Source organism: Pistacia vera, unplaced genomic scaffold (genome assembly GCF_008641045.1).
Source record: "Pistacia vera cultivar Batoury unplaced genomic scaffold, PisVer_v2 Contig656, whole genome shotgun sequence".
In the NCBI taxonomy this organism is placed as follows: domain Eukaryota; kingdom Viridiplantae; phylum Streptophyta; class Magnoliopsida; order Sapindales; family Anacardiaceae; genus Pistacia; species Pistacia vera.
The window spans coordinates 1-65,000 of record NW_022196508.1 but is presented as its reverse complement, the minus strand read 5'-3'; the positions used below and the strand labels follow the sequence as shown (position 1 = coordinate 65,000).

The 65,000-nt window shown below is 33.4% G+C and overlaps 4 protein-coding genes across 10 annotated transcripts; 2 read left to right on the top strand and 2 right to left on the bottom strand.

Moving 5' to 3' along the window:
- Nucleotides 1-11,304: 11,304 nt before the first annotated feature.
- LOC116112036 (SNF1-related protein kinase catalytic subunit alpha KIN10) lies at nt 11,305-45,678 on the bottom strand. Of its 5 annotated transcripts, none has more exons than XM_031398202.1 (12): nt 40,517-40,595; nt 39,352-39,542; nt 38,824-39,008; nt 38,550-38,732; nt 38,290-38,421; nt 37,973-38,158; nt 37,627-37,719; nt 37,474-37,557; nt 36,870-37,010; nt 36,534-36,773; nt 36,164-36,286; nt 11,305-12,212 (listed from the first exon to the last, which is right to left on the bottom strand). In XM_031398202.1, exons 2-11 carry the CDS (start codon nt 39,536-39,538, stop codon nt 36,173-36,175), a joined length of 1,545 nt encoding a protein of 514 aa, XP_031254062.1. In that variant the 5' UTR covers nt 39,539-39,542; nt 40,517-40,595; the 3' UTR covers nt 11,305-12,212; nt 36,164-36,172. The 5 variants fall into 5 exon arrangements, with proteins under 5 accessions (XP_031254062.1, XP_031254064.1, XP_031254063.1 ...); XM_031398204.1 differs by having other exon boundaries at nt 11,311-12,212; nt 36,873-37,010; XM_031398203.1 differs by having other exon boundaries at nt 11,313-12,212; nt 37,627-37,716.
- LOC116112092 (disease resistance protein RPS5-like) lies at nt 21,251-26,071 on the top strand. Its single transcript, XM_031398289.1, has 6 exons — nt 21,251-22,022; nt 22,129-22,571; nt 22,979-23,153; nt 23,253-24,694; nt 25,392-25,485; nt 25,576-26,071. Exons 1-5 carry the CDS (start codon nt 21,251-21,253, stop codon nt 25,401-25,403), a joined length of 2,844 nt encoding a protein of 947 aa, XP_031254149.1. The 3' UTR covers nt 25,404-25,485; nt 25,576-26,071.
- Nucleotides 42,549-45,712, bottom strand: LOC116112037 (transmembrane protein 230). Its single transcript, XM_031398208.1, has 3 exons — nt 45,634-45,712; nt 44,216-44,556; nt 42,549-42,641 (listed from the first exon to the last, which is right to left on the bottom strand). The coding sequence occupies exons 2-3, from the start codon at nt 44,493-44,495 to the stop codon at nt 42,562-42,564; spliced, it is 360 nt and encodes a 119-aa protein (XP_031254068.1). The 5' UTR covers nt 44,496-44,556; nt 45,634-45,712; the 3' UTR covers nt 42,549-42,561.
- A 14,357-nt stretch (nt 45,713-60,069) lies between these two features.
- LOC116112088 lies at nt 60,070-64,699 on the top strand. 3 transcript variants are annotated; one of them, XM_031398284.1, is made up of 10 exons: nt 60,070-60,337; nt 61,108-61,395; nt 61,595-61,678; nt 61,854-62,300; nt 62,489-62,624; nt 62,746-62,908; nt 63,059-63,187; nt 63,795-63,989; nt 64,107-64,229; nt 64,358-64,699. In XM_031398284.1, the coding sequence occupies exons 2-10, from the start codon at nt 61,131-61,133 to the stop codon at nt 64,475-64,477; spliced, it is 1,662 nt and encodes a 553-aa protein (XP_031254144.1). In that variant the 5' UTR covers nt 60,070-60,337; nt 61,108-61,130; the 3' UTR covers nt 64,478-64,699. The 3 variants fall into 3 exon arrangements, with proteins under 3 accessions (XP_031254144.1, XP_031254143.1, XP_031254145.1); XM_031398283.1 differs by lacking the exon at nt 60,070-60,337 and adding an exon at nt 60,607-60,815; XM_031398285.1 differs by lacking the exon at nt 60,070-60,337 and adding an exon at nt 60,875-60,925.
- Nucleotides 64,700-65,000: the final 301 nt, after the last annotated feature.

Genomic DNA, 65,000 nt, shown 5'->3' with positions numbered 1-65,000 from the left:
TATTGGCATTATTTAATATTTTCATTATTTCAATAGAAAAGTAAAGATAATTAATCGAATAATTCAGGATGGAATTTGATAAAGATATGAGGGACTATTGCATTATTTGCTTTCTATTGAAGATTTGATTAAGTATGTTTTTTCGCTTTTCTACTAACATAAATCAATGACTGATTTATAAACCTTTTGCTTAAGAATTTTCTTTTTCTTCTAACAAAAGGATCTTTGCTCGGCTTTTGTATCTCAAATATTGGGATCTTTTGCTTTGCTTTGCTTTCTAATCTAAATGTTCTGTACGGGCGTAGAGGTAAAATCTACATATTCTTGTACGGGACCTTTTCACTATCAAACAACTTCCATATTCACCATTGATGAAAATGTTAGACACGATTTGGTGCAAAAAAAGCCTATGTGACCGCCTGTAACTTAATTTTTGTTACATCAATTCGCCGATACTTGGTCATCTTCTTTCATAATTAAAATTATCGTACTTTAAAATTAGTCAATATATGAGGTCCGTTTTAGCCTATTTGAAAATGGATCATTAAAACTATTATTGATTCTAACTAACAGTAACCATTTTAGCCTTTCTTAATCACCTTGATTCAACTCAAATAGTCAATTGTTATAAAAGTTTTGTAACGTTTGCTGCATTTAATTTGTGAATTGTTTTTCACTTTTTAAGAAGATCTATAATACATATAAAAGATCAAAATAGGTTTTTTTTGGAAACTAGGTTTTTTTATTTATTTGAATGTATTAAATAATATAGAGTTTAATAAGAAATTTTAAATTTAGAATAAAAAAATATGAACCTGATTGAGAGAATTACCAGCCAATTGTTCTGGGGATGCATCTGGTGACATCACCTACAACACAAGTCTCGAAAACACCATGTATAGATCGTCACCCAACAATCTCATTGTGCAACAGTGTCGTCGAAGTGTCATCGGGAACTCTACCAGCTAGTTTTTCATTTTTATATTTTAAAATTTTATTAACAATATTAATTTAAGTAAAAATTTTTTCTATAAAAAGCAATTTTAAATTCGAAAAGTTATATACTACTTGAAAGACTTAATATAATAAATTGTCCAATAGTCTAATTGACCATATAATTAGTTTTGAAATATGTTTACCGAAGTGTTTGGGTTAAGCTTAGAAAGAAGCGATAGGAACTCCATCTAAGCCTAACTAATTGGGATTGTTTTGGTTCTCATTTAATCACTTTGATTCAAATTTTAAATAATCTACATGGTGTTTGTTTATTAATTTTAATTTACTTTGGATTTTAGGAGAATAAAGAGAACTGAAATGAGTGCTATTTACTTATTGGTACACTGTTTCAAATGGGAAGGTTGTTCTTCATTATCCGATGGCCAATGTACTTTTATTTAGCTTTTTTCAGGAATTTTAGCACAGTTATTTACCACAATCAGTTTTTTTTTTTTTTTTTTTTTTTTTTTTTTTAATTTATTACCACTGGAGCATTTGGTGCAGAACCGTGTTCCCTTCCGTTTGGGAAACTAATGTACCACCCCAAGTAACATTCATGTTAGTTAAATGTATTAATCAAGGGTAGAAATATATTTTGAATAAATCTGTGGCATTTGTTGCTGATTGATTATAAGTTTTAGGAAGAGTACGGGGACCGTTTTGGTATTGTTATTACTTTGGAATGTAAATTTGGTTCATCGTTTGACTAAAACTATAAAATGGTTATCTCTACTCCTTGTACTATCGTATCTGGGGTTTGAAATTAATGTCCTAAAGTTAGAGAGAGAAAAAACAAACCTTTCTCATTATTAGACTAAAAGTTCATTTTCAAATTTTTTTATTGTTAAATTGCAATTAAGAATTGAGACGTTCTATGTGACTTAATACTTCATCAATAACCTCTTTTAAAGCTTTTTTAAATTTAGAAATTGTTATAATTTAGTAGTGTAATTACAATAAAATAAACTAAGAGGGATTAAAAAAATCATAAGGGAATGGCAAGGTTGTTAATTATTGAATATCATGTGAAAAAAAAAAAAAAAAAAAAAAGAAGAACGACAGTTAAGACAATTGTCTGACTCAGGACAATAAAAGCAAAAGGTAGCATAAGGGGAGGCCAGGCCATAGCGAGTGCGCAGGCGATGTTGCTTAAGCTTGCACTCCCATTCAGATTAAGCACAACAGTCAATCTCATAACTTAATTGACGACTCAATTGATTGAGAATTCTTTTCCCACTACCTGCAAATTTTATGGTCTTCTTTCTGCTGTTATCCAAATCCAATTGTGAAAAGTCCGGGGATGGTTCTATGCAGCTTCCCATTCCAATTCAAGAATGCCATACTTTTTTATCCTTTCCATTTCCAATTTCAAAGATGCCGTACTTTTTATCCTTTCATTCTGATATACTACTTATACCACCATTTTTATCTCCATCTTCAACCAAATCAACAATACTCAGAAGTAGTATTATTATTCATAGAAACTAGCATAATTATACAAATTAATGTATATAAATATTGGAAAAAAACAAGAGGCTAGGGCTTGTTTGTTTGCATTTGGGGATACTACTTGTGTATTCCCAAAAAAGTTAACAGTAAAATACCAAAAAACTCTGGTTTTTGGGAATACTACTTTCAATATATTCAACTTTTTTTAAACCTTCTAAATTGTAATTTAATTAAATACCCTAAATATTTTTTAATTGCACAAAAACATCCCAGCAATCCAATTTACCAGATTCCGACCACCACCGCCAGAATTTGGTAGATGGCGCACTACTGACTGAATCTGGTTGGTAGTGCACCGACTAGCCTTTGGTGGATCTGGCCGGAAAAGACCAAATCTAAGGCAAAGATCTGGCCATTGACGACCAGATCTTTGGGTAACCAGTCGGTAACGACGGCTAACAAACGGTGTCGTTGCTATCAACGACAACCGTCACGTGACTGTTTGGTGGCCGTCGTTGACGAGCAAACATATCCCTTCAATTCAATTGAAGGGATTGTTTAGTTAAATTAACATTTGGAGTTTTAAATAGTAATAATATAATAGTATTTTTAGGGAGGAAATAAACTGATATTTAAAAAAAGTATTAATAAGATAGGGATAATATAAACCAAACATATCCCTTCAATTCAATTTACGATATTATTTCAAAAATATTACTTAAAATAACTAAATAATTAATCACAAATATTTCAAAAATACTACTTTTGCCACTGTTGCGGTTTTTTCCCTTGGAAATAAACTTTATTGTCATTAACGTGTATGAGTAAAATTCGTACCGTGTGAAATGAAATGGGGTTATATAAACCCATTCAGTCTTCTAATGTCAGTTAGGCGGCCCTACGACAGAATGAAATGGGTTTAGATATCCTTTTTGTTCTTTACTCTCTAATATTATAATAAAACATCTTAATCAATGGAATTTTTTTCTAACAAGAAGCGGGCCTTGAACCTTTTGCCTTTTAATCTCACTATTAATATATTTTATTATTATTATTATTATTTCACGAATCCATCCATCCAAATGGTAGATGTACAATCCTCTGCACGGGTTATATATCCACGTAATTTCATGGTAAGAGGTAATGTCGAACATTATAGAATCAATATTTGTTGCGCTTGGATGTCACTTCGGGCCTTCCTGTCGTTCCAATACTAGATCTCTGAAGCATGATAATGTCGACACCATGTCAACATTTGACAATATTTATACACCACGTAATTTTCCTAATCCCGTGTGGTCCCCTCTCCGTTTATCATCCAATGGGGGGATATATAACCCAATATTCCAGTACAGACACTTTTCACTGTTAATAACTCCCATATTCTACCTTGGATGAAAATGTTAAATGTTAGACATGATTTGGTGACGAGAAAAAAACCTACGTGACCTGCCGTTACATAATTCGTCGATCTTGGTCATCTTTTCTTTTCAAATAATTTATAATACATTAAAATTAGTCCTATTGAGGTACGTTTTAGCCTATTTGAAATGTTAAATGAACCAATTAAAATCGTTATTATTCTAACTAACAGTAACCATATAACCTATATGAAAGAAATAATATGAACTTAGATGAATACTAACGAATATACACTATATAGTAAAGAGATATGGTTTTAGTTTGGAATTATTGTAACATTTTTTTTAATCACCTTTGACTCAACTTTAATAGTCAATTTTTTATATTAAAGTTTTGTAACGTTTCCTCGTTTATTTGTGAATTGTTTTTCACCTTTTTTAGAAGATATATAATACATATAAATGAAAAAAAATAAGTAATTTTGGAAACTAGGTTTTTTTTATATTTATTTGGATGTATTAATATATAGAGTTTTTTAAATAAAAAATTTTGAATGAAAAAAAATGATACTTGTTAGTGAAGTTATCAGCCAATTGCGTTACGGTGCATCTGGCGGACATCACCAACACACAAGTTGAAAAAACACGGTGATAGATCGTCAACCGCAATCTCTATGGTGCCAACAGTGTCATCGAACATGTCATCGATAACTTACCAACTAATTTTTTCATATATATATTGATTTTTTTTTAAAATTTTAAAATTCTTTATTACATTATGAATTTAGTGAAAGATTTCTAAAAATAGCAAATTTTAAATTGTAAAAATGTTACAAACCTACTTTGGAAACCTTAATATAATAAATTGTCCAATAATATATTTGACACATAATTAGTTTTGAAATAAGTTTACCGAATGCTACATGAAGCCTTTTTAAAGTGACATGCTAGGTGGCATAACATGAAGAGTCGAAAATTACAATGAACATGAATAGTGGATTTTTGAAATACTACCAACAAATACAATTTAAGCATTCAAGAAGTATTGTCCAGATAGATACATTCCTTTCTACGTAATTTAATTACAAATTAACCATACCATAATTATAAAGCTGGCTACGTTACCTCCGACACTAACTTACTCCATCTCCACCATTGTTGATTGTCGTTGCCTGCTAAGAGAGAGATTGAAAATGAGAAGGATTAATTAATTCTGAAGCTGTGTTTATATACATAAATGTATTATAGCTAGAGTTAAAAACTCTAGGAATTGCATGCATTGTTGTGGAGAATCTATAGAATCAATTTGGTGATAGTGGCTGGGTGGCGGCAATGACTAGGTGGTGGTGGCAGTGGCAGTGGCAGTGGCAGGTGACAGTGACAGTGGTGGGTGATTGGAGACGAGATGATGCGAAGGTTGAAGATTAAGTGTTATTAAAATAAATTTGAAATAAGATGGTATTTTCTATTCTACTTATTTGGGGGTTAAAAGTCTAATGGAGTTTACTTCTTGTTTATGCAGGATCCTACTGGAGCTTCAGTCCTGAGAGAGAAAGAAGCAACAGCTGTCAAGAAACTTGTATTATGTAATCAAGTCATTCCCCTCCAACCCCATGCATGCCACTGTCTCTCCAAAAATAAACTGCTTCTCAACCCAAATCAAGGTGATTGTCTACCCCAAGGTAACTCCACATCTTGATTGTACAGCCCTTATACATCTGAGAGATATAAGGTCGTGTGAAGGAAGTGGATGGAATTTTCAGTAATACAAATGTATACTCTGTGCTTAAATGCTTTTTTTGTTCATGCGGGAGCAAGGTGCAAGTGTGATTGACGCTGTACATGCAGTACGTAGATGATAATGTTTCTTTGATGGTTATACAATTCCTTGAAGCAACTCATTTTATTTTAAACTTAAGTTTCAGCTGCTTAGCTATTTACATTGATGGCCATTTTCCGGTTGTGAAAGGAAACCCTGTAGTAACCTTGGTAAGGGAAAGACACCTTCAGTACGTACACCTTTAATCTACGTTCTGTATTATGTAAACAAGCTACGAGACCCAAATCTGAACGCAAAACAACTAGAATAAAAAGTGAGAAAAGAGAACTAATACTCCGAGTTTGGAATTTTTGATGCTCGTTTTCGGCACCAACAATTGTCACGCGGGTATTATTATTGATGAATTAACATAAGTGATAATGGAAATTGGAGTGGAAATAAATGCAAAGAAGACTTTAAGTGGTTCGGATGCTAAGGTAGCAAATCCTACGTCTACTGATTGTATTGATATTAGTGTGGGTCAGGTCGCGAAGCGGACTGACGTACTAAGAGTTATGAAAAGTAAGTGCTTTTACAAGAGAGAGAGAGAGTGATTCTATGTAAAAAAATGGCCGAATCCCCTTAATGGAGGGGTCTTCTTCATTTTATATCAAATTGAAGCGTGTAATCATCATTAAATCCATGGGTTGGTGTGATTGTCAGGATATAATCCGGCTTTACGTCCCATTTTCCTTTTTCCAAGCTGACTTCACACGACTTGCTGTAGAGGAATGGATGCGTGTGAGCTCCATATTATTTTGCAGGTCTGACGTGTGCGTGTTGCCCTGACGGGAGCAGGTCACCCTTAACGTGACTTTCTCACGTCAGCCCTTTATTTTCCCGGGCATAACAGGAATCAAGGCCAAATGAAACCAGTCAGAGCAGCAAGATCGACGACTAATATAAAACCAGGAAGAGTAAACGGGTATCACCACCAGAGAGAGACAGAGAGAGCGCAAGCTGAAACGGATTGTGGGTATTTGTTGTATTACTTGCTTAGGGGTTTGGGAAACAGAGTGCGACCTTTCCTCTTTCTCATTATATTATTAAAAATTTAAAATAGTGCATTTTCAACTTTTTTTTTTTTTCACTGCTCATGTTCCAATTTTTTATTTTCTAGATTTTCTTTTTAATTTGGATAGGTGTAATCCAAGGGTGAATATATATTTTTTTCTTTTTTATCAAGATAAAATTTATAAAAATCCTAAAAGCAAAGATTAGCTCCTGTTAAGCAAAAACTTGATCGAAGCTAGTTGGATGATAAACTGGAAAGTTAACAACAATTCTTTTATAGGATACAATAATAAAGTAAAAGAAACTAAAAATATCACACAACAAACTCAAATTAACTGACACTAACTTGCTTCATAACCATATCATCTCCTGCTAAGTTTCCTCCTACACTAACTTGCTCTATCTCCATATCATCTTTTGCAAAGTTACCTCATACTTCAAGCCCTTCAATCTCTTCAACCGTAGCAATAGCTAGTTCTGAGTTGTCTTGGTTTTGGTTAACCCAATTGATAAAGATGGTAGGAAGTGATGATAGAGTGTGAAGAAGATAGTTGAAGAAGCGTTCAGTTAGACTCCATAGCAGTGCATCCCATGGAGATATAATAATGAGAAACAAATAGGCTACTAAGAAATGTAAGAGTGGTAAAACAAATGACGTTAGGATTGACAGAGCTAGGAGAAGAGAAAACTTTCCAGGACGCAAAAGGATGGGACGACCGATACTAAGACGGAGTGTGATAGGTGTGAAGAGGAAAACTAATAGTAAAAGAAGAGCAAGAATCGATAACAGGATACATAGAAATGGATATCGAAGAATGTTTTGGGCTTGGAAATCCATTAATCCAAAGAAGAAAAAGTTTAGCAAGGGTAGGAAAATAAACCTCAAATCAATGGAGAAATGCATGCTTTCAGGAGTTCTATAACAGCCAAGACAAAAATATGAGCTCTCACTCACAGACTAGAGCTATTTATAATTGAAGATCTAAAGATCTAAAAAGTAAAAACCCAACAACTACTTTATGTGAACACGTGGCATTAACTGAAGCAAGTTTGATGATCGTACGGCCACGGAGCATAGAAAAAGATAGCATGAGTGAGAAGAAGAGCCAGGATGCAATAGTAACTCGTGTGAGTGTGATGGGTTTGGAATGAATATATGCTGTTGAGGTGGTTTTTTAATTTTCCAGAAGGCTCTGAGATTGAACTTTGAATGCTTAAATACTTGACTTGAAATGCACCTAATTAATCAAGTTTTCATTTTGCTATAGTTTTGAATGGATATGTTTTGTCATGATGGTTGGATCTTAATTTTCAAAATGCTTAAGATTGATCAAAATTTGTTAATACCAAAGGTCAATTCATAGATGATATTCTTTCCATCCTAAAAAAATTTTATCTTCTCTTTTCCAAGATATATTTTTACTAGAATTAAGAATTTTTTTGTTTCTACAACATTACGCCCATTAGAACTCTCATCTCCGACTATAATATGTAAAAATTTTGGTAATTTTTTTTTTTTTTTTAAATGTCAATCCTTAATACAAAATACTTGGTCCAAGCACTGGAATAAATTCAGTTCAGAAGCTTGTAAATTATTATAAAAGATCCTTTGGTACAATAAAAGAAATTGAAAGAAGAAAAAGAAGCTTTCTGAGTAACCGCTTTGGCGGTTTTGCTTTGGAAATAATACTTTGTTATGCATTCCTACGTGTATGAGTAAAACTCGTACACGTGTATCAAATCAAAAGCCATTTCATTTTTCTTAATAATCAGTTAGGCGGGTCCTACGAGCTACGAGACAAATGAAATGGGGTTTAAGATTAAGACATCCTTTGTTTCTAATAGATCCTTTAGATCCTGTGTCTCTTATATCATAATATAAATATCTTAATCAATGGAATTTTTTCTCTAACTAGAGGCGGGCCCGGCGCTTCAACTTGAACTTAAAGCTTTTTTGCTTTTAATCTCTAATATTAATATATTATTATAATTATAATATTTTAATGAATCCATCCATCCAACCCTCCTGCACGGGTTGTATATTATATCCTCGAAATTTCTTGGTAACAAGCAAATGCCTCTCAAAAATTTGGATAAAAATGTTACTTTTTAGACTCAGAGGACTGAATTATGTTCACCAAATTTTAAGGACTAAAATAAATTTAAGCTTAAATTTTTTTAGTCCCTAAAATTTGGTGGAAATAATTCAATCCTCCAAGTCTAAATAGTAATATTTTGATCCAAATTTTTTAGATAGTCTGATAGTGATTCTAGAAAGTGAGCTTAAATTTATTTTAGTCCTTAAAATTTGGTGAAAATAATTCAATCATCCGAGTATAAAAAGTAACATTTTAATGAATTTAACCGAACCCATTTGGGCAAAATGGACCCCAACAAATGTGAAGATCCTGATTCGATTTGGGACTTTGCTCCTGTTAATGCAACAACAATTCTTTGTGGCATTACCGAAATGACTATTTTGCCATTCAGTCATTCCCTTGGAAACAAACAGGCCACTAACAAACGTAAAGGTAGGTGGCAAAATAGTCATTTTGGTAGGATAGAGTCAGTCAATATTTGGTCGCCTGGAAGTCACTTGCGCCCTTCCAAGCGTGATAATGTTGATTCCATGTCAACATTTGATAATGGAGTTCATGTCAACGTTAAATGAATTTTTTTCTAACATTAGGTGGCTTAAACCTTTTTGCTTTAAACCCTTTTGCTTTTAACCTCTAATATTAACATTTTTACGAATCTAATCAGCTTGTCCCGCGTTTTATATCCACCTAATTCCCTAATCCTGTCCCGGTTCATCCATCCAACAGGGGGATATATAACTCATATTCCAGTGCGAGACCTTTTCACTGTTAAACAACTCCCATTTTCTACCGTTTGATGAAAATGTTAGACATGATTTGGTGATGAGAAAAAGCTTACATGACCTGCGCGTTACAACAATTCGTCGATCTTGGTCATCTCTTTCTTTTTAAATTAAAATTATCATAAATTAGAATTAGTCAATATATGAGGTCTATTTTAGCCTATTTGAAATGCTGAAATGAACCAATTAAAACATGTTATTTATTCCAACTAACAATAACCATTTTAGCCTATATGAGGAAAATAATATTGAAACTTATATGAATATTAAAGAAATTACACCATATAGTAAAGAGATATGGATTTAATTTGGAATTATTGTAACATTTCTTTTAATCACCTTTGACTCAACTTTAAATAGTCAATTTTTATATAAAAGTTTTGGAATGTTTGCTCCGTTTAATTTGTGAATTGATTTTCACCCTTTTAAGAATATATATAATACATATAAAATGATCAAATATAAGTATTTTTTGGAAACTAGGTTTTCTTTTTAATTATTTGAATGTATTAAATATATAGAGTTTTTTAAATAAGAAATTTTGAATGAAAAAATATAAACATTGGTTAGTGGAGTTGTCTAGGGGTGTCCAAAAGCGGTTAACCGGTTTCGATTAACCGCTTTGTTGAACCAAATTGGTTTTTAAGTTCAAGAAAATTCCTGAATCGAAACCGAATCGGTTTGAGGGGAAAACCGAAAAACTGGTTAACCGTTTTGAAAAAACCGGTTAATCGGTTTTTAAACCAGTTTTTCCCTTTTTATTGTATAAACCTTTTTTTTTTTTTTTCCTAAATTAAATTGTAAACATCAACAATACATATCCAATAATTAAACATTTGTACATATCCATTGACTACAACTAACAATACATTAAAAATTTATATAAATAAAAGTCCGAAATTAAACAAAAATAAAAGTCTGTAATGAAATGTCTATATTAAAAAAACAAAATAACTATATAAGTCCCAATGGAAAACAACAAAAGAAATTGTGCAAATTTAGGGATTAAGATTATTATTATTATTTTTAATATTATGTTTATATACATATTAGTAAACCGATTTAAAAATCCGGTTTCGGTTAACCTGTTTTCATTTTTACTCGAATCGAAAACCGAATCTAAAATCCGATTTTTTGAATTCTTTGAACTGTAAACGAAACGTTTTTTCGATTAACCCGTTTCTGATTCTGTTACCAATGCGGTTCGATTTTTACATCTTTTTGAACACCCCTAGAGTTGTTAGCCAACTGTGTCTAGCGGTGCATCTGGCGACATCACCAGCAACACAAGTAAAAAAAACACCATTGTATAGATCGTCAACTAGCAATTTCAATGGTGCCAACAGTGTCATCGATAACTTACCAACTAGTTTTTCATATATATTTTTTAAAAATTTTATTACATTATTTGAGTAAAACTTATTTCTAAAAAAAAAAAAGAAATTTAATTCTGAAAAGTTGTACAAACCACTTTGGAAAACATTTAATATAATAAATTGTCCAATAATCTATTTGACAAATAATTAGTTTTGAAATATATTTACCGAACGCTTTTGGGTTACTAGCTTAAGAAATATGCGATAAGAACTCCATTTTCTTGTGCTCTCATTTTGGCTTAAACTTAAAATTTATTAGAAAAATAAGCCATTTGTTTAGAATTAAAATGAGAGAATTTGCATGAGAAAACACAATACAAATAATCCATCCTCCCAATGTTCATTCTATATATAACCTTACATATGCTTCGTACTTCCCTAAAACAAAAATAGAACATCAACCAGAGAATAATATGCGAGACGATTGATGATGAAATAAACATAATTCTTTCATCGAATTCACTTAAGTTACCCGTTAGGGTTCATAACATAAGACCGAGATTCGACTGCATTAATACCTGCTAATGACTAGCAATACTAGCGAGTCAGTGACTAAGCCAAAGCAGAGCCCAATTTCACTGTTAATGGCTAGCTTCAAACAACAATCACCTGTAAAAAACTGCGGGGGAAGGTTAACAAAGATCCCAACCGAAAACTAGTTATGTACATCTTATGTTTCTTATTCACATGCATCAATAGATTCACGGATAATTCCTTCGTCAATACCCTAACCGTCTGGATTTAAAGGACCCGAACTTGTGCAAGAAAGGCCGCGCAAAGATCCAGGAAGAGCAACTGCGGACGTTGAATCCTCTGAAGATCAAGCAGGTATTTCTCCTCGCGAGTTTTGTAAAGTTGTCGAGCCCATTGGTAGGAAAGGCATTATTTGCAGAAAACATTTAGAGACATTTTTACATATCAGATTTATTTGTCTTCAGATAGCAAAATGGTTGACACTTAAACTAGGTTTTTCACTTGCTTGGGAGAGTGATCGATGTTGACATTCCTATCTCAGTATAAAAAAACTTGTACATCACCATTATATTGAATAATAAAATTGAGCATATTTGAGTTACCTGCACTTCGAACTTGATTACATTTGGTGACTTGATAACATCGTTCTCAATAATGGTGGATTCCTCCCCGAAGTAGTGATTATTGTGTACATGATTATTAATCATGCCTTCATGATGACCAGAGACGCCAGGAATTCACCTGCACTTCATGTTGTAGTGCCCGATCTTCTTCCAGCATACATTCAGTTCTTGCAAAGCTTTGAGAACTTCCGTCATTATTTCACGTGGATGGGCACGAGACTGTCAAAATAAAGGCAACAAAATAAACATTTAAAGTCAGTAACATGTCAATCACTAAAGGTCTACTCAGCCTTTTAAATAGTTCACAAACACAACAACCTGCAGTCCAAGAGACCATTTCCTTTCATTTTGGGATTCAACTATAAATAGTCAATTTTATATAAAAGTTTTGTAATGTTTGCTCCGTTTTGGGATTGTTGTAGTTTCTCATTTAATCACTTTTCATTCAAACTTAATAAATAATCTACATAGTGTTTGCTTTATTAAATTTTAAATTTACTTTCGATTTCAAGAGAATAAAAAGGATTGAAATGAGAAGCTCTTATTAACTCTTCTCTCAATGGAGTTGGGTATAAAATAAAGGAAATGAGCTCAATTTATAACCTTTCCTCACCAATGTGGTCAACACAAAAATCGGGTCCTTGACTAGGTCATGATCTAGTCTGATTTTCAGAACATTGATCATTAGTGAAGACAGAGATCGACTTGCTATTGACTACCTTTCATAAACTGATGAATAACCTTTTGACACATTTAAGTTACCCGTTAGGGTTCATAAAATAAGTCCGAGATTCGACTGCATTAATACCTTTTAATGACTAGCAATACTAGTGAGTCAATGACTAAGCCAGAGCAAAGCCAAGTTTCACTGTTAATGGCTAGTTTCAAACAACAATCACCCATATAAAACAGCTGCGGGGGAAAGTTAACAAAGATCCCAAACGAAAACTAGTTATGTACATCTTAAGTTTATTATTCACATGCATTGATAGATTCACGGATAATTCCTTCGTCAATACCCTAACCTTCTTGATTTAAAGGACCCGAAGTTGTGCAAGAAAGGCCCCGCAAAGATCCAGGAAGAGCAGCTGCGGACCTTGAACTCTGTGAAGATCAAGCAGGTATTTCTCCTCCCGAGTTTTGTAAAGCTGTCGAGCCACATGGTAGGAAAAGCATTATCAGAAGAGAACATTTAGAGACATTTTACATATCAGATTTATTTGTGTCTGCATCTAACAAAATGATTGACACTTAAATTATCACTGCATATAGCAAAACAACCTCAACAACATATATTCATTCCACACCATGGCATAATTTAAACACCGTGCCATACAGTCACCCTGGACTGCTCAACATCAACTAGTTTAAGCATTCAAAGTAGGTGACTGTGGCGACTTATACATCAAGAACAATGCATTGATACACACATGATACTACTAGATCCAGAAGTTTTTACATGGTAGAATAAGTGACGCATAGCCTATAGCATAATATTCAACAAAAAGATACGATTGCAAGAACCTGTCTTATCAGGGTCTTCACATTTGTTGGATGAATCATTAGTCATTATAGCAGTTCCTTTATAAGCCTTCTTCAGTTCATCTTGATTTGCATTTTCAAGACACCAAGAATCCCACAATAGTAGGTGTTGTGACTCTTCCTTGGTCCGTGATAGAATAACATTGAGGCCAGCCAAATAAATTCTGCTAATCCACAAAGACCAATACAAAGTCAGGAACTGGTGAATAAACACATATGCCCAATTGGAATTGTATATTACCTGGCATATTGATCCTCGGAGAACTTCTAGAGAAATTTGACGTTGAATTTCCGGGTTTTGGTGGCACAACAAAAGCCTTTTGTTTTGTCATTTCTGATTTCGTAAAAACAAATTATAAAGTAAAATCACAGATTATTTCTGCGCAAAAGAGCATATTAAAAATGAAATAATCAAGCCCCAAAAAGAATTATTGAATAAACAAGCTTAAAAAATTAATGACTCGAATAAAGCTGGGAGATTAATCGTTTGTAAGTAGTTTGGTATAGTTTTTGCTTCTTTATCTTCCATTCCCAAAATATAAATAATGAACGAAAAATGCTAAATTAAGAGCTTCAAATCAATACAAAAACCTATATTTTAGTCTCAAAACTCGAATCAGATTAACATAATCCCTCAAATAAAAAGATGTAACTTCTATAGATAAAAAAGATACTTACAATTAGAAAACCTATAGACAGAGAAGAGAGTAACTAGAGAGGGAAGCTTAAGAGAAAAGTTTGAATCGTTAATAAAATCTCTCCCTCTTTGAGAATATTATAAAACAAACAAGCGTTGTTTTTGCCGGGCATCTTTTAATTCAACTCACAATTTCCGCAACTACGACGACCCAAATCTTGTACACAAAAACAAACTAGAAGAAAAAGGGAGAAAAGAGAACTAACACTCCCAAGTTTGGAATCACGGCCAAATGAAACCAGTCAGAGCAGCCAAATCAACGAGTAAAACATAAACAGAAATAGTAAACGGGCATCACCATGAGAGAGAGAGCAAGCTGAAACAGATCGTGAGTATTTGTTTTATTACTTGCTGACTGGTTTGGGAAACAGAGTATGGAACTGTAAGACCTTTAGACTTACTTCATGGATAAGTACATTTTATTTATTCTTCTTTTCTTATTATATTATTCATTTTTACCTTCTTTTTCTCACTGCCCATGTTCCAATTTTTAATTTGGATTTTGGATAGGTGTAATCCTTCGGTGAAAATAGAATTTTTTTTTTTTTTTCTTTTTCACTAGGATATAATATGTCAAAATCCAATGATAAGTATAGCTTCCAGAAACCATAAAAAAGCAAGAACAATTTCTTTCATTGGATACATTAATAAAGTAAAAGAAGCAAAAAATACATTACTGCAAAATCAAATTACTTGACAATTATAGCCAACTGTCAGAAGTTATTATTGAATTGCTATGACTGCAAATAACTTCGTGTACTTATTGCAAACTCATATAGCAACACGACAAAGGAGCCATCACCCTGTCTCTGCAGGGAAACTAGTTTGCTGCATCTTCAGTGTCATTACCTCGTAATTCAAGTTCTTCAATCTCTACTGTAGCAATAACTGGTTCTGGTTTTCTTAGTTTTGGTGAACCCAAGAGATAGAGATGCTAGAAAGTGATGGTAAAGTGTGAAAGAAAACGGTGAAAGAAGTGTTCAATTATGTTATGCCTCAAAAGTTAAGCCTATGTCAGCATAATTAATGTCTCTTTGTACCAGCTGTCAAGCCCATATCTCTAAAGATATTCTCATCAACTTTATCTCATTTCAAAGAGATGAATAGACGAGAGCCTTCCATGTGTCAAGGCAGCATGCAAAACACTAATTGCATTGAGTGCAAATGTGAGTAAATGGGCATTTCTCTTCCCGAAGAAGGGAGGCGAGAGGCTGGGCTGAGATTTGAACTTCAATTATTTCTCTGTGTAAAAACACTGTATTTCTTCATCTTTGTATGCCTTACGGGCAAAATCATAGAAATAGTCAGAGATCAATAAAATAACAGTGGATGTAGGAGTCGCTTGTTGCATCCGAACCACTATAAAAACACCCTCTTGCCAATCTTTTATTTATTTTTTCTGCAAAATATATAATCTCAGCTCCATATTCAAATCTCATGGATCCATCACGTGTGTCTCCTGAGTCAGCTCAGCGTTTCCCACGTGCGAGTCGTTGGCGTCCCAACTCAGGTCACAAAATTAACTCCAAAACAGTGCAACCCATAGAAATATGATAGTGAAAAACAAATAGGCTACTAAGAAATGTGGGTAATAAAACGAATGACGCTAAGATTGATAAAGTTACGGAAGAAAAAAATTTTCGGGATGCAAGAGATAGGATGACTTGTACTAAGGGGCAGTAGGTTCGGGTTAGTGGCATTACTGGGTAATGTCATCTTATATTACTTGATTACCACGTTTGGTTGTCAGTATAAGATACCAGTAATCTTCAAATACCAATAGTGGTTACTATTGGTAATATAAGAGGTAATCTGATTACCTCCATTTTCTTAGGTTTTTTAAGATTATCAGGGTTATCTTTTTTGTTACAATTTTATCCCTTATTAACAAAAATTTTGGACAATATACCCTACTTTAAACAAATTTACATTAATATCCTATTTCATTTACCCTTGTTTAATAAAAATTTGGACAATAATGCCCTTATATTTAAAATAATTTACAGCCCACCACTGTCACCAAGCCACCACCACCACAGCCACCCAGCCACCACCGCCGACAGCGGTCAACCACCACGGACCACCGCCGAAAAATTGCCGGAGTCCCCAAAAACATGGAAATTCTGTGGGAGGCTCCGGGAGGCTTCGATATGGCCGTTTTTGGCCATATTGATGGCCGAAAACGGCCATATCGGGCCAGATCTGGCCGGAAATGGCCAATCTATTCTGGCCATTTCCGGCCAGATCCCTGGCCATTAGCGGCCAGGTCTGGACCAACCTGGCCGTTAACGGCCAAATCCCTCGATCTGGCCAGAAATGGCCAGATTGATCTGGCCCATATGGCCGTTTTCCGCATCAATATGGCCAAAACGGCCATATCGAAGCCTCCCACAAAATTTCCAGTGTTTTTAGGGGCTCCGGCGATTTTCCGGCGGTTTTTCGCGGTGGCGGCAGGCGGCGGCAGGAGGTGGGGGTGATTTCGTCATGAATTAAAGTTTTTTTATAAGCGGGGGTGTTTTAGCTAAATCTGAAATATTAGGGGTTAAAAAATTATTCAAAAATTAATAATAAAAATAATATTATATTAATATTTAAAAGAGGGTCAATTTAGTAATTTAAATAACATACCCACCAATTTATTCCCATAACCAAATATATTAATATAACATACCCACCAACTAACCAAACATATTTTCTTAAAGATTCCCAGTAATCTTCCAAAGTAATCTATCTTTCCAGTAATCCAATATTCCCAGTAATCTAACATTCCTGAACCAAACGCCCCCTAAAAGTGAGTGTGATGGGTGTGAAGAGAAAAGTTAGAAGTAAAAGAAGAGCAAAAATCAACAATGGGATGAACAGAAATTGATATCTAAGAATGTCTTCAGCGTTTCATTACTAGAAATAAAATTTTTAGCAAAGGTGAGAAAAAATGCCTCAAATCAACAGAGAAATCCATGGTTGTCAATGTTTAAGCAAAGAAGCAGGCTATAGGGCTTTATAAAGGCCAGAGATACAAGCTTGTAAATTACCATGAAAGATCATTGTGTAGAATAATTGGCCCCATTGGGTGCAAAGAATTGCTCCGCAGGTTACAATTATAATCCATCGATGTGATCCGTCAAGGACTCAAGTCTCAACCCCATCTTTCTCAAGTAGAATAATTGGCCCCATTGGGTACAAAATGTATTTTTGGGATAGTCTGATAGTAACATTTTGTACCCAATGGGGCCAATTATTCTACCAAAATTTAAGGAATCCATCGATGTGTCTCAACCCCATCTTTCTCAAGTAGAATATTTGTTAAAGATCAACTTCACAATCGACATCATCACCCATTACAGAGATCAAAGAGATGAGAATTCAAGAGGCCCCACTCTTCTATTGCCACCTTTGAATGAGTTGATTGCCAGCTGTCACCTCCCTCACCATCTTTCTTTTCCCCATTTTGCCCCTACTATTTCCCACTTATTTACAACACCAACCTTGCTTCTAAAATCCAGCTGTATCAACGGTTTATTGAAGATTCATTTGGACCATTATACCCTCCCCTCCAAATAGTGATATATAGATTCAAATTCTTTAAATTAAAGATTAAATGATTATCTTAAGATACCCAAAAAAATATGCCAAACAGCTATTCAGCATTTTATTAAGCTCTTATATATTTTTCAAATATTTTACCAAACACATTTTCAGAATTTGATCCAATTTGATTTAATTCAACTCAACTTAACTTAAAACACTTTTTCAAAAGATCTACGTACAAAGTGATGTGACAAAAAATGAATGAAAGAGTGAATATAATGAGTTTGAGTTTTTGTTTCACTCTTCAATTCATTTTTTACCACCTCACTTTGTATGAAATCTTTGTAAGATTTTTTTGTAACTATAGTATTATTGAAAATAATTAGAGTAAAACTATAGTTTATGGCAACTAAAGCTTTAAATAATTTTAAAATAAATAAAGATTAAAATAAAATTATGTCAATTAAATTTATTAATTTAAAACAGTAAGAGAAAGATTTTTAAATGGATTTAAGACATTGTTTTGAAAAGAATTAAAATAAAACGAAAATCCCAAAGGTTAAAACAAAAAGTTTTCAGGAGAGAAATAATTTTATAAAATCAAATACAGATCAGAAAATTAAGAAAACTTAAACAGGAGCATCTTCTAATTTTGTAAGAGCTTAGAAAATATAAAATCAATGAAAACAAATTTTATGAAAAAGTCAACTCAAAAGACAATATCAAAATATTTGTAATAAATAAAACCTAGAAAATATGCAATTTTACACAATGCTATTTTGGGAATTTTTTCATAATTTTAGAAAATTAATTTGAAAACAATTTGGACTTAGGCTTTTAAAATAACTTTTGTTGCTGACTAAGTCCAAGATATCCAATTAGAATCCTCCCACATGGGTCTAATTTAAAGAAATGCCACAAACAACCTTAATAAGTCTTAATAAACACTTTGTCCTACTACACCATAACCCACCAAAAGTGCTCCTTAAAATGGTTTGGGTCCGTTGATCTTCAGGGATGGGTTAAGAAAACAAACCTTTATATGAAGTCCAACATACCTTGCTTTGAACCCAAAATGGTATTGGGCCTTGTTGGGTCTCTTTGACAAAAGTGGGCATCAACACGTAGTAATAATAACAAGGGTCTTTGTTATTATCTATAAATTTGTTAATTTATTTAGAAGAAAGCTAAGCCATAGACTTTTATCTAATTATTTTCACACTTCCGCTTCCATATTTTGTTTTACTTTTTACAATAGTAGAATACTATTTAATCAAATAGGATAAGATTTTGAGAATGTGTTTTAAAAAATATTTAGATATTTTTAACCTCTTATATTTGTTAATTTAACTAAAAACCCTTCACAATAAAAGTTTATAAATTAACAAAAACATTCTCATCCACCTAACTATTGTCGGCAGCCAACCACCACCACCGGACAGTGGTTGAAAGTTGCCAGAATGGTACGCAATCCATTGGATCTGGCTAGTTGTGTGCCGATCTGGCCGAAAACGATCAGATCTTTGGCCGAAAACAGACAGATTGGCACACGGTCAGCTAGATTTTATTGGTCATGCGTTGTTACGGTGACGACAGTGGTAGCGACGACAACTAATGGCAATGGCTGCTAGCAGGTGATAGTGGCTTAGGTGGGTGGGGGTGTTTTTGTTAATTTTAAAACTTTTATTAAAAAAGATAATTATTAAATGTTTTGAGTTTAGTAGAATAGGGTTGTATTTTGAATTGATTGATAGGATAGTAAGATAAGACAGTGTAAAAATAGTATTTCAAACGCCGCCTTTAATATTTTTTAAGTGCGCCCTTCTTCCCCATGATTCCTAGCTTTGCCATTTTGTATATATATATAGTAGGATATTTTAGATCTAAATAATTTATTTCACTTTCAAATATATTTTTAATAAATTAAGATAAGATTAAAATCATTTTTTTTACACTTTTCTCTATTTAATGGATTATTGAGAGGAAAGTCTATTAATGTTGGTTCATTTAATCTACTTTTAATTTACTTTAAATTTTAAGTCTCTCAACCATCTTAAAATATGTCAATTTATTTGAGTAAGTTTGTATATGAAATCCGTTCTCTGACATAGTGTAAACTACAACTTATGTTTATAATTTCTTAATTAAATTAGAGTCAAAGGAACCATACTAATTAGGCCCCGTTCGTTAATGAATTTGAATTTGTAATTTATTTAGACAAGCAGTGTTTTAAGCTTAGGATATTTCGTATAGTCTTGGGACAGGTGTTTATTTTAAATGTGAAAATTTTGAACTTATTAGCAAGAGTCACTGTTGCCGACCCCATGCGCAGCTGGAAATGGAGTCAGTCAAAGGAAATTATTAGCAAGAGTCACCGTCGCCTACCCGTGATATGGTAGAAAATTAAGGGTAAGTGATAACCATGATATAACCGACCCGTGATATGGTTGAGATTATGTTGAGAAAATGCTTTATATGATCCATGATATGGTTTTATGGATAGCTGATGACATTGAGAAGAAGAAAGAAAATTATTTATGGAACCTCTAGTTTTATTTTTCCTATTTAGTGAAAATGTTTATTATTTAATATTTTAACATGGAAATACCTATTATGACCTTTAGTTAAGTGTTTGCCAAGTTTAAAACAAGTCATTTCTGTAAAAAATATTTTAAATGGTAGATAATGTTCCAATATTATTTATCAATAATAATGCATTTATATTCAATTATTATCATTAATGCTGAAAATAAATTAATTTTATATTTAATTCTTGGATTAACATTATATAGTTCATAATTTATACCTTTTTATCTCTTTTATTGATTTATTTATAATATATTAGACATATTCATCGTACTATTTTCTTGATAAAAGCATTTAAATTTATCAAATTATTAATCTCTTTTGTTTACTATTTCCTTAAATGAATCTCGGCCCTTTATCATCCAAAATGAATTACTCTTTTATTTAATCTAATTCGCTTTACTTTAATGAGAATTTATCTCATTGAAAGTCCATTTATTTTATTAAATATTTTCCAGCGGCATATTTTAAACTTCATTAGTTTCCTAATTATCTTTCTTTAATATGATTATCTCTCATTAATATAAACATAAAATAAGATATACAAAGTGATAAAATAAAAAATTTGATGAGATAAAAACATTTTTATTGAATAAAATTTAATAAAAAAGGGGATTAATCTAAAATAAATCAATAAATGAATATAATCATAAAAGCATTTATCTTAGGTTTTAGAAAAATATTTCAAGTAAAATAATTTGAGTAAAGCTATTGTTTATGGTAAATAAAGGCTTTAAAAGGCTTTTAAGAAATTTTAAAATAAAATTAAGTCAACTGAATTTATTGATTTAAAACAGTAAGAGAAAGATTTTAAAAGGATTTAAGACGTTGTTTTGAAAAATTATTTTCATTAAACTGATCACTTCTCTATCTCTCTTCATTGAACTACATCTTCTCACAAACTATGGGTAGCGTTTTCTCAGTCTCAGTCTCATCTTCATTTGATCCTGTTCTTTCTCGTTTTTTAGATTGCACTATAAGAAGGGCAAAACACGTTCGCGACCTCAAAGATAATCTCAAAGCCTTGGAGACTGAATTGCAACAATTAATTCAAACCAGAAATGATGTTACGAGGAGGGTTCGCGTTGATGAACAAAGCCAGATGAAACGGATGGACCGTGTTCAAGGCTGGCTTCAAGAGGTGCAAGAGGCAGAAGCCCAAGTTGATAAACTACTTCAACTCAAATCTCAACAAACTGACAAATTATGTCTTGGAGGATACTGTTCCAAGAACTGCAAGTCAAGCTATGAGTATGGAAAACAAGTGGCTGAAAAGCTGAAATATGTGGCTAAGCTAAGGAGTGAGGGAGCTGCTTTCCAACAGGTAGCTGAGAGGGTACCAGATGATGTTGCAGATGAAATTCCTCTTGAATCAACAATACTTGGATTGGAATCCACATTTGATAAAGTTTGGAAATGCCTCGTTGGAGAAGAAGTAGGAATCATTGGCATATACGGCACCGGGGGAGTTGGCAAAACAACCTTACTAAAACAAATCAACAATAAGTTCTGCAATGAGCTTCAAAGTTTTGATGTTGTTATTTGGGTGGTAGTATCTAGAGTTCCAAATTTTGAAAAGATTCAAGAAGACATTGGGGAAAAGATAGGTTTAAAGGCGGAATCTTGGAAGACAAGAAGTCTTCAAAAGAAAGCTGGGGATATCTTCAAGATATTGAGTAGCAAGAAGTTTGTGGAGCTGGATTAATTTAACTGAAGTGGGTGTCCCTATTCCAAACCCAAAATCTGTATCGAAAGTAGTGTTCACAACTCGGTCTTTTGAAGTTTGCGGCTACATGAAAGCTGACAAGCATTTCAAAGTGGAGTTTTTGAGAGATGAGGAAGCTTGGAAATTGTTTGAGGAGAATCTACAAAGTGAAGTTTTGGACCATCCTGACATTCCTCAATTAGCAAAAGTTGTAGCCAAAGAGTGTGGTGGACTACCCCTTGCGCTATTAACCGTTAGTCGAGCCATGTCTTGCAAGAACACACCTCAAGAATGGAGGCATGCAGCAAAGTTGTTAAGGAACTCAGCATCTCAATTTGCAGGTATGGGGACAGAAGTGTATCCTCTTTTAAAGTTCAGTTATGATAGTTTGCCTGGTGACAAAATTAGATCTTGTCTTTTATATTGTTGTTTATATCCAGAAGATTTTCGGATTAATAAACAGCGATTGATAGACTGTTGGATAGGTGAGGGTTTTTTGGATGACTCTAATAGAAGTGAAGTATATGACGAGAGATATTATATTATTGGTATCCTTGTTCATGCATGTTTATTGGAAGAAGAAAAAGGAGATTATCTTGTAAAATTGCATGATGTGTGTTGATGCTCGTTTCTGCACCAACCAATTGTCACGTGGGTTTTGCTATTTGATGAATTAATGCACATGATTATGGATGCATGAAGTGAAATAAATGCAAAAAAGACTTTTAAAGTGGTTCGGATGCTAAGGTAGCAAGTCCTACGTCCACTGATTAGTATTGATATTTGTGTGGGTTAGGTCGCGAGGCGAACTGACATACAAGAAGTTTAAAAGTGTTTTCTTTTACAAGAGAGAGAGAGTTATTTTCTGTAAAGAATGGCCGAATCCCCTTAATGGAGGGGTCTTCTTCGTTTTATATCAAATTGAAGCGTGNAGTTTTGGACCATCCTGATATTCCTCAATTAGCAAAAGTTGTAGCCAAAGAGTGTGGTGGACTACCCCTTGCGCTATTAACTGTTAGTCGAGCCATGTCTTGCAAGAACACACCTCAAGAATGGAGGTATGCAGCAAGTTTGTTAAGGAACTCAGCATCTCAATTTGCAGGTATGGGGACAGAAGTGTATCCTCTTTTAAAGTTCAGTTATGATAGTTTGCCTAGTGACAAAATTAGATCTTGTCTTTTATATTGTTGTTTATATCCAGAAGATTTTCTGATTGGTAAACAACAATTGATAGACTGTTGGATAGGTGAGGGTTTTTTGGATGACTCTAATAGAAGTGAAGTATATGACGAGGGATATTATAATATTGGTATCCTTGTTCATGCATGTTTATTGGAAGAAGAAAAAGATAAGGAAGATGACAAAGGAGATTACTTTGTAAAATTGCATGATGTGATACGTGACATGCTTTTATGGATAGCTAATGATATTGAGAAGGAAAAAGAAAATTATTTAGTTGAAGCAGCCACTGGATTAACTCAAGCACCAGTGATTGGAAAATGGGTTGGAGTAAGAAAAATATCATTAATAGGCAATGGTACTTTGGCTTTGTCACAAACACCTACATGCCATGATCTCCAAACTTTGTTTCTCAATATAGGTACGTTAGGATCTGTCTGTGATAACTTCTTTGACTTTATGCCTTCTCTTAAAGTTTTGGATCTGTCACTTAGTTTTGGGCTTTCTAAAGTACCGGTTGGAGTATCAAAATTGGTTTCATTACAATATCTTAATCTATCACGTACTCCTATAATAGTGCTGCCGGTTGAACTAAAAGCCTTAAAAAATCTTAAATGTTTGAGCTTGGAGAGTACGAGCTGGCTACAAACAATTCCGCGTCAATTGATATCTAATCTTCAAAGTTTACGTACATTGAGAATGAACAAATGTGGTACCAGTGCTAAATTTAGAATAAAGGATAGTGTTTTATTTGATGGTGGTGGTGAAGTGTTGGTGGAGGAATGTGATTGTTTGGAATATTTAAATGTGCTGTCCATCACCTTGCGAAGTTACAATGCTCTCCAAAGACTTTTGAGCTCCGTTAAGTTACAGAGTTGTACTCAATCTCTATTCCTTAACGGTTTTTATGAGTCAACGTCGTTCAATATTGCAGCTCTTGCAACTCTCAAGCATCTTTTTCAACTAGAAATTAGTGAATGGGACGGCTCTGATATGGTGAAGGTAGGGAATGTACAAAAAATACGGGAACCATCTAGTTTCTACAATCTTCACGATATAAGACTATCAAATTGCAACTGTTTGAGGGATTTGACATGGATTGCTTTTATTCCAAACCTCAAGTTTCTTTCTATAGACAGTTGTGATGCGATGAAAGAAATCATCAATGTTGAAAAATTGGGTGAAGTTCCAGGGATGATGTCAGATCTAATCCCTTTTCAGAAACTCCAATTTCTTGTGTTAAATTGTTTGAAGAATTTGAAGAGCATCTTTGCGAAGGCCTTGCCCTTCCCACATCTCAAGGAAATTTATGTATTTTACTGCCCAATGCTTATGAAGCTTCCATTGGATGCCAATAGTGCAAAGGAACATAAAATTGTTATCAAGGGAGAGGAAAAGTGGTGGAAAAATTTGCAATGGGAGGATGAAGCCACTCTGAATGCTTTTCTTCCTTGTTTCTTTCTGGTATGCAATTTTATCTATATTTGTTTCAAAAATTGTTGATTACTGAATGTAGCTTGTAGTGTTGTCAAGATTGCTTGAAAAATTCTTTAAAATTTTATCTAATTAAAAAAATAATTATTTATATGAGCATCACAGACTCATTGAGATATCTTTAGATTATTAATTAATTACTTCCAATATTAAATCTAACCCCAACTGCTATTTAGGATTTCTTTAAAGACTTTTCAAAAATTACTTGAAGATTGGTTAGATTGAAAACCCAGAACAAATATCTCTGTTGTTTTGAAGTATTTGTTATTTCATTAAAATGTGAAGAGCATCTATTTTGAAGGCCTTGTCCTTCGCACATCTGAAATAAATTTATTTCTAGCGTCAGATTGTTGGATGTGAAATCCGCATCACTGATATCTAAGTGCTAACTAGTTTCTTGACATATAGAATGTACTTTATGTTTTTATGTTACGGAGAACAAAGAATTTGAATCTTCTTCTCACATAAAAAATATACTACATTTAAAATTTGCAGAAAGATATGTTAGATCCTTTGTTCTGGAATGGATAGATTATTGGAAGAATATTAAATAGATTTTATGTTTTTATGTCATATAGAATATACTTTATTATCTTCTTGCATATTACCATGAATCCGCGGACTTCAAACATCTGATTTGAAAACTATGTTTATTGAATTATTGCAGATAGATCAATAACAATCGTGAATTTATAAGGCACTGCAAAATGCTGTTGAATGTGGCATTAGAAGCTCTACTTTGTGGTGCAAACCTGTGGAAGGTTAATATACTTAATTGTGTTCTGCAGTTTAATTTAGAATGGTTATTGATTGATTACTTACATGTTCTGTTAATTTCCTTTGTTTAATAGTACAACTAGTAGCCTTTCTTTCAATGGACGTTCAAAACGAGGCCATTCAAAATGATCAGCTTGATAAGAGGAATGCATGTTGTATCACATTTAACCGCCGAGAGGCAAAGCTTGATACAGCTTTTGGACAGTATTTGCATTTTTATGTGAGTGCTACAGAAGACAATGCATGCAGCCTTTTGAAGGTCAAGGATTCCAACCTCCTGGATCAACTTTAGTGATACATTCTGCTTTACCATCAGTAGTCAGATTAATCTTGACAGCATGTACTCTAAAGTCTGTGTTGTAAAGATTTTGTAAGGAACTAATTCAATTCTTCCTTTCTGTGCCCAATAAACCATCAATTATTCCAGAGGAGCTATTTATACTACACCACCAAGTTTGATATTCAAAATGGGATTGTGTTCCAGAGGAGCTAGTTTTAGCTGTGGCACAACACAAGTGACCAGATTTTGCACTTTTACTTGCCTGATTGGGTTTTTTAGTTAGCTTCTTCTCAGCTGCAAGTCTTGTTTTAAAAGTAGTAGTTCAATACTTCCTTTCTCTGTCCAATAAAAAATCAATTATTTTTCCAAATTAATAAGAAATTTAAAGTTCATCATGTAAACTAAAGCTACAGAGTATTGAAGAGATGATAGAATTATAAGAAAGTTCAAACCTTTCACAAGGAAGAGAAATTTCTGTAACTCATTCAATAGCAGGTCTGCTGGTTGTTAAACTACCGAGTATGAAACAAGAGAAACAGATGATAGAATTATACAGAGTTTAAAGAATTCATTTTGCTGCACTCTGTTCTATGAACAATTAGAATTATAATGGGAATTTCATCGAAGTTCACAAGGCAAACCAAAATAGGAATTAAAACTTAAAAGTAAGAAAGAAAATGCATAGCCAAAGTTAAATATTATAAAATTCGCTTCACCATTATAAATTATACTAATCTTATCCTTTGAATGCGAAATATTTGTACAAGTAATAATCCAATTTTTCAAAATTATAAAAGATTAGATCAAACCTTGGGAAAGGAGGAGGGATGGACCTCTAATACAGTTCTGAAAAAGTAGGCCCAATGGTTGTTGCACAGCCTTTCATTTTCCTAGCTCAATTAGTGCCCTTAATAACCCTCCGAGAGATTTGAAACAAGGAAGAAAAGCATTTAGAGTGGCTTCATCCTCCCCTTGCAACTCTTTCCACCACTCTTTCTGTCCCTTGATAACAATTTTATGTTCCTTTGCACTATTTGAATCTAGTGGAAGCTTCTTAAGCTTAGGGCTGTCAAATACTTCAATTTCCTTGAGATGTTGGAAGGGCAAGGCCTTCCCGAAGATGCTCTTCAAATTCTTTAGACAATATAACGACAGAAACCGGAGTTTCTGAAAAGGGATTAGATCTGACATCATCTCTGGAATTGTGTTCTAGAGAAGCTAGTTTTAGCAGTGGCACAAGTGACCAGATTATGCACTTTTACCTTATTTTTTTTCACTGCCCATAGTTCCAATTTTTTTATTTTCTAGATTTTGTTTTAATTTGGATAGGAGTAATCCAACGGTTAACATAGGATTTTTTTTCTTTTTTACCAAGATGAAATATATCAAAATCCAACAACAAAGATAGCTTTCAGTAACCATAAACTTGATATGACACAGCGAGTTAGCATAACAACAAGGCTAGCACTAGACTATACATTTAAAACTAATAACAAGTCTCAATCACAAAAACTTAAGCCTTAAAATTTGAAATAAAATCTGAATAATTCATTGTGTAGCATCCAAAACGAAAAATAAGTTTATATAGGGTGACAACCAATCCTAATAAGACTCCTAATAACAAAAGGAAACAAAATCTAAATTAATTAAAACATGAAAACCCAAAATAAAATAGGAAAAAACGCGCAAAAAACTAAAATAACCCTAAAACACGTCAAAACGATGGATTTTGATCTCGAAAATGACCTCTAACCAACTAAACACATTGTCGGGCTCGAAAAGAGCTTTCTATTAATATCTTATAGGCCCCGAAACTCCTCCTAGATCAAAAGTTATAGCCGTTTGAACAGGACATGCTCATTTAGGACATTTGGGCTTTACGTATGGGCTTCTAATGCTTAGCCCGCTCTAGGAATTCATCAGCTAGACGTCCTATGTCATGGTCCAATCGAGTTGGATGATAAACAGGACACGCAACAACAATACCTTTATTGGATACATTAATAAAGTAAAGAAACAGAAAATACTTCACAACAAAATTAAACTAATTGACAAATAACCGTCACAACTTACTAAATTACTACAACAACGGTAAGTCCAAATAACGGCCAATTCCAACCTTTGTACCACGTGTACTAATTGCAAAGTCATGAATTACATTCTCAATATAGCAACATGGCAAATTAACCATCACCATGTCTCTACAGAGACACTAGCTGCCTATCTATGAATTCCAATTTGCTTTAGATCATGCTCAATTAGGTTACCTCTTACTTCAACTTCTTCAAAATCTTCAACTGTAGCAAGAGTTGGTTTTAGGTTTTCTTGGTTTTGGTTAACCCAAGTGATGAAGATGGTAGGAAATGATGGTAGAGTGTAAAGAAGGCAGTTGAAGAAGCGTTCAATTAGACTCCATGCAGTGCATAGAATGGAGTATGATAATGAGAAACAAATAGGCTAGTCAGAAATGTGAGGGTGGTAAAACGAATGACGCTAGGATTAACAAAGCTAGGAGAAGAGAAAATTTTTCAGGACGCAAGAAGATGGCTTGGCCAAATGAGTATATTGTTGTTTCTTGTTTTGAGATTAATTACAAACAATATGCAATAAGTGATTTTATTGCTTAAAGAATAGAAAAGTTTTCCCAAGTATAGATATTTCCCAAGTATAGATATCAAAAGAAACATCAAAGAAATAGAAGTTTGGTTTTGCATTAAATACATGACCATTTTAGAAATTGATTGGTATGAGTATAGTTTTCATGCCTTATTATATATTACAAGCTATAGAATTGTGCTAAAAAATCTTGAGAATAGGTTGTATTGGCCAAAAGTTTAGTTAAGAATGTTAGAAAGAAATTAGAATTTAGCCAAAGTATATATGTTGTGCCATATGTTAGATTGAATTCATAATGATTAATATGGCAATATAGATTAATGTATAGAATGTAGCGCAAAGAAAAGAAGAAAGAAGGGCATGTATAATAATTGAAGTTGATGGTCATGTAAGAGAATGCAAATTTATGGTATTAAGATTTGTATTTAAAAAGTTGTACAAGACGTGTTTGTTACATTAGAAAAATAGTAGAGAGTTTGACATGGTTATGTGACATATAAGTTTAAGAAAAACTAGTAGTATAATTGGGCAAGTTAGTAGACTTAATACCTAAGTTGTGGCAAATTAGATTGCCCAAAATGTAGAATTCATTCCCTAGTTGAATTGTGCCATTTTAATATCTCACTAATATAATTATAGAATAGTACAATTTGTGAGAGCTAATATACTTTTGTACGTGTACATTTTACATAGCATGATAGAATTGAAGGATTACATAATTATGTAGAAATTATAGAATTACGTACGTACACACGATGCATAGAATTGAGAAATAAAGAATAAAATAGAAGATTTTTAATTTAAGCGTGTTAGTAGAATAGAACTTTGGGCTTTCCAGAAAAGTATAGAAATAAAAGCCTTAGAATTAATAGAATACATGCTAGAGTCAGACACATATTTTGGGATCATGCATAGACAGCATATAAATGCATGACATAGCGTAGCATATATTTCAGAAATTTTATAATTATTGGAAATGTCTAGCTAGTTATTTTGCAGATTTACAGAGCATGTTTTTAGGGTTCTGTTGCGATGGGGAACCTGTGAGCATTTGCTACGTTAGCTAGTGACAACAGAGATGCAGAAGTTTCCCGCACGTACGCCGCCATCAGTGAGCGGCCTCAGAATAGAAAAACAAAATTGTACAGTTGGCTAGAAGTGCATGTGGATGAGGACTGTATCCAAAAAGAATTTTAGAATACGCTCACACGGCCAGGGTTCCAAATCCATGCCTCAGCCTAGTCTGATCGGCAAACCAGAACAGAAAACAAAAATAATTTCAAAAAGAAAGAAAAATAGAATAAGAAACAGAAAACCGAAAGAATTTCAAAAAGAAAGAAAAATAGAATAAGAAACAGAAAACCGAAAGAATTTCAGAAAGAAGGAAAAATAGAATAAGAATTAGAAAACAGAAAGAATTAGAAAAGAACTTTCAAAATGGATACAAACATGATCATTTGCATATGCATTAGACATTTCATGTGCATTGCATCTTATGCATGTCTGACTAGCTAAAAAAAGAAAATAAAAACCCATGAGAATAGAGAAAAAAGAAAATAGAAGCCCATAAGAATAGAGAAGAAAATAAAATAGAAGCCTACGAGAATAGAATAGAAATTAGAGAGATACACAAGAAAAATGACAGAAATTAGATACATGCTAGAAAAGAACAGAAATTAAAAACATGACAAATAGCAAGAAAACTTAGTGATTTGTTGAGTAGAGAAAGAAACAGAAAGTTATAATCTAGTCGAGAAGAGAAATAAAATGATAAAGAATATCATAGCCCTAGAAGGATTTAGAAAGATTTGAGAAAAATGAAAGACTGCTAAGTAGTATACCTGAGAATAAACAGAAAAAGCAAGTAGAAATTTAGAAGCAGTACCATAGAAATGGGGACAACAAAGTAAGAGCATTTGGTTTACTTACTGAGCATTTGTAGCTCACCCTGCTGCTTTCCTTATTTTTGTAGGTATTAAATTGTAGTGGTCAGAAGACGTCAAGTTGGCGAGAGGTTTGCACACATTGTCTCAGTGAAGAATTTAATGTGGATTTATATATGTGAGAAATAATCTTTGTATAATAGTATGTTATAATTGGATTAAAGATGAAAATTTTAGACGAACACTCTTTTTAAACTAGCAATTATCTAGATTTTCTCTATAAGATACTCAGTGAATATTTGTCTAGTGAAATATTACATTGTCATTGATAGTTTTATGGTAAATATGCCACGTTGTCACGTCAAAATATTAAGCTCAATATTTATAGTAAATATTATAAAACGCAATAATAAAATATGAATAAGCAGGTACAAATGAAAATTATTATAACATTGTCAGATTCCATAGAAAATATAATAATATTACAATAACATTGTCAAAAATATTATAGTAAATATGTCATGTGGCTACGTCAAAAGATTTTGCATGGCCACGTGGCATATTTTTGCTTTTAGGCCAAGGAAATGCCATGTTGGAATTTTTTTTCCTTCCAACATGCTTTTGTAAACCGTGGTCTGTTTCTACTTAAAAAAAAAAATTTAAAAAAAGGAAAAATAATTTCCAATAACAAGAATCTCATTTGAGATCTCTTTATATTGCAATAGCAAATTATACGTGCTCAATGAGGTATTACTATTGCATTAGACTCCCTCACTCTTGCATCCCTAGTCGTAAGATCGAGCAAAGTCCTCGATCATATGGCTAAGGATGGAATCCAAGCATCATGAGAAAACATATCCATTCAAAACTATAGCACAATGAAAACCCGATTAATTAGGTGCATTTAAAGTCCATTGTTTCAGCATTCAAAGTTTAATTATCGATTGATTGGGAGGGGGCTCCATTAGAATAGGGAAAATCGCGTAGATATATGGGGCAAAGATACAAATGAAACTTAGATGAATACTAATAGCAAAGAGATATGGATTTAGTTCAGAATTATTGTAACATTTCTTTTAATCACCTTTGATTTAACTTTGAAGGTGTCTTTCTGAGACCAGTTTATAAGCTCTAAAATTATTCTAATCTATTTGTTTATAATTTTTTTGGTTAAAAAAAATAAGTTGGGAAAACCTACTTTTTTTTTTTTTTTTTTTGGTTTATAAACACTTTGCTTATAAACTACTTTGACCAAGTATACTACTACATTACCCCTATTTAATTTATTATATTTGTTCATTAGTTTATTTTATATAAAGAATCTAAAAATTATTCATATAAATTTTTAATAAAATATTTGTCTATAAACTATTTGTTTATTTAATTCTAAAATTAAATTATATTGTAATATGATTGAAATATATTTTGATAATATTATAGTAAAAAATTGAGATAATATAATTTGTTATTTGATAAAATAATGTAGTATCATTTTCACTCATTTTAATAACAAAATATACTTATAAGCCATATTTTATCAAATGCGTCATTACTTATCAGTCATTTATAAATATTTTAACCAAACATGTAACTGCTTAAATTTCAAATGCTTATAAACTCAAACTATATTATGAACACTAGCTACTTATAAGCTAATTTTAATAAGCTCGGCCAAACAAACTCTTTAAATAGTCAATTTTATATAAAAAATTTGTAATGTTTTCTCCCTTTAATTTGTCAATTGTTTTTCACCTTTTAAGAATATATATAATACATATAAAATGATCAAAATAGGTATTTTTTGGAAACTAGGTTTTTTATTATTATTATTTGAATGTATTAAATATATAGAGTTTTTTAAATAAGAAATTTTAAATTTAGAAAAAAAAAAAAAAATTATATATGGACACTGGTTAGTGGAGTTGCCAGCCAACTGTCTCTGGTGGTGCATCTGGCAACATCGCCAACAACACAAGTCAGAAAAACACCATTGTATAGATCGTCACCCAACAATCTCAATGGTGTCAACAACGTAGTCGAACATGTCACCGGCAACTCTAACAACTAGTTTTTCATTTTTTTTTTTTTTTTTTATTACACTATTAGTTTTAAGTAAAAATTATTTCTAAAAAAGAAAATTCTAAATTCTAAAAGATGTATAAACCTACTTTGGAAAACCTTTAATATAATAAATTGTCTAATATTAATCTATTTGACACATAATTAGTTTTGAAATATGTTTACCGAATGCTTTTGGGTTACTAGCTTAAGAAATAATCGATAGGAACTCCATGTCTAAGCCTAACTAATTTGGGATTGTTGTAGTTTCTCATTTAATCACTTTAGATTCAAACTTTATAAATAATCTACATAGTGTTTGTTTTATTAAATTTTAAATTTACTTTCGATTTTAAGAGAATAAAGAGGGCTGAAATGAGTTTTATTTGGTAAACTGTTTTAAATGGTGAAGGTTTGTCTTTCACTACATCTATGACCATTGTACTTTCATTCAGCTATTTCAGGAATTTTGGCACAAGTTTATTTACAGATCAATCAGCCTTTTTGTTTTTTTAATTATTATTATTTTTTTAAGAATTTATTACATTGCCACTCGAACGTTTGGTACAGAACCTTGTTCCCTCTCAGTTTTGGGAAACTAATGTTACCACCCTGAATAACATTTATGTTAGTTAAATGTATTAATTCAAGAGGTAGAAAATATATTTTGAATAAATTGTTGGTATTTGTTGCTAATCAATTATAAGTTTTGGGAAAAGTAAGGTGACCGTTTAGGTATTTGTTATGACTAAGAAATCAAAGGCTGACGTGGAGTTGCGTGACGAAACGTGGCCTGCTCCCGTCAGAACGGTAAGCACACGTCAAGCCTGCCAAACGCCCTGGTACTCCCACGTGTCCGCTAGCCTGCTCCAAATCGCGTGAAATCGGCTTGGAAAATGGGTAATGGGACGTAAAATCAGATTAGGTCCTGACAATCACACCAACCCAAGGATTTAGTGATGATTACGGACATACAACTGGGTATAAGAAGAGGAAGACCCCTTCATTAAGGGGATTCGACAATTTTACACAAAAAAAACTCTCTCTCTCTCTCTTACGCTTTTGTATCTATTTCCCAACCTTTTATAAGTCAGTCCGCTGTCGCGACCTGACCCACACTATCAATATCAATACAAATCAGTGGACGTAGGACTTGCTACCTGAGCATCCGAACCACTTTAAAATCTCTCTTTGCATTTATTTCCTTTTGACTCACAATCACGTGTGCTTCTTGGCCAATTAATGCTGCACACGTATCGATTAGTTGGTGCCTAAAATCCCGCATCAACAGTATTGTTATTATTCTAGAATGTAAAAATGGTTTGTTGTAGACTAAAACTACTAAATTTGACCTGTTAGTGCTTGTATTTGGGGTTTTGAAGTTAATGTCCCTAAGTTAGAGGGAGAAAAAAAACTTTCTCATTTATTATACTAAAAGTTCTTGTTATTGTTAAAGTGCAATTTAAGAATTGATTACTTATCAGTGACTTTAATACTTCATTAATAACCTCTTTTAAAATTTAGAAATTGTTATAATTTTAATAGTGTAATTGCAATAAAATAAACTAAGAGGGACTAAAGGAAAACAGCAAAATAAAGAGGGCTGAGATGAGAATCTCTTTTTATGGACAGACAGCAAAATCCCACCAATATAAGATTATCTTGATAGTGTGGATCTTGACATGCAGTTAACAAAACAAGCACATTCCTCTTTTATCTGTTCTTGTGATCCCAGAAATGAGTTCGAAATTTAGAGCCAGTGCAGTCACTCTTGGATTTGATATCATGACATGTACAGGAGAGGAGATAAATCCTTCAAAAATGTGTACAGGAATGGAATATAGAGACTTTTAACACTTTTATTTGTAATTGTTTTGCTTTTGTACCCTATATTTTATCTTATTAGATTGCCATTACTTTTTTTCCTTAAATATAATTTTAAATTATGACCTAAAATATTCAGAGGCAATTAGGGTGGTTGATCTGACGTGGCATAGAAAAGACAAGAATGGTGGGAATGTTTTGAACCATGTTCTTGTCCAGGAGTGGAAATTAGAGACAGCCAACACGTACGCCTGGATTGGATGGATTGTTTGATTCATATGCACCGTTGGATGATCCATGCTCTTCCCATTATAAATATAGTCTGCTTCTGTCTTCTGTGAGTACATGCGAGCCATCTTTTTGTCTTAGCTGTTTCAGAAGTCGTGAAAACATGAGTTTCTCCATTGATTTGAGGCGTTTCTTCCTACTCCTGCTAAATATTTTCATCTTCTTTCTACCAATGGAACTTCAAGTTAGAAACATTCGTCGATATCCATTTCTATTTATCCTGTTAGTAATTCGTACTCTTCTTTTACTATTAATTTTCCTCTCCACACCCGTCATTGTTATACTCCCTCTTAGTAGGAGTCATCCCATCTTCTTGCTCTTGCATCCTGAAAAATTCTCTCTTCTCTTGGCTCTATCAATCCTATTCTCATTCATTTTGCCACCGTTACACTTTGGAAATCGTATCTCTATGGTATGCACTAGTATGAAGTCTAATTAAACTCTTATTCAACTGCCTTCTACACATTTTATCATTAGTAGCCTATATTTTTCTTATTATCATATCTCTATTGTATGGACTGCTAGGGGGTATGGTTAAACTCTTCTTCAACTGCCTTTTTTTTGTTGGGCAAGTATTTCTTCAACTTCCTTCTTCGCACCCTATCATCACTGCCTACTATCTTTATCACTGGGGTCAACCAAAATCAAGAAAATGCAGAACCAGCTCTTGTTGAAGAGTTTGAAGGACTTGAAGTAGGAGAAAACCTGATCGAGCATGTTATGGAGCAAGTTGTGATTCAAAGATAGGTATTTAGTACCTATATATGTAGAGACAGATCCAAGTTTATGGTTACCAGAAGCTTTATTTGGGGTTAGGTTGAAATACTTTTGTGTTTGAAGCCTGTTTTATTGATTTAGAGTTTAGTATTTTCATAAATCATATGTTTTTGTTGATTTAGTATTTAGTATTTTTCATAAATCATACTTTAAAATTAGTGAATATATGAATTATACTGTCCATTCATTGTATAGATCGTCAACCAGCAATCTCAATGGTGCCAAGTGCCAACAGTGTCATCGATAACTTACCAACTAGTTTTTCATATATATTTTTTAAAATTTTTTATTACATTATTTGAGTAAAAATTATTTCTAAAAAAAATAAAATTTTAAATTCTGAAAGTTGTACAAACCTACTTTGGAATACCATTAATATAATAAATTGTCCAATAATCTATTTGACACATAATTAGTTTTTGAAATATGTTTATCGAACGCGATAAGAACTCCATTTGCCTGTGCTCTCACAAACTTAAAATTTATTAGAAAAATAAACCATTGTTTAGAATTAAAATGAGAGAATTTGCAAGAGAAAACACAATACAAATAATCCAACCTCCCAACATTCATTCTATATATAACCTTACGTATGCTTCATACTTCCCTAAAACAAAAAATAGAACATCAACCAGAGAATAATATGCGCGACGATTGATGATGAAAGAAGCATAATTCTTTCATCGAATTCATTTAAGTTATAGCATAAGACCGAGATTCAACTGCATTAATGCCTGGACTAGCAATACTAGTGAGTCAGTGACTAAGCCAGAGCAGTGCCTAGTTTCACTGTTAATGACTAGCTTCAAACAACAATCACCCGTATAAAACTGCAGGGGAAAGTTAAAAAAGATCCCAGCCAAAAACTAGTTATGTACATCTTATGTTTTTTATTCACATGCAATTCACGAATAATTCTTTCGTCAATACCCTAACCTTCTTGATTTAAAGGACCCGAAGTTGTGCAAGAAAGGCCGCGCAAAGATCCAGGAAGAGCAACTGCGGACCTTGAACCCTCTGAAGATCAAGCAGGTATTTCTCCTCGCGAGTTTTGTAAAGCTGTCAAACCCATTAGTAGGAAAGGCATTATCAGCAGAAAACATTTAGAGACATTTTACATATCAGATTTATTTTTGTCTTCAAATAGCAAAATGGTTTACACTTAAACTATCACTGTAAAAGGAGGCCCAACTAGGTCTTTCACTTGCTTGAGAGAGTGATCGATGTTGACATTCCTATCTCAGTATTAAAAAAATTTGTACACCACCATTATATTGAATAATAAAATTGAGCATATTTGAGTTACCTGCACTTCAAACTTGATTACATTTGGTGACTTGATAACGTCATTCTCAATAATGGTAGATTCCTCCCCAAAGTAGTGATTATTGTGTACATGATTATTAATCATGCCTTCATGATGACCAGGGACGCCAGGAATCCACCTGCACTTCATGTTGTAGTGCCCGATCTTCTTCCAGCATACATTCAGTTCTTGCAAAGCTTTGAGAACTTCTGTCATTATTTCACGTGGATGGGCACGGGACTGTCAAAATAAAGGCAACAAAATAAACAATTAAAGTCAATAACATGTCAATTAGTAAAGGTCTACTCAGCCTTTTAAATAGTTCACAAACACAACCACCTGCAGTCCAAGAGACCATTTTCTTTCAAATGGCATCTGTGCTCTTAATCCCATTCCTTGATAATCCATGAACGCTGGAAGGCGATTCCCAACAGGTGAAGCAACTTCACCAGGATGCATACGGTTGAAACCAGATTCCTGGAAAAATTATATGAAAAAAGAAAAAGTAACCAAAGAGGTTGTAAAATTCAGAACATATATGAAATATGTATAGATTCCACAGAATATAACTACTAACTAACCAGATTACGAAATAATTCTACATAAAACGACAATAGTAAATAACTTGGGTCCAGGACAAAAATATCATCTCTTTCACATGCAAAAAATTGATTATAGTGCTCCAGCAAATTTAATTAGGAATCTTTTACAACAGGACAAGCTCCACAAGGGAAGTGACAAAATTAGGTAGTTTAGCATCATGCCTTCTCATAACCCAGGTAGACTACAAACGACTATAAATTTCTGTTATAAGCAACTATGATAAAAAAAATTAATATTGAAAAAGTAAAGAAGAAGAAATGGCATTCATTAGATCAAAAAATAATTGGCATGCAAAATGATAACCAACACAAAATAGACTTAGGGAAAACTACCGCACCATAGTTTCTTGAAACTCAGCCCCAAGATAACCACTGGAAACACGGAAACGGTTGTCCAGCAACAGATAGTATGCAACAGTAGCCTGAAATATGCAGCAACTAATTAGACACAATTAAAAAACCTAACGCAAGAGAATTGGAAAGTTACCAACCTCATTTTGTATTCTGTTGCGAAGAGACTCAACCACTTGAGTTTGATCAAATCCCATCTTAACCACTTCCTTAAGAATCTCCTCATCAATCTGCCAGAACCACAATTATATTTCAATTAACCATCACAAAAAATATAATAGCACAATTACCAATAAATACAATTTAAGCATTCAAGAAGTATTGTTCCAGATAGATACGTTCCTTCCTACGTAATTTAATTACAAATTACACCAATACCATAATTATAAAGCTGGCCGCGAGGAAAATTTGCTTAATAATGAAAGCACTATACTCATTTTATATTTACGACCGAAATTGATAAACGCACTGAAAAATTCAACCAACCTTTTTGGCTTGTTGCATTGTGTCAGGTGGGGGAACAGCTAAATAACGTGGAAGATGGGCTTGAAACCATGGATGTTGACGAATATCTGGAATGGAAATTCGCTTCATTGGATCAACTATAAGCATCCTTGGGATCAAATCTCTTGCACCCGGAGACAAATGACTAGGAAGTGTGTATATCCCGCCCTATGGTTCCATGAAACCATCAGTGAGCTCAAAAATATAAATGAAGGATTGGCAATCCACGCCCGTATCAACTGTTGCAGATTTAGCTGACTTCAAAAATAACAAACTTGATTGCATAAATTCAGTAATACCTTTATTTTCTTAAAAAGATTGGGAATGTTTTCATCATCAAAAGGAAGGGTCCCACAGAGAAGAGCGTACAATATAACACCGCAGCTCCACACATCTACTTCAGGCCCAGCATACAGTTTTCCAGAAATAACCTATATAATGTAATGGGACTCACAATGTTAGCTTGAGATTGTTATTCCACAAAATAACTTCATTCATAAAAGTGAAACAAATGAGCTCAAGACTTTTAGCAATAAACTCTAAATTGAAATGTTCATACCTCAGGGGCAGCATAATTTGGGCTTCCGCAACTTGTCTTCAGAAAATGACCATCTCGCATTATATTGCTCAAGCCAAAATCAGCAATTTTTACATTCCACTTGGAATCTAAAAGCAAATTTTCGGGCTTAAGATCTCTATGAACCACCATGTTTCGGTGGCAGTACTCCACACCAGAAATTATCTACTCAGACAAAGATTTAATTAAATGTAACCCAATTGGAGAGATAATAATAAACAGTAGAATCCAATATACAATAGTTGCCAATCCCCACCTGCTGAAAAAAAACTCGGGCTTCATCCTCCTGTAGCCTGCCCTTCTCAACAATATAATCAAATAACTCTCCCGACTTCACATACTCCATCACGACGTAAATATCACTTGGGGTCTCTATGACTTCATAAAGTCGAATGATGTGAGGATGCATAAACAACCTCAAAATTTTAATTTCTCTTCTCACTGCCAAAGAAAAAAAAGGTAAGAGACAATGTACACACTTCTATATAACACCATATCCAACTATGCCATTCATGCAAATTACAAGAATTATTACCCATGAAGAGAAACAATAGACCTTTCTCCTCTTATTTAGTATGAGAAAGTAATCATGAAAACTACATATTACAAGAGCTTATAATTCAATCTCTAAGCCTTAATTACATGATATCAAAGTAAGCTGCATACATCACAAAAAAGGAAAACAGAGAAATAATTCTGATCATGGAAAATAAACCGAATTAACAAAGTATAGAAGTGTTTTTTTATACCAGACAAGATCATAATTCAAGGACATAAACCATACCTTTCTCTTCCATTTCCATATTTTTGATCTTGCGACGATTAAGTATCTTGATAGCAACTTTATGGCCAGTCAATGCATGCTCCGCAATTTTCACCTTACCAAAGGATCCAATTCCTAGAGTTTTACCAAGCTTATAATTTGGTAAAAACATATCCACACCACTGCCACCTCGACTAGATCCATCCATGTTCCTACTCAGAAAACAAGATTGAGAGATGAGAATACAAACATGGCAATAATTAGAGTTCCTCACAAACATTCGTGTTAACAAAAGCAAAGAAATCAAACACATCTTTCAAAACTCATTCAATTTTCAGTCACAACTGAACTTAATAACATCTGACCTGATCTACTCCCAATCTTCCAATTGTACACATGGCAATAATAGAGTTCCTCACAAACATTCGTGTTGAGCAATCCAAGAAACCAAACACATTTTTCAAAACCTGATTCAATTTTCAGTCACAGAAATAATTAACTTCTGAGCTGATGTACTCACAATCCTCGGTAGAAAAACTTCATATTTCCCCAGAAAACAACCCAATTTCACCTCTTAAAACCAGATGGGTGCGGCTAAATATTCAACCACGTTGTTCTACCACCAAAAGCTAAACTTATTAAGCAAAACCCCAATACCATTACCAGAATCAACAAATTCCACTAAACTGAAATATCAGATCACTAACCCATTACGTCGGATCAACACATTTCTTTAACCCATTACATCGGATCAACGCCTCAGTATAAAAACATGAACAATATCTAACAAAATTCACTAACACAAAACATAAACTCCTGTTTTCGCTCTGTAACTAGTTTGATAACATTACCAGGTCAGTACCACAGTGCTTTTTCAGAAAACGAATATTTTAAACCATAAAATTTCCCGTACAAGTATGATAAACCCTAATAAACAACTAACCCAGATTCATCAATCCCACAAAGACCACAAAAGTAAACATCTTTCGCCACAAATCTAGCCAAACGAAGCTTCAATTACAGCAATACCAACTCAATTTCATCAAAACCCCCCCAAAAAGAAAATATTCAACAAAACCCTAGCTTAAACAACAGATCTCAAACCCAACCCAAACGACATCGAATCAAACCTACGAAATGACAAACACAACAACATTCACATCAAATCAAACAGAGAAGAACTTACAGAGCGGGAATCCGAGCGAAATCGAGCTTCTAAACTTCAAATTAAAGCTTGAGAAATAGGAAAATAAAATTAAAACGATTCAATTACAAAACACTCCAATCGAAGATTTTTTTTTTCTTTTGGGGATTTAAAGTGAGTTAAATTATGTGATTATTAATTATTATCATGATAATAATAACAATAATAATCGCAAAAGAGATTTAAGGGAAACAAATATTTTTGTTTGGTTTTCAACTGAATACATAAAAATATTCTCTGTTTTGTCTGTGGGAGTTACACAGAGAGAGAGAGAGAGGACGCTTAAACGAACGAAAATTTATCGTTTCTGATTTTATGTGTTTAAAACATTATGAAAATGATTTTTTTGCCCTTTGATTTTGATGTATTGACAGGACTATCCTGCTTGGATTTCCAATTTTGTTTGATTATCAGGATTCGGATTGTGAGAGTTCAAAAAATTTGTAATGATAAAAGTACTTTAATTTATGTTGGTTGAGACTTAAGATTTTACTACAAGATTTAGTAGATACAAAATTGGTTGTCAAATACTAGGTATAAGATTTGTAATTAATAAAATCCATTTTTTAAAGGTATTAATCTTGAATGGGAGTTGGAAATACTATTATCTAGATCAATCCGATAATATTTAAATATAATTATGACATAATTAATATTAAAAGGTTTGTAACTAAACTAGACTTTTGATTTGAAGGACTAGTATGATTGTTATATGTATCATCAGATCAATTCAATAATATTTAAATATAATTATGACATAATTAACATTAAGACGTTGTGACTAGACTTTCGACTTGAAGGACTAGTATGATAACTAATGTTAGATCTACAACCCAATTTCACAATCTTCTCTCATAAACTTCCGACATGGCAACTCGTCATTAGTTAGCTCCAAATGGACAGATAGAACCCATACAAACAAGCAAAACTCATTTTATGAGTTGACCAATGAGGAGCTACCACGTCGAGAGTAATGAAATTGGATTGTAAACCTAGCATTATTCGTAGTATGATGGTTATATGTATGATCAGATCAATCCGATAATATTTAAATATAATTATGACATAATTAATATTAAGATGTCGTGACTAGACTTTCAACCTGAAAGACTAGTATAATGAGTAATGCTAGATCTATAACTCAATTTCACAACATTCTTTTACAATATCCGACGTGGTAACTCGTCATTGGTTAGTTCGCAAATAGGTAAACAAGACTCATACAAGCAAGCAAAACTTATTTTATGAGTTGATAAATAACAAGTTGTCACGTCGAAAGTTGTGGACTTAATATTATATATATGATCTGATCAATTCAATTCAATAATATTTAAATATATTTATGACATAATTAACATTAAAATGTTGTGACTATACTAGATTTTCAACCTAGAAGACTAGTATGATGGTTAAATGTATGATGAGTAAGAAAAATCAGAGAATGGATGGATGAACAAAGAATAATAGGACAATTTTGAATGGCGGGTGATGAGATGATGTTGATGAGTCAGAAATGTGTTGTCATTCCTATTTATAATTATTAAAATTAATATGAATATTTATATTAGGCAATGAGAAAAGCCCAAGTGGGTTCACATGTTAAGCTCAGTCTCAAGGCTGACAACATCAAGATACCGAGCTTTTTAGCACGTCTCTGCCTGTTGTCTGCATCAGCAAATTGACCTCAGAGCTTATCTCTTCTTACTAAGTTTCGCACATTTTGGACCGTATCTGTAATAGTACTAGTAGAGTGTTAGACTTAAGGAAAATTACATATCTGGGTCCCTGGGTTTTCATCCATGGAGCCCATGTATGAAAACCGGGTCGGGTTGGTTGGACCCATGTTAAAAGAGTAGAATTGCAGTACATGAACAAATTACAGATGCTTGATGTTCCACTATACTTAACGAGGTTTTTTAAGTCATAGAGTGAAAAATGCAGAAATTATTCTATTATGTGAAATAATATACACAAATCCAAAAGCAATAGCTCGTGAAAATTTTAACAACGATATGAAGGCGTGTGCTTCAGTAATCAGGGATGGCGGAGAAGCGATATCCTTGAATGCCCCTCCATGAATAATATGCTATCCGGGTCTCATAAAAGCCTACAACCAGAAGAAGATTGATCTCACACTGATCAGTTTATCGGGTTAATAGCATTTAGAAAAGTAATAAAAAGAACAAGTAATTGGCAGATGAATAAAACAGCATTTCTGATTTACTACTGAACATAGCTTCATAAACTGTAGGAAATTAAACCTCAAGGTCAAGACATCTTTATATGGAATTCTCAACAAAAAAAGGCTATAAAAATGAGGGCTCCTGGTACAGGTTTGTTTGGGACTATGGCATGGAACCGTAATTAGTCCAAAAGGTAATACAAGCTCATGCAGAACCATATTCCGAGCTATTATTCTATGCAATACAAGATTTTCAGATTCCAGAACAAGAAAGGACAAATATAATTCAACCCCTCTAGAACCTTAGGGTTCACTTTGGTAAGAAGTAATTGACAATCAAAGCAGAGTGAGCATATTTTATTTAACACAGGAAGATTGATGGTTCAAATTTCTTTGTTACAGCATTTTAAAGCAAAAGTTCGAGAAAAACTTCTGTCAGACAAAAATGATAGAACTTCATGGCTTCAAGACTGTGCCCAATGGTGTGCAGTTGAAATAACTGAAACCAAATGAAAGGTACTCACTTAATTTATAAAATAAAAACAGCTATTTTGCTTCAATGCAAGTCCTGCAACTTAATCTCCAAAAAAGAGTAAAACATGCTCTTTTACTGAAAGATAATCTCTATAATTGACAAATTCTGCGTTCAAGACATAATTGAGGCAAAGCACGCAAAAGAGTTGTAACTAAGAAAAGTCTCGTACAATTTGAAGAGTTCCAAATCTAGAATTATAATGCTTTATATGGCATTCGGTAACCTTGTATAAGTGTATTGGATTGAGGAAGTTAATTTCTGTAAAGCACTTTTCTTCCACAAATGATGAGTGCATCATACAACAGTGCATGTTGGAAAAGATACTGAAACATAATTAGGGATCCAGAACCGGGCAATTTTGTTGGTTTAATCCTTCAAAGAACTATACCATCCATAATAAGCCTCTGATCTTTTTTTTTTTTGTTTTTTTTTTTCAGAGTTTCCTATTCTACCAGAACACTAGATGGTTGAAAAAAAAAAATGTAAACCTTTTTCACTATATACCTCTCTACATCTATACACAACCCTTTTCACTAAACTGTTTTGCTAAACGTTACAAGGATGCCAAATGAGGCCTATACCAGAAACCAAACTATTCCAAATGGGGCACAAATCAATCAATATAAACGCATAAAAGCTATCTAGCCTTCCACATCAATTAACAGACACATATCAAGAGAGTATTAAATAAAAATTTCATATAAATGGTCTGACATCCATGGGCTGCAACTGAAGACAGGCAAATTGATCTTCAGCCTACACGTTTACAACTAAATATAAATAATAAAATTATCATATACATTCAGAGCCCTTTAAGATTCTTTGCTTCTTTAATCATATGCCTGATTCCATTCGCAGCTAAACATGTTCAACATAAGTTATACAGTATGTTGCACAAAAAGAAAATTAGACATCAAGTCCAAGAGGCAAATATAGCAAAAATTAAAAAATTAGGCACATTTACCTGGAAGGAATGTAAGAATTCCAAGGACTAAAAGGCCATAAGCTTGGGCCTTCTCTCCCCCCATGTGACCAGTGAAAATAAACACAGAAAGAAAAAGAAGCAGTGATCCTAGACAAAGCAAGAAAAATGCGAGTGCAATTGACTTCCATGGGATCCTATCAAAGGCTTTCGGTGAATAATCAAATCTAGGATCATAACGCTGCCTCCTATCACCATCATAAACATCATCATAATCATCGGTAGCAAGTTTTTCATAACAAACATTGCGCTTAGATGCCATATCAACCAAACCCAACTCTTAATAATTATCCCCAGGGAATCACACACCAAATACCTGAAGCCTTCAATCCAAAATCAAACAAACAAACAAATTTCTTCAGAACTCAAATCAAATTAGAAAATTCACAAAAGCAAAATACAAACAAACATAATAAGTCAAATAAAAATATAAAACATAATAAAGCAACCAACAAAGAAAGACCTAAGAAGGAAGAAGGGAACCCAATTATTCTCCTATTGTTTCTGAAATCTAAACAACAGGGTATTTTTGTTACTGACTGACTTCAATCAATGGGATACAATCTCTTAAGACTAGTTAATAACTCGATCTAGATCTTTTTCTTTTCAGCTTTATATGTTATACAAAGGGGACAAGCATCACGGAAAATAGGATCCTCTTTTACTTATGATTGAACATCCCCACAGAAGGAATCAAGAGTGAGAGTAGATAAGAGTTAGTGACCAATGGAAGATATCAATTCGAATATCTATATTTGAATATCTATGTCTGTCTATCTGCCTTTGCTTTCAAGAAGAGAGCGGCCACACTGTAACTACCAGAATTTGGGGGAGAAAAAGAGTTCATCTCAGAAGTAATTGGTGTCAAAGTATAAATCTATACGCTTATGGTGTAGAAAGATGTTAAGATCATAGATTGATTAGTTATTCTTCAAATAAATTCATTCGCTTTATATTACAATAATTCAAGTTGCTTGGCATCCATTTCAAAGTATTTCAAATCAAAGCATTTCCATATTCTCATCCTCTTATTTTAAAGTAATCTACAATGAGAGTATTCAAATATATTTATCAGTTTCAGTTTTCACTAAACAAAGAAATTTTTTTGCTATGAACAATCAATTATGCAATTAAAAACAAAATTAATATATTAAAATATAAGATTTATGCCAATAGGAGTTGCTGGCACAGTGGCAATCTAGCTTATAAGTAAGTAAAATTTTATAATTTTACAGAAAACTGCTTTTCTATAGTTGTCAAACACGCCATAAGCTAAGATTTGATGAAAACTATAAATGAAGAACAATAATAGCAATAACACGAAAGAGAACGGATTAAAAGATAAAATTATGGATGAGAAAAGTACAATGAAAGATTGATCGAAAAATGGCGAGACTCACCGGAACGTCGTGGTCGGTGGAGGGTGTGGCGTTGGCTTGCGCGGACGGAGAGATAGCCGAAGTTTGAAGTAAGAATTTTATGAGTCAAAGACGGGCTATTTGTAGGATTGATTTTGAAAAATAACCCATATTTTGAATGACTATAATGCCCCTCCTTATAAAAAGAATAAAATGACCTAAAAATATGTCTAAATAACCTTTTATATAACTCAAACTCTTTATTATAAAATGTTTGTCCATAAAAACAAGAATTCAATAAACTCTTTATTTTATAAATATAAATTATAGAATAAGTTTCACTCTATATATCTAGAGAGTCAAATTTCACTCTCTATCCCTATTTTATTTAATAAATTACAACTTTCTATACATTTTATTATTAATTCTCTCACTTATTAAGCCTTTTTCTTATTTATTAAGTTTATTTAAAAAGTCCATTGGATTTGAATACAAATTTTGTTATTTATATTTAGCTTAATTTAAAAAGCCTTTCTCTTATTTATTACGTTTATTTAAAAAGTCCATTGGATTTGAATACAAATTTTGTTATTTATATTTAGTTTAATTTAAAAAGTCTATTAGATTTGAATACAAATTTTGTTATTTATATTTAGAAATTAATGAAGATGCTTTTTATTCATGTGGAATATGCTCTTTAAAATAAAAAGCACCATTAGAGATGTTCTAACCGTTGGCTTCAAACAAACGATTCTGTGGGTTATTGGGTAAGTAATGTTACTGGTGTTTTAAATAATATAAATAATTTTTCACTTAGTAATATTCATAAATCTCTTATATAGTAAATTAAATCTCAGTGGACAATATTGTTGTGGTAGAGGTGGTAATGCTAAAATGAATTATTACGCAAGGCATAGGGGGGGAGGTTATAAGCACTATTTTAAAACTTGACCTAACCAGTTTGACTGGTCAAATCGGGACTTGGGGCCTTCTCCGAGCCAAGTCACCCTTGTCCACTGTTTTAAAACCTTAATATTCACGAAGAAGCAAACCCTAGAGAAGACGATAGCAATTCGTGAGTAGACAATAGCGGGTTTGTTGGGAGGTTTTACAAAGGAAGTGTCAATGAGTTGAAAGGTGGCGACCAAGGTGATTTCTAGTGAGTGAAACATTAAAAAAGGCAAAAGTTGAGTAGCCACAATAGTGGGTTGTTACCAGCGATTGGCGGGGCAAATAAGGCAGAGGGGGTGAGATAGGTTTTGGTCAAAAGATTGAGGAAGAGTATTTTAGTTGTGATGGGAGTGGTTGTCGATGTCGAAAACATGCCTATTTGGCCTGGGCTGGCAATCATACATGGTGGTTTTTTTTTCGCAAAAAAATGGTTCAATTTCAGCCAGTTCTTAGGCATATTTGCTAGAGAATGGCTCCAATGATGAGTCAGATTTGCATTTGGTGTATCGTCATTGCCAACCAATTGACCGTCGATTTGCATTTGACTAGATCATAGGAGTGTGTTTGTTGGATTTCAAATCTCAGGATATGCTGATATCACCAATCTGACCTGGGACCCAACCACTTTGCCGAGTTTCACCCCGAGTTGATTATTAAAACATTAGTTATAAGTATCTATATCCTAAAATTGGTTCTTGACAGAATGAAAAAAATATTTATGAAGTATCATAACCACATAAATACAACCGTAATCGAAATACATTCATTTGTTTTATATACGACAAGAGGAGATATATTTAATAATCCATCCTTACATTTATATTGTGATTGACTCTCAACAAGATATATTAACATGACATATTTCTCTAATTTAAATTAGGAATTATCGTATTAATCAAAACATAAATATAAATATGATATTTTTATAAGTTCTATTTTCAAAGCAACGAATATAATTATATATATATAAAAAAAAAAAAAGATAAACCATTTTATCAATTTCCAATATTTATTTAGTTTTAATGGTAGAGTTAACCTGGGCCAGTTTTTCAAAGTTTGTGGTTGTACTTGACTGTGAAGGTGACGGGCATTAATATGGGCCGTGGATTTTTCTCTTCAAAGGCGTGTCTCAGCCGTCGTGAAGTTGACTGATTTGGAAACTGTCAAAATTGACGTGCCTTAAAAGGGGGGTGGGTCATTTTGGCTGATTCTACGGAACTGAAATTCTGTGATCATCTTAATGGCCTTCTTTGAGGTTACTGTCAAATGTTTCTCTTGTTGGCTGTTATTGATCACAGGGAGTTTGGCTTTTCAACGGCTATGGTTGTTTGTTTACTAGAAAAATCAACGGTGGTGGAGGGTTTGCCGGTTTGGTTTGTATAAAGCAAATGTTGTTTTGTAGAAAATTCTACAAATGACATGTCAGTTATTGGTTAGAAAAGAAAACGACTTGTCAATGGATAGACGAATAACGGAATGACATGTTTCCGTTGAGGACAAATTTGGTACTGTACGTCACGTTTGTAAAATCATTTCTCATTCCAAGTCATACAACATTCAAAATTTCGTATTAACAAGAGACCCTTAAGGTTTCCAAATTTATCATTTGGATGACAATTTTTGCGCTTTTCCACCCTCAAAGTTTGAAACTAGATCATATATACCCCTTTGCCTTAACTCCATTATATTGCTGTTTGTTATAGATGGGCGAAATGATAACTTTGGTCTTTTAAGAAAGTGTTAGGGTAAAAAAGTAACTTTGGTTTTATAAGAAAGTGTTAACGTAAAGGGATACATGTGATAAAAATTTTAAAAGTGTGAAAATTATTGTCTGACCGATAAATATGAAAACCTTAAGGATGCGTTTTGTTCAGGGAATGTTGGATTACTAGAAGGGGGCGTTTGGTTCAGGAATGTTAGATTACTGGGAATATTGGATTACTGGAAAGATAGATTACCTTGAAAGATTACTGGAATTTTTAAGAAAATGTGTTTGGTTAGTTGGTCGGTATGTTATATTAATATGGTTGGTTATGGAGAATAAATTGGTGGGTATGTTATTTAAATTACCAAATTATCCCCTTTACAAATATTAATATAATATTATTTTTATTATTAATTTTTGAATAATTTTTTTTAACCCCCAATATTTCAGATTTAGTTAAAACACCCCTGCTTATATAAAACTTTAATTTATTATGAAATCACCCCCACCTCCTGTCGCCGCCTGCCGCCACCGTAGACCACCGCTGGAAGTCTCCGAAAGTCCCCATTAGCAACTCACCGTGACTAAGAGGCTTCGATATGGCCGTTTCCGGCCATATTGATAGCCGAAAACGGCCATATCAGGCCAGATCGGTGGATCTGACCGTTAATGGCCAGATCCCTGGCCATTATCGGCCATATCTGGGGGAGATCTGGCCGTTAACGGCCGCGGACCTAGCCGTTAACAGCCAGATCTATTTCGACCGGAATAGATCTGGCCGTTAATAGATTCTGGCCTTTTTCGGCCAGATCTGGCTGTTTTCGGCCATCAATATGGCCGAAAACGGCCATAGCGATGACTCCCGAAGCCTCCCATCGAAATTCGTTCTTTTTTAGGGACTCCGACGAGTTTTCTGAGGCGGTCCGTGGTGGTTGGCCGCTGTAGACGGTGGTGGCTGGGTGGCAATGGTGGTGGTGGCTGAGTGGCAGTGGTTTGTAAATTGTTTTAAATTCAAGGACATTATTGTCCAAAATTTTAGTTAAATAAGGGTAAAATTGAAATAGGATATTAATGTAAATTTATTTTAAAATGAGGGCATTATTGTCCAAAATTTTCATTAATAAGGGATAAAATTGTAACAAAAAAGGATAACCCTGGTAATCTCAGAATACCTAAGAAAATGGAGGTAATCAGATTACCTCCAATATTACAAATAGCAGTTACTATTAGTATTTGAAGATTACCGGAATCTTATATTACTTGACAACCAAACGTGGTAATCAAGTAATATCAGATGACATTACCCCAATAATCTGACATTACCGCCAACCAAACACCCCCTAAGGGTAGTTTATAATAATCTCCCCCGTATCAATTGGAAATTAATTAATTAATTGAGATGATTTAATCATCATCGTGCATGCTACGTGATGTCCACTAACAAGATTTGCACTAACACAAGTTGGTGGGATTAGATCATTGATGATCCAAATTAAGCTCTTGGCAATTGGCATCACCAAATGAGAGGTTATATATATATATATATATATATATATATATATATATGGAGGTTAAGATCTTGTGACTTAAATTTTTAATTCTTTTAATACTTTTTGTGAACTGTTAATTTGTATAGATCCAACAGTGATAAGATATTTTTTACTTAGGTTTAGCTTGGGAGTTTTATAGTAACGGTTATGAGAGTAAACCATCGCAGCGGTTTTGAGAGTAAAACACCGTAACGGTTTTGAGAGATTTTTAGTAGTGGTTTTTAAAACACTCAACCTGTGCTTAGGAGTTTATTTTCCAGCGATTCTGACAGTTTTTTAAAATGATAAATTTACATATATACCCATAAAAATACCCAAACTTCAACCAGCACTTGAGAGTTTTTTTTTTTTTTCAATTACTAGTACTTAGTATCAAAGTTCATTCCAAGTTTAATTTATTTCTAAGTTCTTTCATTGTATATTATTTAATTTATTTATATGTTATGAAGTCAAGCAAGTTCTCATGTCTGCTACGGCAGTGGTTTGTTTTCTTCAAATTCATTTCTAGCAATGAAACAAAGTAGCTGGGTACATGTATATTGTAAACCATATTTCTTCAAATTCATTGACTCTATTCTCACAATGTTCACCGCTGTCAATTCATTTCTTTTCAAACAAGTGGTTTCGTGCTGACATACATATTCTTCCTTTCCTTTTTATTCAATGTATTCCTTCTAATCCTGTTGTAAAATTACTATGTACATTATGAATAATTGTACGTCAAATTTTAGGGCAAATCAATCTAAAAAAAGTCACAATATCTCAAATGTGATTAATTTTACCGCTAACTGAAGACCTAATTAAAAAGAATAGCTTTTTGCAAATCTAGGGCAAATCAATTAAGAAGAACAAAGGATATTTCCCTCATTTAAGCATGGCATGGTAACCCCAAACAAAAAATAAGAGAGAAAGAGAGAAACAAACCTTGTTGAGAGAATTGAAGAAGCTGAAGAAGGAAGAATCAAATGAAGAGAGGTTAGTCTTTTCCTTTAACCCTCTATTTTGTGACTTTTTTTTAGCAACAATCATGGAATAATAGTGGAAAAAGTTTTTTTTTGGGATAAAATTTTTAAACTAGCCAAAACACCATGATTTGGGGTGTTTTATAAACACTTAAAAAATACACTACACTAGTTTTGAAGGGGTTTTTAAACCGATCAAAACCAGTGCATAAAAAATCTGACAAATAATGGTTTTAGAACACCTCAAACCCAGTCTAATTAAAAACTCTCCAAAACCAGTGAAAAAAAAACTCCCAAGCAGATCCTTAATATTTTGACTCTCTGAACCCTATATATATAAACCATTATTATTCAAATAGGTGTTTACTTTACTTGAATTCAAATTAGAATTACAATATTATACCGGAGAAGTACATACTACTGAAGAAATATAAAGTACTTTCATTAATAATTATTCATCTACGTCTAATGATTGATACGTATAAGCGTTTTATATGGTTCAAATAATTATGAATTATCAATCACAATCTTAGGTCTTAATGAATAAATTTCAAGGGGCTTAAAATGCTTCCAAATTTGATGTTTAGACCTTTCCAAGTAGCATCATCTTGGAGGAGACCATTTGAAGAAATAATCAATATTCCAAGTAAGAAAATAGACTGGTCCCTTGTCTTGGTAGTTAAATGTTAGTTCTTGGTGGTTGATGAAAGAAAAAGAAGTAAACCCATCTCATTAAAATAATCTTCAAGAAAATATCAACGTCTCTCTCCTTATCTCTTATGCTCAACTTTAACTTATTGTGTCATAAATCTAATAGTTACCTTTTTTTTTTTTTTTTTTTGTTTTCCTGTTGTGATCACGGATGTCCGAACCAGTTTGTATGCAACTCGACTAATCTTTTGGGGTCTTAAATGTAATGATTGAATAAACTCTTCAGTGATCATCCCTATTAGCAGTCGATGTAACTCAAACTTAGAACCTCTCTTAAATAATACATCCAAAAATCTTTGTCCAACCACTCGACCGCCCAAAGGTAGTTTTTTTTCTAATAGTTATTTCGTGCATTCGATACACATACAACTATTCAATAAGGATGTGTTATATCAGTGTGGATGCGTGACACATACTCTCTTATTGGACGGTTGTACATGCACCGTACTATTCTTTTTAGACTATAATAACTTCAAAATTAATTAATTAATTAATCATGATGATTTAACCATTCACATACAATATATTGTGACCTCCACCAAAATTTGATGAAACTGCATTCCATTTTGTGTTATGGATAATATTGCAAGTAAAATCATCAGAGCCTCAATCTTCACCTTCCTCAAACACTTCCAATTCTTCACCACAACCCCACTTCTTGTTTTGCTTCCTTTCTCAGCCTCAGCCCTTCTCTCACAATCCCTTCTCAAATCTCCTTCTCCCATAAGCACTTCTCTCTTCATCAATATCCATGCCTCATGCTTTCAAAATCTTTCTCATCAAACCATTTTAATCCACCTTTTCACTCTCCCTTTCACAATCGCTTCACTTCTAATCTCCAAAGCCTCAACAATTCAAGCTCTAAGTAATCCCCACAAACCATTCACATCTCTTTGTTGGCCTCTAATCTTAACTGAACTTTGCAATTTAGCGCTCATCTCCACCATAAAAATGGTGGCTTTCTTGATATTTTCCCTTGCTTTGTCATATGATAGCATTATCTTTTTGTCGCTGGGAAGCGTTTTTTTCAGTGGCTTACTAACAAACATGGTGGTGATTGGAAATTTAGCTTTAGTGGTGGCAGCGATGGAGAATAATTCAAAGGGGTATTTAGCAATTTACAAGGCTTATTGTATGCTGCTCAGAAAGGGGAAAAAATTAATGGTTTTAGTGCTTGCTCTGCCTGCAAATTTAGGGCTTGGAGCCATGGAGGCCTTGTTTGAATACAGGGTGATAAGGGTTTACCATAATTCTCTAGGAAAAATAAGTGCTTTTATTGCTTTTGAGGTGATTTTGATTGCTTATTTGTATTCTCTTCTTCTTGTTCTTGACACAATTGCTTGTTGCCTCTTTTACAAGAGTTGTTCGGAGGATGATGATCAAAGTGATGATGATGTTGTGTTTGTTCACAAGAAAGAGTACTCTAGAAGTGCTTCCATGAATGGCCTTTTGGAGAAACTACAGTTGGAGATCAATCTTGGAAGTGTACATAGAAATGAAGAAAGCGCTTTTACTGTAAATGAAGATTGCCTGTATGATTTGGGTATAGTTGAGCTTTTATAAATTGTATTAGAGAACTTATATTTTTGGTGTAAAAGCAACTAAATTTGTAATACAAAACTGGTATAGATTCCCAATTTTACATAATTTGTATCAAACAAAATGGAATTTGGAAATGCTTTGATGGTTCTTTTTTATTTCTAATGAGTTCAGAATTATTCTCTTGTGATAAAATGGGAAGGAGAAACAACCTCTAGAGTCTTTTAGGTTCAACATAATGTGATTGTGATCCACCTAGAGCAACTCCAACAATAAGGTCATGTGGCTCGAGCCAATGACCCAAACGATTTAATACTACTTTTTAAGGATTGGATTTTGTTATCTCAATAGAAATTTTATTAAGGTTAACAGTTTGCGAACCCGAGTTTGAAACTGAAGTTTCTGTCTAATCATATAATCTTTGAGAAACAAGAAACAATGATCTTTGGTCATGTGGGTATTTACGAGAAAACTCGAATCTCAAACTTCATCGAATTCAAAACTAAAGTCTTAGTCGAACCCTACAATATTTGAAAAACAGAAAACAATGACCTTATGACCATATAAATACTCGTAAGGAAATTTTAACCCCAAAATTTGTAACAAATTACATGTTTTACCGTTCAGCTAACCGTTTGTGAGTAAAATGACATTTGTTACTTCCTGCCAACTCAAAATACCTAGGATAATAGAATGTTAAATGTATCACTACCTACTTCATCAAGAGGTTTGATCTGAATGAAAGCTCATATTCAGAGCAGGCCAAACCAATCAGAGCATGCCGTCTGATGTTCCTCTGCAATCACCTGCAGCCATCTGCTGTGCTAGGCTTTCTATTTTGAAGAAAAAATGACTAGCAGTGGGTTCTTTGGGCTCACTTGAAAGCCCTCATTGCCTCTAGTCTAGGCCCAACTTCGGTCCTTCATCTCTAGTCCATTTATCAAGTGTCTTTTGTTTCACAAGAAAAAAATATTCTTTACTTCCAATCAACAGAAACAAGAACAAATGCACCTAACAATTCTCAGCACAATAGATCAATTTTCATTAAGTGAGTCAGTGATCCTTCTGTTTTGCAATGCCTAACAATTCAGTTAATCTCAATTTCGAAACAACATATAATTATTTGTTTTCTTTAATTTATTACGTCATGTTATCAGTTATAGCTTCGATTTTTGAGAAACTCAAGATAAGGTATGTTATGCCTAAAAAGTTAGGGCTGACGTGGACTCTCGTCAACAAGAGCCAATCAGAATTCAGGAAGGATTTGTGTCATCCAGACGATGCCACGTCGCACAATGACGGAAGAGGTATGGTTCTCATCAGTGCAGCAGGTGAATGTCAGGCTTGCGAGTGGCTAGAAATCATCCACCTGCCCAAGCCCTACGCAATTTAAGGATATCTCTCTTGCAGACAACCAATGAGAGGCGGGTTAGGAATTGTATCCCACCTGCCGGACTGCAGACTAATGATTATTACCCTGAATCCTCCCACTATAAATAGAGGACTCCTCTCTTATTTATGGGATTGACTTATCTTAGTCTAAACAGCATACTCTCTCTCTCTCTCTCTCTCTCTCTCTATCTCTATATATATATATATATATATTCTCTCTAGATTGTAACTCAACTCACTATCTGCGACTTGATTGTAACCATCTATTAATAAAACAACAGTGGACGTAGGAATCCCTTTTGAGTATCCGAACCACTTTAAAAACCGTCTTTTATTTACTTTCTTGCTACACATTTTCATATCACGTGTAACTTCTAAGCCCGCTTAGCATTTTGCACATGTGAGTCGTTGGTGTCAAAATCAAGTATCAACAAGGTACATGAATGAATTCGGTAATACTGGAAACAATTACTTTACTTCTGTTAGGATTCAGGATCATGTTGGGTTGAGCTTTTTTTTTTTTTTTTTCTATGTTGGTGGTCAAGTTCTTAGAACTGAAATAGCTCAACACTTACAAAAAAGTAAACAAATCATTTGGAGACCTCAACAACCTTTACAAGAAAAATTATGAATCAGTATTTTAATCCACCATTGAAGGTTCTTAGTGATCACTTAAGCAAAGTGAGAACCATTTTTTAATTCTATATAAAATCAACTTAGAATCAGTGAACTAAAAAGTTTAATCTCCCATGTGCAAATGCCTTGCCTTTCTCAAACACCAAAGTTTGATATATAAAATCAATGCAATCACATTGAACCTGGAACCCAAGCTTTCCAGTTTATTAAATTAATCTTCTCCTCAATGGGCATCTGGGTTTAATGCTGTTTTTGTAGTTTTGACACTAGTCAATATAATATGAGTTATCATGTGCAGGTGATTCTAATGATTCTGTCTTGCAATTTTATATTCATCTCTTACTTTATAGTGGCAAAATTCTAGACAGATACTGGAGTTTAATAATGGATAATTCAAACACCTTAGAGTTCAAACTTCAAACTGTTGCCTCCTGAAATCTAAACGGATTTTGACCATATGGGTGGTTGTGAAGGAGGTCGAACAGATTGAAAAAAACTTATCTTTTTTTTTTATCACCAGGGTGTCACGACTAGCTTGCGCGTACGTCAGTAAATCTCTCAGAGCCTTGAAACTGTCAATCGAGTAAGAGCTCAAATAACTATTTTTATTAATGCCTAAGAGGACCAGAAAAAAAAAAAAAAACTAATCATTCATGACCGTTGATGAAGGATTTCTCAAAAAGTTAAAGGATTAGTAATCCTTTTCAGAAATCGAATGACTTCAATCTTATACATACATAGGGGAGGTTAATTTAAAAAAAAAAAAGATAAGTTCTTCTTTACTTTTATCACTTAGAAGCTGTGCGAGATGAAAGTCTCATGCACAATTTTGAATGAGATAAAAAAGTGAAGAATCCTAACGATATAGGTGGTTTGTGAAGGGAATCGGGTCTTGATCATATAAATAATCGCGAGGGATCGAACCTGAAATATTGTGGGAGTAAACCACAGCAGGGGCGGATCTAGAGTATATTCATGGCCCACCTCAAATTTAAAAAAAATATATATATTATATGTAATTTTTTTTTTTTCTTTATGACAATTTCAATTAAAAACATATAATATGATATTATATGCTATTACATTTATTTTGGCCCACTCTAACAAAAATTTCTGGATCCGTTACTGCCACCAGCCTAACAATTTGGCTCATTCTTATAACTAGCCATGACAAATTTGTGCACCAATTTTCTTATTATCAAAGCAATAATTTCTCCACATGTTTATTACATATTTTATATGTGCATGCATGTATATGGTTGAGCTGTTCCATTTGAAGAGACTGTGTCTTTCTTAAGGTCAATGAGCTTGCCTCAATATATACATATCTACCTAAACTAGATTTGCCTTCCTTTTGTTTGGCCTCATCTTGGGGTTTTTTTTGTCTTTCTATTTTATGCTTAATTTATTGATTAAAAATGTACATCACTTTTTGGTGACAAATTAGAAGCATTTGAGAAGCACTTTCGAAAGTGATTACTTACTTTATGTCCAATTCAATCAGGATCCTAATCCTCAACTCTCAGAAATGAAGCTTTACTCATTTAACAATTGATCAACCAAAAGCACTTCTGCAATATAAAAAAGCACTTTTGGTAGCTAGCTTATTCAGCATCCCATTATCCCATTTTGAAGGGTTTATCCACTCAACTCAAAACAAACATAGCAATTCTCTTTTGTTTGATTAGATATCTTATTTTATGGTATTATTGGTGCACATAACACATATATTATCTTCTTGGCCACAAGGCTGCTCATTATTTTCTTTGAAACCCCCATTTCTCAACTCATGAAATCTAAGATAAGGATGCTTTTTGCCCACATAGATCAATTGAGGGACCCTTTTCTCCAAATTCTCTAATTTCTTTTGTTCCTTTGGGAAGTCATGTCCAACTTTCACAATAGGTGTTTATAGTAGTTTTTGAATTTCATGAAGGTTTAGTTGAATGGTCAAGCTTGTGGTTTGCACCCACAAGGTTAGAGGGTTCGAGCCCTCTCATGGGCACCTACATGATCAATGATCGTTGTTTCCCACTTCCCAAAAGTTGTCGGGTGTAAAAGAAATACTTCGAACCAAATTGTTATGAGATAACTCTTTTGAGTTTTGATAATTTATTCTTGAAAACTTTTATAAAGTGTTCTGTGATGTCCAAAGAAAGTGACGTTTGGCAAGAACTTATGAACAACCAAATATATAGTGGGGGCGCCATGAAGAAAAGATCCAAAACTAATAAGTATAAAGTGACAAATGAAGGAGGGAAAAATATCAAAAAAGTTTCTCCAAGAGTAGTACTATGAAATGACATTGCATACGTTAAAAGTTCCCACTACATACAGTAAAAGGTAGCCCTATTGTTCATTCCCATCAACCAAAACTTTGAAAAAGAAAAACAGTTATCATCTTTTATTCATTTTATGTGGTATATTCGCTATTCTGATCCATAATTTGCAAGCTTAAAAAAAAGAACCGAACACGTTTCACTCATGCTATCGATCTTATTTCATTATGCTTATTTCATTATGCTTGAGTCCTCCGTCAATCTCAATTCCAAATCTGCAAGACATTTTGTTGTTCTTACCTAATCTAATACGATGTATTGATGCAAAAAAATCACACCAACTAGAAGTATGCAGGATTCTAGATAAATTTGCGAAGGAATCTGTTTAAGATTCGCGGATTTGGTGTCGGATTGATTGAAAAACAATGATTGAACACAATTACACATAACAAAAGATTTTTTAGAGTTATTTGGATGCTTAGAATGCAAATCTTACGTCCACTATTATATTATTGAGAGTTTATGAGAACAACGAGTTGAGTTACAAAGTTATCTTAAGGATTCCCTCGAGTTGTCTCATCTCTCTGGCTTTATGCAATGAATCTCTGTGTGTGTGTGATAGGTGTTGTGATTCTCGTGCCATATCTCTTAAACATTATACCTATTACAAGTTTGAGTTTAATACAAAATCAATAAAACAAGAAATTGACTTGATCTTCACCCTTTGATATGCGAAGTCTCGATCACATGATATTTTATTTCTCAAGTTGGAATTATCTTCTCCTGATTGGGAGTTATCCTTTCCAGATTAACCGTACTAACACATGAAAATACCTAAAATAAGGGAGCTTTATATTCTAGACGAGTCCCCCGTGGGTCTTGACTCTGACCCAAGAGGTATTTACGACTTTTGTCATCCCTATCAAACTTGATACAGTGGAAAAACCTAACATAAAAGACCTTTGTATTCCATTATCTCATTTCACAAGAGACAAGTTTCCCGTAGGTGTCAACTTCAACCTCGAGTGTCCTTCTGTCATCCCTACCTAAATCTTGATACAATGAAAAAACCTAACATAAGAGAGATCAAGCTTGGGTGCACAGATGAAATAGAATTTAATAAAGCTTCAAAGCTGTTATGGGTCCTGCAATGAGCAAAATAATGTGTGCAGTTTAATAAGTGAGAAAAGAATTAAAGTTATATCAAACACACGCAGCTGGATTCAGCTGGAGTGGGCTCTAATTTTATGGTCATATAATGTCAAGCAGAATTTAATGGAGTTTATGATCTGTGTGCTATGTCTGTCTGCTTTGTTTTTTGAACCATTTCTTTTGCATGTGTCTCCATGTGGTTCATATCTTTGTTAACATAAGTTTTCTAGGCAAAAATTATACGCAATTATACCTTATTTACAACTAATTATATGATACGAATACTTCAGATCGGATCGGATTGGATCAGACACTTACAATTAAGTTGAACGTTATATAACTTTTAGTGAAGATACAGTTTTATTTTCTTAAATCATTGTGTCCACAGTTTGAGATGACTCAACCCTCTTGTCTTTACAAAAAACAGGATAATGACCCACTTGAACAAACGATGGGAAGTTCTTATGTTTTTAGGATAAATAAGACCATCAGTATAAAGGATAATGTTATTCTTATATTGTTATAATCTAGATAATTCATCCTCTTCTAGAATCCAACTTTTGCTATTAGATTGATACGTTTTGACTCAATTGATTGTTAATATTATATTGGATGAATAATAATTATGTTAAATATAGAAGATGAAGAAAATAATTTGAAATATCAAATTTTCTCCCATAAAATTCCTTGGAAATAACGATAAATGAGCTTTAAATGTTGAATATAATGTGTGATATAAATAATTTTCCAATAATTTGATAATTAAATTATAAAATATTAAAGAAAAAATTAATTAATTAATTAATTAATTATTGCATTAAACATGTCACATGTACTTAATTTGACTTTGTAAAAGAAATTACAATTAATAACACTGGTTTAACGGCTGAGATCTTCAAATTCCATTTAACTGTACTGTATCTGTAGATCTCATAGCCGTTAAATTTGTTGACTTTAATCTAATCATGCAGTCAACTATTCAATAAAATAAAATAAAAATAAATAAATTCAAAATAAACAGAATTTGTTATATTCAAAATAAATTTGATTAAAATATAATGTCATTAACATAAGATAATATCAAGGATATTTTAGGTTTTTAACTAATAAGGACCTAAGTGTTACTTTCAGATTTTACTGGACCTAACTGTTCTTGAAGTAAACTTCAAGGAACAAAATTATTTAGCTCAAATTAGTTATTTTATTGAACGGTTTCCATATTAAAAAAAATGAGTGACGATGAGGGTAAAAGTGTAAAAAAGTAAAATGTATTTACGGAGGTTAAAATGGGTAAAGAAGAGAAGATAAAAACTGAAAATACCGGAAGCCAGATCAGACGAGTGAAAAAGTCAGTTAAATAGATTGACTGACAGCTGACGTGGCAGCTCCTCAACAAACTACGATCAAACTTATGACTTTGACAGCGAAATTTCGAACAAGTTACCCAAATTCAAGGGGACAAAAAACAAAACCCAAGTAATAAAAATTAGTAATTAATTAATTAATAATAATTATAATATATTTAAATTTAAAAAAATAAATAATCGAACTTCACGTTCTTGTAATAAAATCTTAATAAATTTTTCTTTTGTTAAAATTCTTACAGAACTACAGAGGGGAGAAGAAGAAGAATACTAAATAATAGCCCTGTCTGCCGGTTCGTAGCCTTTAGTTTTTTTATACCGGGATCCGACCTCGTCCGCACGTCGTCGTCGGACCCGAACCCGAACCCAGTTTCGTCTCTTCTCTCCCTGTGGGGTCGTGAGGGAGGGAGAGACAGAGTGAAATTGAATTTTTTTTTTTTTCGTTTTAGTTGTTTTTCTTTTTTTTTTTTTAATCTAAAAAAAAAAAAAAAAGCAAAAGCTTCAGGTATGTAATTTGCTTTTTAAAAACGTTTCCTTTCTGGTTCATGTTTCTGGGATTTTCTTGAAATTCTTGTTAATGCATGCAATGTAATTTAATTTTTTTTTTTTTACTTTGTACATTTAATGTGGGCCATTTGATTTTTAATTTTAAAAAAAAGTGTAGTTGTGCGCATGTTTATTCCCAATTTTATTTGTTGATTTGTCTTCTTTATAGCTTAGATGTGGACCCGTTTTGAAACTTTCCCATTGTTAGTTTTTATATAAAAAAATGTGAAAACAGAAGCTTCTCTGTTGATGAACAGAGAGTACCTCTCTTCCTTGCTCTTCCTCTTTTTGACTTCAATTTTGTAACTTTTAGGAGACAAAGTTTAAATCTATTCTGGGGGAAAATAAAAAAAAAAATCATTTGTTATAATGATGTTTGTAGTTGCCTGATTGGTTCACTTTCCTTGATGAAAATGATGTTGTAGTTGAAGATTACTGTAAGTTTGAATCCTAATATATTTGCTTCTGTATTGGTTGTTACTTGGTTGCAATTGCATATTAGGTTTCCTTATTGTCATTGGTTGGTTGATCTCAAGCATATTTTGAGGTTTGTTTTATACATGATAATTGTAGGATGATGATTCGAATAGGCGAATTATGCGAAAATGATTTTCGAAACCATCTTGAGAAATGAAACATTGTGTGTGTTTTCATATTGGTTGCAATAGAGCATGATAGATTTGTGAGGTTGGTTGGCATCTCTAATGGAGAATGTGATTTTGTTTGCAGGATTCTGTAGTGAGCTAGTCATAATGGGCATTTGTGCATCAACACCAGTACACAGTATGAAAGTAAGGAGGCGGCGGAGATACCGGTTCTCCAAATGGCACCGGAAAGTTTCCAATTCTGTTGTTGATGCCACCAAGAAAAAGAGTCGTGATTCAGGATCTCGTGTAGCAGATTTCGCTGTTAGTCAGTATGTGCATATGGATGCTGGCAAAAGATCTGAGCTTCCCAATACGACATTCCATCTAAGGCAGTTGCAATGGCACCTTAGTAGAGAACTTGATGCAAATGGTATGTACTTATATTTTGTTCAATATCAATATATAACTCGTCAAATAATCTGTGGCTTACTTTTTCTATTGATAATTTAGAGCATGATTTTTTATTTTTTTTATTTCACAATTGGCAGTATTGACTTGAAGTTTCTTCGCTAAACATATATTTGACCATATAGCTTAATGAAATTTGATTATATTGTTGGTGGTCACAGTAATTTGCCAAGAGGATGCTTGGTTCGACTCAGTCAGTATTCTGGAATCCGATTCAGACGAAGACTACAGTAGTGTGCATGGAGGTAATTAAAATCAGTCTGTTCCCAAATACATTCATACAATGAAGATAAAATCAGCTTTTTTCTCCTTTGTTTCATGAACTTATTGAAGTATTGTTTTATTAGCACCAAAAAAGGTGAACTACTTCATAAATCTGAGTTGTTTCTGGTGGTTTTTTCTTTTTCTTTTTCGCGATAGATGGTTTTCCGATAGTGGGTAATACAATCGGGAACATCTCAGATGGCCAAGTGGTTCAGTACGAAAGTTCTGCGTGCATTATGGACGACGAGGGTCAATATGAAGAGTACCATGAGAGTTATGTAGAAATAGATAGAGGTAAAGCGGACAAATATTTGAGCAAAGATGACCTTTCACGCTTGGGGAAGACTGATGAAATTTGCAGCAATAGGAAGAAAGTATTAGATCATTGTTATGGAAGCTTTAAAGGTCTAATAGATGATAGACATGACTCTGAAGAGAACAACCTGAAATCAGGCTTGGCTCGGGTGGTACCTACTGTAAGTTTCGGTGACAAGAGTTTGAGTTCAGCAATTTCAGGTCCACAGCCTCAAAGAAAGAAATCAGCAGTTTTCAGGCTTTCTTTTAAGAGGAGATCATGTGATGGAGAAGAGACTACTGAACTATGTAAGTATTCAAGTCCTTTCAACTTTTTATGGATTAGGACCCTTTAAACAACTTGCGTATTCAAGGTTTGAATCTTCTTTGGTTATGGACCTGAACCTCAAACTTAGGATTTATCCTCATCATGTTTTAGTGACTATAATATGACAACCAGCTTTGATAAAATATCAAATGTTATGGTATACATGCAGGTGCTTCAAAAAGATTCGTGTATCGACCCAAGGCTGGATTCATAATTCCACGTTGCATGCAAGAGAAGCCATCTCCAGGGTGTTGGTCAGAAATCCCACCATCAACTTTTAAACTCCGTGGCGAGTCATATTTCAAGTATGCAATTGACATAGTTTGATCACCCTTGAATGGATTTCAAGGCATATGCAATCAGTAGATTTTCTGTTTTGTGTTTCTTTGTTACAGTAAGGTTATAATTACCTAATCTACTTTGCAGAGATAAGCGAAAGTCTCCAGCTCCAGATCACTGTCCGTACGTACCAATAGGTGTTGACCTATTTGTCTGCCCAAGAAAGGTAAATCACATTGCACAGCATCTTGAGCTTCCTAATGTGAAAGCAGACGGGAGCGTCCCTCCACTTTTGATTGTAAATATTCAGGTACTTATTTTATATGATTATTCAGTAGTTACTTCTTTGCTTTCTTTTCTTGTATTTCATTTGGTTGATGGCGCTGTCTTGTTGTGTTATCAAACTGTAATTTTGCCAATTAGTATCATATATCTTATCATTTCTTATGTCCCTTGGCAGTTGCCTACTTATCCCGCTGCAATGTTCCTTGGAGATAGCGATGGTGAAGGGATGAGCCTTGTTCTATATTTCAAACTTTCCGAGAACTTTGAGAAAGATATATCTCTCCATTATCAAGAGAGCATCAAGGTAACCTCATTTTAAGCCATCCAGCTAGTTCTGTTTGTTGCTTTGCATAAATGGTTTTAAAACCTCCTGTAGTTCTCAAATTCTTTGTTGGTTTTACCAGCGGATATGTATTTGTTCTTCATAATTTGAAGTAAAAATAGAATTACTAGAGCAACTTGTTAGTTAGTGCTAATTCTAGCATGTAGTATCGTGGATTGGTTGAAAACTTTCACTCAGCCAGGCCGAGGACTCAACAAGGGCTTGTCATTTCTGTATATATTGTCGTTGATGGAAGGAATGTGCATAAAGGCATATCTATACACTGATTTTGCATGAACACAATAGCCAAACTCTATTATCTCAAATTGTTGAGAGAAGACGATATAGCATTTGTTAAGACTTATATATCTAATAGCTTAAGGTTTTCGTCAAGTGCTTTCTCAACAGCATTAAAATATGTAATTTACCCCATGAATTAGCAGATCGGATGTATTTTCATTCTCTGATATATTTATCGGACACATTCTTTAGACAGTTTAGAAGTTCAAATGTAGCAAATGTTGCATCGAGCATTGATATGTGCTTATGGATTTTTTATTTATTGGTTGGCGATTTGTCTTTACTGCAGAAATTGGTCGAGGATGAAATGGAAAGGGTTAAAGGATTTGCAAAAGACTCCGTTGTTCCTTTCAGAGAAAGACTAAAGATTTTGGCTGGATTGATTAATCCTGAGGATCTCAACTTGAGCTCTACCGAAAGGAAACTCATCAATGCTTATAATGAAAAACCAGTCCTTTCTCGCCCTCAGCACAATTTTTACAAGGTAGAACTAGAGCATAAATTCCTTGTTCTCTATTGCCTGCAAATGTTAAGCCTGTGAGAAAGTGGGAAAAGTTACACATCAGTCACTATGAGACTCAAATTTCTTCTTCTCATGCAGGGCCCGAATTACTTCGAGATCGATCTTGACCTTCACCGGTTCAGCTACATATCAAGAAAGGGACTTGACGCATTTCGGGAACGTTTGAAAACTGGAGTACTTGACGTGGGTTTAACCATCCAGGTAACCAAACAGTCTTCATTGCATTTCCATCAATAAGCTCGAGAGTTTCGACTCAACTAATGAACGAACATAAAAGAATAGTAGAAAACTAAACTCATTCTTGACTAACCGTCATTGCCGTTAAACAGGCGCAGAAGCCAGAAGAGCTGCCAGAAAAAGTTCTATGCTGTTTGAGACTTAACAAGATTGATTTTGTTGATCATGGCCAAATTCCCACGCTAATGACAACCATTGATGATGATAGCTAAACTGCAGAGATGAGAATCCCACTCAAAATTACAAGACACACCCTCTATGTAGTTGAAGATGTAGATGTCCATCCATTACATGGTCAAACAAACTTCGTGCAATTTCAAAGCTTTTGTAAATTAGAAAGGGGAAAATCACGACTTTGCTTTAAATAATTAACCTAAAATAACTTAAGATGTTCTTTACTTCTGTTAAGGCAATAAGATATATACTTCTCTGTAGCTTTGTATTTGTACAAAGTTAGTGGTTCCCTCCCTGCCCCTTCATGCCTAAGGAAAATCTCACTCCACCCCCTTTTGGTTTCAGAAACTAACAGCATCATCCCTTCCGACTTCCGAGCTCCGCCGCTTGCTTGTAAACCGTAACTTCATTGTCGAACTTGAAAATGGGGTTGATATTGTTAGTTTTTGAAATCGAAAACAGTGGAAGTAGGCATAATTAACCATTAGATTCATATACAAGTACATAGTGAATCATTATTACATTACTCTGTCTTATTTATTAAGTTTGATTTTTTTTTTT

Excerpts from the sequence above, each read along its gene's own strand:
- LOC116112036 (XM_031398202.1), bottom strand. The coding sequence starts at position 39,538 with ATGGATGGATCTAGTCGAGGTGGCAGTGGTGTGGATATGTTTTTACCA. Across the intron at positions 38,422-38,549 it reads CAAATTATGCTGCCCCTGAG|GTTATTTCTGGAAAACTGTA; the intron begins GTATGAACATTT and ends TACATTATATAG. Across the intron at positions 36,774-36,869 it reads GGTCTCTTGGACTGCAGGTG|TCCCGTGCCCATCCACGTGA; the intron begins GTTGTGTTTGTG and ends TTATTTTGACAG.
- LOC116112037 (XM_031398208.1), bottom strand. The coding sequence starts at position 44,495 with ATGGCATCTAAGCGCAATGTTTGTTATGAAAAACTTGCTACCGATGAT. Across the intron at positions 42,642-44,215 it reads AATTCTTACATTCCTTCCAG|GCTTTTATGAGACCCGGATA; the intron begins GTAAATGTGCCT and ends TTCTGGTTGTAG.
- LOC116112088 (XM_031398284.1), top strand. The coding sequence starts at position 61,131 with ATGGGCATTTGTGCATCAACACCAGTACACAGTATGAAAGTAAGGAGG. Across the intron at positions 62,625-62,745 it reads CGTGGCGAGTCATATTTCAA|AGATAAGCGAAAGTCTCCAG; the intron begins GTATGCAATTGA and ends TCTACTTTGCAG. Across the intron at positions 63,188-63,794 it reads ATTATCAAGAGAGCATCAAG|AAATTGGTCGAGGATGAAAT; the intron begins GTAACCTCATTT and ends TCTTTACTGCAG.